Genomic DNA, 72089 nt, shown 5'->3' with positions numbered 1-72089 from the left:
GCAACAATTACACTAAGGAAGCTGAACAATTACAGAGGCGATTTTCAGGTGACAAAAAATCATCTCCAAATATGTCATATGTCGTGTGTGCGTACAAAAAAGGTTTGCATCATAAGTAAGAATTAAATTGAGGCAAAAAAAGTATGTCAAGTTATGTCCATGGTGATGAGCCAAATTTTAAAAAGCAATCTGCTGATTTACGTGTTAACGAATTGTTTTTCTCTTCATATCGCGAATGTAGTAATTATTTACTTTGAATTCTCTTTTAAATTTAAACGATGTATTGAACGGCAATGTTAGTGACGTTTGAATTTGTTGCAATACCACAAAAGTCCAGCCATTATTTCCGTTAAATGAAATGAACTTTACAATAAATACCTTACATTTGTTTAATTGTATGTATTGTAAAATTTACAAGAAATAAATTTGTCATTTTTCTAAGCCACATGAGGATAATGAGACAGCACTTTTTATATTCATATTTCGATTTTTGTCTCTGAAAATTGTGGGTGCTGCTGTCATGGCGATACATGTTACTTTTCTGTACAACTTATAGAAAATGGAATATATTTTAATGAACCGAGAAGAAATATTGCAATTTTTGATTTTTAAGCAGCTGTAATATTTAAGCTTCAGCCAGAGATGGCGTCATTGTCTAACTCCTGAAAATATCAACTCGCATCAGCAATGGCAACACTAAGATTGTAAATCAAGGTGATTGGAAGACCAAGGTTTATAAATGACTTACCGTTTGCAAAAAAACAAACTTGACTACATTAATTCAAAGTAAATCAACATTTGCACAGATTTCGAAAAGAACTCGCTTCTTTATATTTCAAATGACCATAATCTCACGAACCTTTTTACTGTTCGTCCTTGATGTCTGTCATATCTTCTTTGAATACACGGCGCGTGACTACATAACACCCGAGCTTTTAAAATTCCAGGTAAGTGTGCGAACTATTGTGCATTGCAACATTTTACTTCCGTTCTCTGAGAAAAAGGTGGATACCGCGTATTTTACAATGTCATGACATTTGAATCTCTTTTGTCCAAAATGGCTGAATCGTGACCTCAGACGCATACTACATTCCATACAACAAAGAGCCGGAACCTATCGTGGATGTTTCATGTTCTGCGGGATTGATCGGCACCGATTTGAAGTTACATCAGATCACAATGAATTCCTACAATGCCTGAAATATTTTCAACTGTTGAAAAAAAAGTCCTTTTATTCTTATTAACATTACGAAACTAGCAGTGGAGTAAATCTGTGCCGGGGATGAGTGATGACTAAAATCACAAAAGTACCCGGCTGTGGAAATTTGACAAGCGGGGGGGGGGGGGGGGGGGGGGGGGGGGGGGGGGGGGGGGGCTTGCTGGACACCATATGACACTAGTGGGTGCTGTTCATGATACAGATGTGCATGTTATGTATACTTACGCCCCTTAACCTTTTATCGAAACGGCGCATTTTAAGCTTTTAATTTTCCCCGTTTTCAGTACTATTCAAATTCAGTTCGAAAAATACCTCAAAATCCGCCTTTTTTGTTTCTCACCACGAAAAAGTGGGGGGATGATCCAATAGCCCACCCCCTGGTCCAAAAGTGGAGGGAATATATACCCCCATGCCCCCCCCCCCCCCCCCCAAGATGTACGCCCATGGAAACTATAGCATACACGTAGAAATACTTAAAGAGTATTTAGAGATTGTTGCAGTACGAAGCAGAAGCAGAAGAGAAATTTAACACATTGCAGAAAACGACTGACGACATTTTTTTTGTAACACCACATGGTTACTTTTTTTGGCATACGGGTACCTTCGGTTTCTCATTCAGCACAACAAACGGAAACAAGTGATGACGAATGAAAAGAACAGCAATGATCCAAAGATGGCATCGAAAACAAGCTCTAAAATCATTAACGCTCCAAGATATTGTAATTTTTGGAGGTTTAATGAGACGCAAATAAAATGAAATCCACATACGACAGAGAAGTGCTCAGAGAAGACTTCTAATGTTTCATGTCAATTAATAGGCCATCAGCCTCGGTCCAAAATTTTGGCCACCGGTATCAAATGAGGGGAATAATCGTCATAGCGATTTTTGGCAAGGTATACACCTCCGGAGTTGGAAAATTTGTGATAGCATTGCAGCGGTGGCAGCTTTTTGGGTGTTATCACCTTTTTTCAAAATGTCCATCAAAATGCTTGTTACCCTTCTAGGGGCGGTACACCTTGCGCATGCTCGCTATAATCATTTATGCCCTGATTTGATACCGACCAAACCCCCAGGCTGATGGCCTATAAGACTTATAAACCACTTGATACCCGCAAGATTATATTGGAAAACATACTGTAACTTCAGAACTTCTCCTCAATTAAGGTGTTTTTGTTTGTGAATTGTCTCTCGAGATCTTACAATGAAAACAAGTTTGCTTGTATGCTTTCAAACATTCTGCCGCTTTTTTTTTCCTTGTGTGGCCTAATGACAGCTTATCTCTATCGAAATGTTTAAAAAAGAAGAATATCTTACTCATATTAGTATAAGTGCCAAGAAACCACTTATACATTATTGACCCTACCTCCCCCCCCCCCCCCAAAAAAAAAAGATTTGTGTAACATTTTAGTTTGGTTCGCGGTAAATAGGAGTGATGTTTGAGCCGTATTTCTGGAATTGCCACGACGATCGATGTGAATCAAAATGTAATCTACTGACCAATGGAACCTAAAAGTACAATTGTCCCTACAGCTGAAGTTCAAAAGTTAAGCCAAGTTGCCCGGTTACTGGACGTCGCTACGCGCTCGCTGGCAAAGTAGTCAAATTTCACACATTGTACTTTTACTCTCGCATTGACATTAGTTGGTTTCCGGACAACCGTCTTCAGAATGCGCCAAGCAACACTATCATAATTAAACGAAGTGTGGAAATGGAGAAGGGGGGGGGGGCTTACCTGTTGTGAGCACACAGGCAGAGCATAGCCAGAGTAGCAACACTATCATGATACGCCTCATGGTTCCAAACCTCCGTCAGCCACGATACCTTAAACCCGATCTGTTTCCCCCTGCGCCGAGACCCGTACTCTCCTTCGCTTGCCTGTCGCTGTCAGTGAATGAAGTGTATTTTCCCGTCAAGTCTATACAGACTGTTTGATGTAACAAAACCGCATGCGAGTAAGCGAACTAGCTTCACGCGCTTGTACTTCAGTTGGTAACTGGTCGCCACACAATTCTGAATCTGGGTAGTTGTGCGTGGTGTCTCCTATATAAACGTCAGTTGTAGAGCGAGCGAGAATGTGAATGGTGGTTAGTGAATCGTGTGGTAGTGGTTGAGACAGTGACGTTATGACTAGACCACTGATGGCTCGATATAGACAACCTGTCAAGTTGTGGTCTTGTAATTGCATGATCAACTGCGCAACGCGGCGAATTTCAGTTGGCGCTGCCTACACCTCCAGTTTCCAATATTAATCCTTGCGTCTGCGCACAACTTGTCCATTGCCGGGTATCGCAGGAATGCTGTCACGAAAACAATTTGCGAATCTGATCGACTTGGATGAATTAGTGTACGGAGAGCAGTGTTAGGTTGTAGATTGTGAATAAAACAATGGAAGTCTTTTCGTACATGTGGTCTACACAATAGGCCTGAGTTATCATATCCATTGGCATTATACGGTAGCCCACAAGTGACAGTCAATCAGTGAAACAGTCTTCCCCAGTGCGATGGCACAAAGCGGCCTTGACCCTCTGGCACCAGCAATACACTGTTCAGATTCTCTTATTATGAACCATGTTAAAGTTTTAAGTAAAACTACGAAGTCTTCAAACCAAACAGAGAGAGAGTACTGTTATTGTGCCGATTTGACCCTTTTTTTCTCAAAACATTTTGCTTTGTCGTTCTTGAAAGTAAATACCAATGTTTCAATACATGTCCGCCGATTAATACTGTGTTGCTGTTTATGTAATGCCACTTTAAGCAGATTTTGTACATGCTAAAAGTACAGTTTGTTGACAGTGTTTTCAGCTGTGTGTATTTTTCTTATATTCCATGAACTGGAACTGGTCGAAACGAAAGATACTCATTTGAAAATAATTTGATTCAGTTCACGCATGAAAAAATACACGACAATTAAACAACATGAAGAGCAAATAATATGAACAATTCGACTAGAAATAAAATGCCAGTTGTTAAAAAAGCTTACGCCTGTGTCGAAAATCGGCCTACCACGAACAACAGAGACTTTTTTATAAATCAAAGGACACAAATACAATCACGTAATCACAATGACTTTTTTTCTACAATCTATAATTATATCCTCCGTCTTTATTCTCATGATTCCTCCGATCATTTAATGTTCACATCTTCAGTATAGCAATGGCATGCCCGCCGTCTGAGCCGGACCAATGTGCATGGCGCACTGAAATTACTTGAATGTTCTCCACAGCTGCGCATTCGATTTGTCGAGTGAACCGGCAAACAGGAAAAACGGGGAAAGTAAAGCGACCGTGCCATGTTCATAGTCACAAGGCTTGAATGTGAACCACATTTATCATTTAAATTGTGTGCAATAACGTTTTAAATGTAAATGACTGCAATTCATCTGTTTCCCCAAAAAGGAAGAACACGCTTCCCTCTGAGAGCCGTTGTGAGTGAGATTTAAAACAAGAGCATAGAAATTACCGAAAATATTGTGCGATGTGCCTAACCAATTAAGCTCCCTAAGAATTCGTTTTTGCGTTAAAGCATGTACCATGCAAAAAGAACGCTCCTGTGATATAAACTAATAACGTAAGACGTTGAACCGTACAGTGTCTATTTTTAATGCGTAATGCCGGTGTCATATAAAAATTTGACTCCTATGAAAATCGGACCCTTTTCCCTATTATTGGTTAATCCCTCTCACATGACAGGTCACTCTCCCGTATGTGATCCTAAAAATAGCATATTATCGTACTTACGCATGCGCAATACTACCAATGAGTCCACATTTCATGGAGCCGGATATTCACGCTACACCAGCATGTAATAATATTATTCTATCACCGCGTGAAATTTTCAAAGGCCATTGAAAAAAGAGCCGCGTATTCTGATAAGAAAACGATCAACTTTGTTTTTAACGTCGTTTCCAATAGTAACACCTGGCTGGGAAACTTGCTTTCATTAATGTATCCTGATTAATGGATTTATATCATGTACTTGGTGTTTTTATTTCTACGTCTTCACGTATCTTAACGGTCAATGTGAATTATTACGTCCATTACACCTCAAAAAAAAAAAAAAAAAAAAATCCCCCATACCATTTTGCTCATTAAACAAATGTGTAATGTGATACTGCATAATGGCTGGATACAATGTAACAGTTTAACTTTGAAGACAATCGTGTTTTCGGATCTCACGCCGCGATGAATTGATTCTTTGTTTTTACCCCGGACCCGCATACAAAACAAACGCTGATTTAAAGCTCAGCCAGCCACAAGACTATTCCTAATTTGCATGTGCAAGATTCTTGAACATGCAAATGATCCAATACCAGGGTGAGATAGCACGCAGTGGTGGGGGCGTACTGCTGGCCGGGACACCATGGGAACAAGATTGGAAAACGACCAACTACCGAGTGCTTCTGACCAGTCGTAGATACTGTGGTATTAGGGGTGCAGACCAGTAAATCGGTCCGAAATTGCCTACGCCGGCCAAATCACGATTTGCATGCCCTCAAAATCTTCAGTATTTGAGCATGCTGTGGGCCATGAACTTGAGGGTTTGTAAAAAATATGGGTGGAAGCCGTGCACAGGACTGGGAGCTTGCAGTTCTGTGTAATTTGGATGTAATTTGGACCCTAAAAACGCTCTATTTTACAATGGAGTGTAGGCATCGTTTTTCAAAATGGCGATGGGCTTCAGGACTATTTTCAGGGGTGATCATCTTCAGATGGATATTTCTCCTAAAAGCCATCAGTTGACCCCCCGAAAATTGAAAAGAAAATGAAAGATGATGAAATAAGCTTTAATTTGATGTGTGTCTCGAACACCTTGGAGAGTTGTGAGTATTTTCCCCGAATTTCTGAAGTGGGAGCATTTACCATTGGGGTCTATGGAAGTTTATTTACTGGTCTGCTACCTATTAGGCATCCTTGATCAGTGTCTGCGGACGTATACATTCACGTGAATGCAAACATCACTTGGTCTGATTTTAAGCCAGATAATAGCTGAATAAGAAAGACTGGGTATTTTTTGACTTAAAGGTCCGTATTTTGATTGATGGTTTTGCATCAGCGGCAGTGTGGAAGATCTGACAATAGACAAGGATAAACAACCACTACGGATGAAAGTTCACTGTCAGAATTCCCGAGCTCCCGACGCCTGTTTGATTAACTCAAGGGAGTCTAATAGTGAATATTGATGGTGACGTTCGTAACAGGATGGATGCAAGGGCATTCAAGGTTGTATTTGGTGCAAATCGAGTACCCGATCCCTTAGCTTTATGTACGTTTACTGTAGGGAGGATAGGGCCAGGCAACTAACTCAATAACTAGTTTAATTAGGGGCTTCGGCCTGTTGGTACGTGTCACCTCTCCAGACATAAACGAGCCGTCGGGTGCAAGACACCAACATCACGAAACAGGTGTTCTTTGGGGTCCCGTTTTCGCCTGGTGTGCGCAGAGGAGAACACTTCGCGCGCTCTCTGCAAAACAAACACCTCGCCATTATATTCTCATTTCCTACGGGCCCCGTCCGTTATCAATGACTCTCATTACAGACTTAAGATTTGTCAGCACGTTGTTTTCTCCATGAGGATGAAGGTATTGAAATCTAACGCCAGAGCTAAAGATCAAGGCGTTATTTCTCCTGACTCCAACCCTCTTACCCTGACACCTTGACTTAGTCTGCCACAAACATTTAATTATTCATAACGGAGCGATTGTAACTTGCCGACACAACTACCACAAGTAAAGAGTCCACGGTTGGAATTCTTGGACGGGAAGTAATGCTGCTGTTTAGCTTAGCCGTGCGCGACCACATTTGAATACATAAATGTCAGGTGACATCCAAACCTGCGTATTCTTGTCGAAGTTCGTACTAACTGATATTAACCTGAGTGTCGTGTATAACACCAAAACCCAAGACAAACACAAACAGTAACTCTAAGCAAGTTCCCACTTTACATAGGCCATTGACCTTTCCAAACCATGTGATCAACACAGTAATGTGCTATATACCATTATGCATGTGATCATGCCGGCAGGCAACCACCCGGCAACCCATACATGTGAGCATATTGTGCACGTTATTTGGCCCACATTGTAAGCAGTATGTCAACAATTAAACTATTAACATTTCAAAAGATATGCATGCAGTGCAGAAGAGAACTGTTTCCTGAAAGCCGGCATCACGTGACCCCAACCTCCAATTTGTAAAATGTCACATCGTCTGTAGGCCGTCCACTGCATGAGGGCGCTCTATGTCTCCGTTATGGGATATAAACGGACGCGAATACAATTAAGATATATCGATGCATGTTTACAAACTTCTACAACTCTAATATTACGCTTCAATTTTGAGATTTAAGTAATGTTGCTAGGCTGCGTCAATGACAACAGTATTTCTGGTGTTTGTTCCCGGAAAATGACGTACAGCGCCCCCATGGTCATAGATGCCGCTGGCCTATCACCGAACAACCTCCGTGGAGTGTCACTGCCCTAAATTCGGACCATAGTGCTCTCTTTGGCAGTTATTCGATAGGATTGGTTCACACTTCAGCATGACCTTTAATATCTAGGTCCATTTATCCTAATATTATTAGTTGGAAGTGTACTCTCATCTCACTGATGAGTAGAGTGCAATCACCTTTATCATTATTAGAACTTCCATAAAGTATAATTGTTCCTTGTGCAAGAAATGGAGGAGTCGTCAATAAAAGCAAATCTATTCAAGCTCAACCACAGTTGAATGTATAACTTATTCCTGTGAAAGTAGTGTTTAGAATAACAATAATTCACCTCGAAATGTAGATATTGTTGCTTCATACAACAACGAAAGTGAAGGATAAAAATAGTTTCTTTATATGGTTATTTGTTCATCTTGACACAGTCATTGTTTTCCTTCCGTGCGCATGAAAGATTAATATATAAATATCGAGTTAGTCTGTTTGTTGCTTATATGGAGACTGAGTTGAAATAGAAATACATATCCGACACACGCGTATCATTAGTGACAATGACGTAGAATTCATAGCGCCTTGACCAACATGACGTACGGATGAAGGTCACTGAATTATAGATAGGTATGGCGACAGGTATCGACGTCGGCACAGTTGTATTGAAACTGTTTATTTGATTGGAAGGTAAGCTACCCCGAAACACTTGAACACGCTCTGTAATGACATGCATCAAAAATGGAAAACAGTTAGTAAAAATGTTCCGAACGTTTTCACCGAACAAGGGTGACATTCAACTTCAAATGTACGAGGATGAGCTCTGCGCATGGTACACTAAAGTATGCAACCCCAGCATACCGAACCTCGTTCCCACGGTGTCAAGCAGTACGCTCCCACCACTACCTGCTCTCCCACCCTGAAACTGGATCATTTGCATATCATTTTTTTTTATACGTATGCAAATGAGGAATAGTCTGGTGCCTATCTGTGGTGTCTGGGGTAAAAACAAACTCAATTCGTCGCGGCGTGAGTTACGAAAAAACGTTGAAATGTTACAATCTTAGCCAACCAAAATGCAGTATCACCATTTCATATTAATATGAGCAAATTGGAAAGGAAAGGATCATTTTTGAGAAGGTGTGGACGTAATAATTACAACGAACGTGAAAACACGTTATACGTGTTGAAAATAACAACACCAAGTACACGATATATATCCATTACCGGCTAATTGCGCTATACAGGAAGCAAGCTCCCATCACGGGGCTTACTATTGGAAACGAGGTTGAAAGTAAAGTAAGCCCTGGGGAAGAGGTTGCAGCATACCTACCTTTCAAGATTCGTGTTTCACTCTTACCTGCGCTCAGAAATACACAGTCTGTAATAAATATAGCTAGGCCTTAATGCTGTTGTCCAACCTGCACATTGTGCACGCGCCATTGCTGGTCCCTTTGTTTTCTTCATATTAATTCCCTCTGTTATTTCTATCAATTACCACACACAATGCACGAATCAGTTCGATGCGACGTTTGGTTTATCGTTCAATATAATTTCCAGGGTAGAACCATTTGATGGGGGAAGCTACGCCCACGTGCTGGTTTTTGTTGTTATTTATTTCTCATAATTATATGGGAAGTCCTATCGCGGGAGAATCGCGTCGACGCAGCTTGTGAAATATTGTCCAATTACATGACGTACAAATGTTCGCGGAACGCGCAAAATCTGACAAACAAAATTAACGTACACAATTCAATACGGTTGTCTAAGGGGCCAGGCTAATTCGCATACGGCGATAGGTCAATTACGGAGTTTCATTATCGCAGAAGCAATTCTCCTTGGTACCACAATAATTGCAAAAGGGCCAGACAATAATTGTTGTTCTATTTTCACTCACTAATATCCACCATTTCCGGTATAAATTGCCCTTTAGTATGTGGCTTATTGGATATCGGTGTTGGGTGTTCAGAATTTAGCAAAAGTGGTTTTATCTGTGTGACGGTTCCCATCACATGTGCACACACAAAAATCAAATCGCGTTTTTATCAAATACTATTGGGAGGGACCTTGTGTGCGCTAGTTTGGTCCTATTATAATTATTACCTCCGCCAAGGAGGTAATGTTTTGATCGGATTTTGTTGGTCGGTTGGTCGGGTTGTTTGTCTGTTAACAAGATAAATCGAAATGTTATGGACGGATTCGCATGAAAATTTTTGTAAGGATGGTCCTTGGTACGAGTACAAATCCATTAGATGTTAGAAATGATCCGGAACTGGGTCCGGGATCCAGCATTTTTTTTAAAGGATTCTTCACCATTTATGCGAGTATTTGTCTGAGGTGTAATGAAAATATGGCGGGAATTATTGTTAAGCCTTGGCGGAGGTTTGCGCTCTCTGAGTGGCCTTCTAGTTGCGACTTTTACTGACTATGTTTTCACAAATCTGAAAAGACACGTCGGCGTATTAGAGAGTGATATCAAACCGAAATAAAAGGTCCATTGTAGTTACGAATTTTAAAGACATCGTGGAATTTATATCCAAAGGAGATGCGAGGGTCTTTTCTTGTTAAGAAAATAAACTATTCAAAGAAAAAATATAAAACTTATTGCATTATGAATCTTGCTTCATATTCTAGCAATACTAGCCATATCCTCCAATTTTGTTGGCGGAAAGATAGTACAATGTTCACACTATAGTTTGTTTTTCTCGGAAATTGTTCATCCTTCAAGTCGCTTTAACTGTTTACATGTGATGCATAAATCAGTGTGTGATTATATCACCAAAATGCCTCTCATTAGGCCTAAACAGATTGGTTTCTATGTCAACGACAAGTTTTCTTCTTTTTATTTTTTTTCTCCAAATCTTGTTTTCTTCTTCAAATTATGCTGGGGAATAGCCAATATTAGTGTGGAGGTTGGTGATTGGAGCAAGTAACAATGGAGCCGGCATGGCACAACAATGGAGCGATTTTCGCTCGTGTTGTTAATCTTTGGATACAAAAGAAGCCTTTTATTGGCGCTGTGTAGTTTCATGGCGGTAGATTAAAGCTTAGCTATCATCAAAAAGAGGGGTTTTATTTTGGAACTGACCTACTTGAGTGCTGGATTACCGTGGTGCCTAAGCAGAAAGGTTTGTATGCCAAGTGCTGAATAGTAATGCGCTATCATTTCGTAATTGTAATAATTATATAGAATGTGCTTGATGTGATTCGTGACTTTTGTTTGTGGCTGGTGTTTTTTCTTTATCGAAACCAGCATGGCAGGCGATACATGCATTGTTAATATTTATCACAGGCTTACAAGACCTATCGGGGGGGGGGGGGGGTGCTTATGTGTTCTTCATTGTGTTGTGTTATTTTTGTAAGTGTTGTATGTGTTAATTTAGGTTACATATATAAAACAAAAACATGTGAATAGTAATACATAAGTAATACATATACTGGAGTTCCCTACATGACAAGCATATGCTTTTTAGGGACTCCATCCACATTTATCGTATCTATTTATATTTACTATACAACTTAAGTTAGTGAAAATAAAGAATGAAGAATGAATGAATGAAATTGTGAATACACGTGAAATAATTTCTGTATAATTTCGGGGTTTAAAGACGTCGATATACTTATACAGTCAATGACATCATGTGTATTTTTGTTTCTCCTTATCATCATCATTATCATCATCATCGTTATCATCATACCAGTATAAGTGTGCCATTATGACCGATATTATGTCCTTAAAAAATTAAAAGCGTGGACATATTAATGAACATTTGGTGAAATACACAGCAACTCAGCAATATTTAGCGAACCATAATCGATTAGACTTGAGCTGTGTAAGTTATTAAACACAGTGCTGGATCACAACGCGTATTGTTCACGGTCATTAGCGTGAAATTGCGCCCCCATTTTCCAGTAACTGATCGACTTCAAAGCAGCCGCGGCGCTCAATAATTACACTTCGGCTACAGAGGCGGCTAAATAAAGACTTTCACCGTTTTGTTTTATAACAATCTCTCTTTCTAATATCCTAGAAGAAAAAAAGCGTCTTATTACCCAGTTTTGCGGTGTTGCATTTGACAGGTGGTGTTTTCCGTTCAAGTTTCAAAATGAAGTGGACGCTTAAAACGGGGACCATTTTAATGTGTAATACATAAGGCAAATGCTCTTTTAGTAAATTCCGCCTGACCTTTATTTCTCCAAGGTTGTAAGGTATATAGCCTTCGCACTTAAACCGTTGCCTACGAAACTAACACGATTTTGATCACACCAACTACCGTACGCATGATAGCCCTATGCATGCTGCCTACCTGTACGTTTTTGCCTGCCTATTGGCCTTGTGCAGAATTATTCCCTCACACTCGTAGGTGAATGGGGAAAGATTAGAGCGCCATTACTGATGTGCCCTTACTATGAGGTACGTTGTTGCGGAAATGCCACGGGTTGGTGAAAATTCAGATAATGTGCCACCTATTCATGCAATATACAATTCATTAATAGTAAATTTGCAGTTGGTTCACTTCATGTCAAAACACAATAGGGATATGCATGGGCCGTATTCACAAAACTCAAACTTAAGAGATAACTTAAGCCAGACTTAAATCTTAGCACCCTACTAACTAAGTGGGACGCTTAATATGGTATTCACGAAAGATCTAAGCACCCCAATTTTATTAGTGCTCAACTTAACTTAAGTGTTCAAAACAGTCACTCTTGCTCAATGCACAAAATATGTACGTCATAAACGTTCCTACGCAGCAGCAGTTCAATCAATAATGTGCGTGCTTCCTTAAAGCTACAGTCCATCATTTGTAATTTGTGCATTTTGTTCGTTTGAAGCAACAAAAGAGTTCAAAATCTAATGAGGGATACTGAGCAACTAACCTGATGAAGTTTCAGCTAAGCTTCAGCTGTACATTCCGAGAAAAACAGCATTCTAAGATCTCAATTTCAAATCAAAAGTTACTGAATCATGTTTTGAATTGTTTTGAATTGCAACTATAAGCGACGTCGCGCACTGATCCGACGAATTACAACAACCGCGCGCGCGTGTGCGTCGTTCCAATACTTGTGCGCGCTGCGCTGAATAACAAAACGAACTACTAATTTAAATTTTCCTACGGTGCTTCTTAAGAATCACCGTTGGAAATGCCTTCTTTCGTTGATTACTTCAAAATGACAGCTTCCAAAAAGAATAATTGCACAGGGAGTTTAGTTCCCTTACTATCTTTCAACCAAGTTTGTTTTTCAACAATAATTACGCCAGTTACTTTTCGGATGGATGCAAATGATGGACTATAGCTTTAACATAATCATGCGTGCGCGTATTCTGCGACGCAGTTTCCAAGCTCAATTTAATACACAAAAACTTATCTGCGTCACGCGCGCGTCCACCTAATTCGTCATGCACATCGTATGCTCTCAGTGCATGTAGTTATTTACCATAGTTTTTACGGTCGTTTGAACAACTAAACTACAAGTGAATTGTTCATTTATTTACTATCGAGTATGAAACAAATTGTCATGATGATTCATGTCATACGCGCTGGAAGGTAAGACAGTTAATTTTAATTAATAGCCTTTCGGCAGACACGTGGTAGGACTGTGCATGCCATTACATTGGTTTCGTCAATCGTACCCGTGCCGCCCGCATAAAAATCAACAAATCGTTCGAAAATGACTGTCAGAATGTCGACGAACTACAATCTTAGGGTTGTCACACATTAATTTCAACTTGGCTTTCCTTTTACAATCATTCGTTATTGACGATATTTCCCTCTACCCCTAGAAAGTCCAATTTTGTGCCTAAAAATACCAACCAACGGAAAGGAATAAAGCCGCCATGACACCCTAGTGCCCCACTTAACTTGACTTAAGACAGGTCCGACCACACTTAGATTTAAGTCATGAAAATAAGTGGGGCGCTTAGTGAAAATGCTTTGTGAATACTGCTTAAATTGTAAAACTAGTCTAAGTCGCATATTTAAGTGGGGTGCTTGCTTTTTTATGACTTAAGTCGTTTTGTGAATACGGCCCATGGTGTGCATGAGAATAAGTATTCAAGAAGAAGAAACAAGTGCATAAAAAGAAACCCCAAAACAAGTCGGGTTTGGTTTCAAAACTGGATTTTATTGTTTGTCATGAATTTCTCGTTTTGACCAAGCCACGTCCAAAACAAAGTGCCATTTTCCTGAGGATTAACATTCAAGCCATTTCACAGACATTTTCGTAACAATAGGCACACCGTGCCCAGTGTGTGCTTTTTTTTATGAAAGTGAACCAACTGCATGTTTGCATCCAGTTTTCAAGACAATGATGCTCAGTGATGCATGACTCAGAAATCCTAAACACGGTATCATTGAAAAGCATAGAGATTACGCTTTCAGATGATACCAGTTTTATAGCCAGTAAACGTATCGTCTGTCCATACTCATTCTTTGAAGTTGGGTTTCTTTTTTTTTTTGGAAACACCCTGTATAGGTACATTTGTCACTCCTATGCCCAACTTGACAACTTGCTTAGTGTAGCCTTACAACACGAATGCTTGTCTGCTTCACTTCGAATGCTGCTAATCCAGAGATGGCGGGGGCGGGCAATAAATCACCCAATATTCCTGTTTGTTCTTGGGATCAAACTCTGTTCATCCCCAGCAACCCGACCTATATCTCCGTGAAGTTGGCTGCAATAGGGCCGAGTGGTTCGTATACTATTTACCCATGCATGTGAAACATGCTCTATCAGGCCAATACTCGTTTCATATCAAGCTATGTTCGTGACGCTGCGTCCTAATCAACCGTGGTATTGTAGGAATCAGTCTGGCACTGTGCCTTGATACGGTAGCAATGAAGGTCTTACAGTAACGAACAGCTGAGATTTGAAGATTAAAGTACAAGTGATGTATCACGCAATGACAATCACGAGACTCGTCTCTTAGACCTATAGGACTCATCCATCGCACTGAAATAAAGTATAGGTCTAATGATTGCTAGGACACGCGACCATGCGCGTGGTAGCAAAAAAATACAATTATATCAATCAAGAATCATTAACAAAATAAAGCCCATGCGCTGAGGCCCGCGCGCCCAATACCTCAATCCTCAGGGGTGTTACCAGAGGGGATGGGTGTTTGTCGGCAAATAAATATCGTGTTCCTTGACCATGGATATATATTTTTTTGTGCAGTTGTCATATGAAAATCGGACTCGTATGAAAATCGGACTCTTTTTCCCTTTTATTGGTTAAACCCTCTCACGTGACCGTCCCTCTCCTAATTATCTATGCATAAGCATGCGCAATACCACCAATGAGTCCGTATTTTATAAAACCTAAATTCATGCTACACCGTCACAATGATGTCATCACATATCAAATTACAAGCGATTTAACACAATACTTTGAACTATAACTTTTTAACTTCTGTGAGGAGGTAGATATTGCGATGATTGTGCACAAGTGCTGAAATAGTCAAGCTGTGTTTATGTTAGGCATTTAAACGCTGTGACGTTATCAAACTGGAAATTGAACGCCAATCAATGCAACGAAACCCGTTTGTGATATACGAACAAAAATGATTCCTTCTCACTGCCATCGGTGAAATGATGAAATGTTTGAACTGATTATCCCAGTGCCATTTTTTTTGGCCATTTTCTAATAACTTAAACTCACAACAAATTATATCACGCCCATGGGCGTCGTGAGGGGGGGGGGGGCAAGGGGGGTCACTTGCCCCCCCCCCCCCCTGGAAAAGCAAAAAAAAAAAAAAAAAAAAGGGAAGAAAACGAAAAGAAAAAAAAAAAGAGAAAGAGGCGCGAAGACAAAGTGGTGTAAATTTAATGAGTTGGGGGGGGGGGGGGGGCAAAATGTCCCTGCCCCCCTCTAAGACTGATAAATCGAGAATGTGTTGAGAAATACAAGCATTTTTTTGCCAAAAACTTTTTGCCCCCCTCTAGAAAAAAAATCCTGGCGACGCCCATGATCACGCCCCATCGCGCGCCCTGCGTTTGGCAAATAGACAAACGCCAAAACCTCTAGTATTTTTTGGCTACCACGCGGATGTTCTCTGGTCTTAGCAATTAACCCCCTCCACTCCACCAAAAAGTCAGAAAACAGAACCTACATGTGGTGTGCATCGGAGAGGAAAAACAATATATTATGCACAAATAGTTGTATAAATCTCCGCAAAAGTATATTTCCGACAGGAGCCTTAAGACAAACTATATTTTGTTTTTCAAATTGTACAGCGTAAAATTAAAGTAGCAATTCTTCCGGTTGACTTTTGCGTTTAGTAAAAGGACGTCTTTGGCGAGATGTGGGGCGAAATTCTGTTCGTGAAATCTCCAACAGGGTTCAACTACGCAAGGATTTTTAATTATATAGAGCACAGCCCGTGCCAAGGATTTCGGGACGGGGATTGGGTTCTGTCATGTCCAGAAATGGAACGATTTGTTGATAGAAGAATTCAAGGACATGTGGGTATTGGTGGACGATGGATACACGTGAAATGTGCCGCCATTTGGACACTGAAATTTAAGAGAGGCTGAGTAGAGCTGCTTGAAATCGCCCATCAAAGAGAGAGCGTTTGCGCCTCATGTGTGTAGCAAATACATAAATAACTGGATGCTAGCCGTTTGTTTTGTGAGGAGCGCAGGGTATTGGATGGGGTGCGATATTATTTAATGTGACATTGCCAGCTCATTTGTTAATACAAATTAGTGCAAACATAATTTTGGAGAAAGTATAAAATTCAAAATATTTTTTTTTCGGTTTAACTTTTTTATTCGAATCGATCGCGTATTTACACGTTATACAGCCGGTTTGGTGATGTCTAAGTCCAAAATTAATCTTGATTGAGCTTAGGAGTCATTCAGAATTGTCAATGTTTTAAAATTGCGCCTTTTTTTCCAAATTATTTTGACCCACCCACCCACCCCTAATTTCGATTAATAAAAAACTGATTTGTTACGCATAAAAAAACAAAAAAAACATGAACATGTACATGCACTTGCATGTACATCATTACATTCCACTGGCGAGCCTGTGCGGGTTGCTTGTCCTTTCGGATATAAATGTACAGAACATACAGGGGACGAAGTTGCAAAAGAAACACGCATCGCAATATCGGAACGCTTGCGCGTAGTTGTTCAGGCAAGTCAAAAGATCATTTCTTTTTTTTTTTTGGCTCTTTTGTATCATGTGAAGTGAATTTCGATTTTCAATTATTTAGCTTGACCCACCCACCCACAATTTGGAAAAAATAGTCGAAATTTTAAAACATTGAAAATTCTGAATGGCCCCTAAGACAGCTAGGTTACATGCAAAAATGTGCGAACGTAAACGTAGACGTATTGATTACACTTCTGGTTTGATTGCACACAGAGGGGGGCGATTTGTTGTCAACATAGGGGGAGGGGGTGGACAGGGGACCAGCAGGAGGGGGGGAGGGGGGGGGGGGTGGAAGTTCGAAGAGTTGGGGTGGGGGCTGGATACCCTACTATAGAGGGCGCTTTACAGAGATGTTTATGCACCGGTCTTTTTTGATGATTAGCTGTTTCGGCAAGTCAGCCCAAACAGCTCTTGTTTTCGTTAAGATTTGTTTTCGTCTTGCTGTGCCGGCAATTGCGGAAAGAACCTTGGTTTTTGTTGGCTTTTCCAGACAACATAAAAAAGCCTTTGTTTTTGTTCAGATTTGTTTTTTTTTTTTTTTTTGAATCCCAAATCCCATAGACTTTGTACACGTTTTTTTTCTTCTTACGGCCACTTTCGACAGAAAAAAAGTTATATTCCAATAAAACTGTATACAAACAAATACCCAGTTTGTCCACACACGTGTCTCAGATATGGCCAATGTTATTGCAATTCACGGTGCACGAAGTGATATTATTTTGTCTCATAGACTTACGTGTGGACAAAGTGGTTTTTGACCATTTTGTTCTGTAAATGGCAGCCATTTCTTAATTTAGGCTTTATTTTCAACGCCGTTTTCACCATATACCGCCAAGATCCTGAAGTTTAGGGAATATAATATCTTACAAAAATTTCAACATGTCTCCCCAATTTTGAGAAACCTGCGTCTGATGAAAAAGTGTTGACTTTTTTGGACCAACCTGTACAGAACATCTACCATTTGACAGGCTGATAATAGAAATGAATAATAGGGACATTTTGATAAATATTCCTGTCAAAACTCGTGAAAGCAAATCTCTAACTGATGCTGAAGAGCAAAACGTCAGAAAACAATCGACATTATATGGCGGTAGTTTTATTTATTTGCCTGATATCGTTACTTTTGTTTAAAAGGTACAAAATTCGGTATAAAAATGGTGCGGCAAGAGCGAGAAAAAAGTGGGTAATATTTTTTTCAGAAGTAGCAATGCCTGATCGTCACACTTCACAGTTTAATTTTGCGCACGTAGCCCCCCCCCTTTCCGGATCGCCGTCTACGACGTCACAGCATTAGGATGAGTCATCGTCAAAAAAACTGTAGCTGGCATTATTGGCAACACAACATGATCGTGAATGAGTTATGAATGATCAATTTTAATTAAGAACGGCATTGCAGAAACTCATCGTTTCATAAATATAACTTCGACCTGACAACGTTATTTTAACAAAACATTATGCGTCTTTCTGCAGTTTTTTCTTTTTAACTTGGCTCATTGGGGCTTCCGTAATTTTTTTCATGCGCGCTTTGCGAAACAAAAATCGCTGACCGTCCACCTGGAAGTGCGCCCCCTATAAATTTGAAAATCACTACTAAACAGTCTGGTACCTGGTGTTCATTGCGCTTCGTATGAACTATCGTATGATTGAACAAGCCGGAAACCCAGCCAAGTGTAACTTTACCTTTCGTCGGTTCAGATCGGATCGGTACTGTAACTGTGGGACAATTTTTCGCCTCGTTGTAACTTGTAAGTTAATTGATTTTTGAATGTTAGAATGCAGTATCCTGTCACAAATGACTAGCTTATTAGTTGGTCTTCGTAACGCTATGGGATTTGGTTGGCCCCCTTGACAGTCATGACAGTGGAGTAGCCCGGTCATTATGGGGGGGGGGGGGGGGGGGGGGGGGTAAACATTTCTTCGATGGGGCGCTGTTCAAAACCGACAATTATGCACACCAATGCCATTGACAATATACATGATATATGGTGCTTTATCATTAGGGCGATACATGCGTAAAATTCAATAAAATGCACCCGGAACTGCTGATGGCACAAAAAAGGGCACGACCATGACGACTTCTTAATTTTAAAAAGGGCGCCACTTGTTCAGAAAAAAGGGCACTCTTTACACAATATTGGGGGGGGGGGGGGGGGGGGGGGGCGGTAAGCGCTGGTGCAAAAAAAGGGCATTTGAGAAAAGAGCAGTCTTTACAAAATATTGGGTGGGTAAAATAGGCCTACCATGCCTACTTGGTACATACATGATGACATGTACGTACATTAAACATACATTTTTGTACAGTTTGTGCATACATGTAGGGGGATGTAACTACAGTTTATGTAATGCGTGTTTGATCATCTTAATGTAGACCGCGCAATATGTATTTTAATTTATTATTATTATTATTACATGCATGTACATGATGTAACCAAGTCTAATTGGTTAGCTTGCACACATTGCAACTCGACCCGTAAACATGGTGGTGTATCGGCAGTATACACCGCCATGTGTCGCATCATAGTGTACATGTAGATGCTTCACTTCTCAAAGTGTTTAAAGAACTGTGAACCACTTCCGCAATTTGTTTTCTTTCTTTAGCCGGCATCCATCAGCGCATGTACACCTACATGTACTGTATACAAGAACGCAATATAATTCGGTGGCTTGATGGTTATGATGGTGAACGCGTTGGACCCATAAGCGTGATGTCACGAGTTCAAGACGCGGTCGCGTCACAGATTTTCTTTAATTTCTTTTTAAAATTCTCCACATTTAATTGTGGAATATTTTATCTTCTTTTTGCTGATTCGTGGCTCTGCAGGTTTTTTTTAAACGGAAATATGGTCTGAATTTGAAGTCTGATTCCCATCTCCTGAATACAAAGTGACAACGATAATTTCCAGGCATACCCCTCACTTCGTACATGTACATTTGTACTGAAGGTCGGTTCGAACATTTTATAAATAGGGGAGATAATGTTTTTTACATATGGCACTGTACATGTACGTCTACGATTTGACTACAACTTTAAATGGATAGGGGCATCACAAATTAACAGTATATTTTACGATTACATTCAGAAATATGACTGCTACTGTTTGTTTCATACGATATGAAATTTGATAAATCTAAAGTGTCAACATATATTGATGTTTGTTTAATATTTGCAGGTATACGGTAGCTTATCTGTGGCTATAAGCAAGTTGACTATTCCGTTAGCTACAACACAGAATCTGAAGGGTTGGAGTTAGGACAGCATCATGGCAAAGCGGAGAGCAGGGACTGAGCTGACTGACAGGAACTGGGAGAATGAAGAGGAACCAGAGGATGTACATTGCAGATAAATATGTTTTTAACTTAGTTTCTGGTATGCGCGCGCGTCGCCGTAGCCATGCGCTTCGGCAAAATGAAAAAGTTTTTTTTTCAATGAAAGATGATGTCTCAAAACTGCCAAACTCACTGAATTGACTGGAATCCTGCTGCTGCACAATTTTAACGTGTTTTTAGATTGGGTTATGGTCGAGAATAAGCTTTATGTGGCCTCTCTGGACTCCCATATCAGAGATGCCACAGGGTCTGCTTGAAAAAAACGGAACTGGGTCTGCTTGAAAAAAAACGGAACGGCTGCTTGAAAAAACCGGATTTTTTTGTGTGTGAAAAAGCCACTCCGTGTCCGACACAAAGTCCCCGTTGTCATCTTTTATCTTGTAGCCAAGCCAAGTTCTGTTTATTTTTTAATTTTGCTTCTATGGCCTTTAAAGCTGTCGGTTTGTTCAATCACTTTGACTTTTTCCATATTCCTAATATTTATTCTGCCTACCCGAATTTCCAACGTAATTTTCGACACGAAACATGCACGATTCCACAACACTGCTGTCGGTGTACACGATCCTTGCACTACGCGATGCGCTCGACGAAAACATGGTTGGTACCCGCATTTTTTGTATTCACATATCACTGCGAACGGAAACCACCGATAGCTGAAATGATAGACTTTGTTTTCAGGCTGAATGCTACGTGTGCTTAGCACACAACACGCCCGCACGCGGTGAAGCACGCGCGAGGCGCCGTTGTATACTGCGTGCAATTAAGTACGTTGGCCGGTTGTATCGCATGCAGGCTCGACAACAACATTCACAAAGACTGTTTTTAAGACTACATGTGCTTCAACGAACAACGTTGTGCCATGCGTGCGCCTAAATGTACTAAGTGAGGTAAAAAATCAACGCATTTCCACAGTTTTTCTTCTCTTTTTCTGGTTAATTTGACGGCCGGAAAAACCGGAATTTTGAGAGATTTTTTTTTAAAAACCGGAATTCCGGTTAAAACCGGAAAAGTGGCATCTCTGCCATATACATGTATTTGCACTAAGTTTAGTCGGGCACCATTTGCAGTCATCAGCCGACATTTGAAGCAAAAAATCAGGTAAAAAAAAAAAAGCTGCGTCGCCGCACCACTTTTTGGGCAAGCTCCATACCAGAAACCGGAGACTTTTTTTTTGGGGGGGGGGGGGCCTAATGTAGCCGTTTTCTCTGTGATAAACATGATAAAGCTGCTGTGTTGGACGAGTGCGCTATACAAGATGAAGTTTATTCCTCCTAGGGTGTGCATTTTAGGAAGTTCAGGAACCGGGTACCCGATTGAAAAAACACAGGTTTTTTTTTCAGGGTGCCACCCCATAAAAGTGTTGACATACATGTACATGTACCTCAAGTTAATGAACGGAAAAATATAGATTATTGTTGTGAAGTAGTCTAACCATTACCCTCAATGGTTCATTTAAATTACATGTACATTGTACATGTATGCCAAATTTTGTTGAATAAGTCATTTGCGAGTGACCTATACCCTTTGGGATTTACATTTGAAAAGCATCTGGTACACTGACTTGCTCAGAATGCTTGGCACATTTTAGCTTTGAAATCTCCAGACCAAAGACACTGTTGCTAATCACATGATTCTTGCATACGGTAGTTGCGTAAGAGACGCTCAGCACCAATACATTGTTCACAATGGGTGAGAATGGCACAAAGACACCAGACCATGCCGGAGCTGGGGGTTGCTAGCATAAGGCTTGCCCCGAATCACGTGATATAGTAACCATGGTAACAGTCTCTTTGGTCGGGAGAATGCAAACTTAAAACGTGCCAAGCATTGGATTAGGTCAGCGTTCCAGATTTTATTCAAATTTAACTCGCAAATGGCTTTATATTGAGTATGGTTATGGTTAGTACACAATCATAGATATACGGAGCATTGTTCAACATTGTATGATGTGCCTGATGTCAAGTGTACATTATGTAAATATGTTGAGAAAAAAATGTTGACAGCGGAAAAACTATTGACTTTTTTTGCAGCCTGGGCAATTTCAGGCTGCAGGAAATGAGGTCTTATCCCGACGTGTCATCCGAGTAGCCAAGCGCAGAGTAAAAGCAGGAGAAGGCGATGATTCTCCCCAGGTATGTACAGTGTATATTACAACAGCGCAACTTTTTTTGAAGAGGCTGTAGCGTCAGCGCGGAAACACGTACCGCCATTATTTTGATACCAGTTTAAAGCTTGGTATCTTAACTTTATCCTTGTTGAGTACTGCATTGATATTTTAAAAGAGTTTTAAAATTATTTGTGTTCAACTAAAGGCATGTCGAGAACAAACTTGACGGATTTCAAGGAAAACGATGATGCGGTACATCAGATGCAAAATTGAGTACACAAGCTGTTGAAACAACCCCCCCCCCCAAAAAAAAGATTAATTTATATTTAAAACACATTGAACTTGAAACGAAGAACAACATTGTGAATATATTTAAGGTGTAGTCTACATGTATGTGTATTGAAAAGGAAAGGAAACACAGAAAGTAAAAGGCAACGAGATCGTCACATCATGAACGTGATGAAGCATTTTCACATTATGAGAAAAAAACCCGCATGATTGATATTCCTTGAAATCGGTTGAGTTTGTTTTTGACATGCCTTTATTTGAACACAAATAATTTCAAAACCCTTTTGAAAATCAAACCAATACATTGTACTTACGGGGACAAAGTTAAGATTCCAAGCTTTACATTTGTAAAATGATACAAAAGTAATGGCGGTTCGTATTTTTGCAGCGATGCTAGAGCCTTGCAAATAAACGTTGAGCGTATTTTGGGATGAGCTGTATGAACTAATCTGAGCATGCTATAACTGTACACTCATGTACCTAATTCCAACGTTGTGGTCATGTCCGTCCCAAGTACAAGTCCCTCACAAATCACCAGTCTCAAATCCAATCGAGTCACAAGCTATTCCGTTCGTTGTGAAGGTCCTGGCACTGACAACTTCATATTACAGCCTCCACAATTGCGCATGCCTAACATGATGATTATTAGAATGACCGATCACGTGAGAAGGAGTGCGATTATTTTTTTATAGGAGTCCGATTTTCACATGTATGACACCGGCGAAGCACGTAAGGAGTCGCTGGTGGCCGGCAAAAAAAACGCATGAGGCTATTGAATCACTCACAATGGATACCAACTTAAAAGCATACATACATGTACGTTCGCTAGGATAGGGGGATCGTCGCATGGTCGGCCTTTTCAGGCATCGGTACGTCGACGATCTGCATTATTTTTAGCGGGCCTTATGTCATTGACTTACAAATTCGAACAATACAATACCACTAAAAGTAAGCTTTTCATTTTTAATAATCTGTTACAATGATATATTTTTACAAACAATGGTGGACTGATAATGAAACCGTGATTTGCGGCGTGGAGCATTTGTGTGATTTATGCCGCGCCGGCGGCTTATCAACTCGGCACGTGGTGCTTTGTGGTTAGTTGTTTTTCCCCTGATAATGACGTAATACCCCCCTTAACATAATACTGCGGTTTTAGTGAATACCGCTGTTTTTTTGTCACTGGATACCGTGGTATCGTAAATGCAATACCGTCACAAGCCTAGTTGATATGAATTGTGGTACAGTCTACAGACATTGTTTTGTTATTGATCATCCCATGTTACGTGTGAATGGACTCCCAGCTTCCAATATAAATGGTGTAAAAAAAAGTGTGACCTGATTTCTCAAAATAATAACAAAGCACAGGTACCAGTAGATTTACTGCTCAGATAACCATACTTGTAATTGTGAGTTGCTATCTTGCATGATATCTTACATGTAATTCGGAAAAATTTACCTAAAAAATACATGTACAGTATAATAATGGATCCTGAGTTTTAAATACGAAAGTATGAAAATAAACTTAAGATACTACTTATGTTAGGACAAAAAAAAAAAATAAGTCGGTCTCTGGTCAGCGCGCGCGTCGATTTTAATCATGCGCGTCAATCTTTTTTTTTCCAAAATGTTCCGCGGTAGCTCCAACAGCGACCTCTATTGCCGCACCACCTCAATTTTTTTTTACCAAAGAGCACCAAGGAATGGGAAATTGCACCAAGGCAAATGATCGAGGGCACCAAGGCAAATTATGGAGGACACCAATGTACATGAGGACACCAAAAAAAAGCAAAATAGTACCCCACCTTGTCTGTATAATCGAAGCTTGAAAAAAAAAAAAAAAAAGCCGCGTCGCCGCATCAATTCTGGAACTTTGGTCTGACCAGAGACCGAGTATTTTTTTTTTTTGGCCTTACCCCCAACTCTGCCAGACACAACGCAGTGCATCAGGTGGAAAAGTCTGGTGCGCTTTGATGCATTCAGCTATCAACACCAGTGCATAAATGACCAGTTCTGAAACAATGAGAGCTACAGTAGTCCCATTGAACAATGCCACAGTTGTACCCTGCTGCATTCGGGGACCACAGACTCTGAGGCAGTTTGGCCTTGAGACTTTTGACCTGATGGATCTTGCTACACTGGGCAGGCTTGTCACTTAAAGTGTTGCATGTTGCTGCGTTTGGCAGGGTTCTAGCCAGAATGCCATTACAGTATGCGTTTTATTTTGGTTTACATAATAATAATAATGGGCATTTAAGAAAGCCCATTTTAGTAAACTAAATCACAGCGCTTACAGTATTTTTATTACTCCTCATCATTGGGCCAATTAAACATTCCAACTACCATCTCAGCTCCCTGGGAAGTATACAGCTCGATGCTGCCTGTTAGGCGCAAGCAAGCTAAATCAATCACATAACCATCTCTGCCCTCACAGGTACCCCTTTACCCCTGGGTGGAGAGAAGCAATGAGTGGCAAAGTGCCTTGCCCAAGGGCGCACGCACCATGACCCCGCCAGGACTCGAACCCACAACCTGCAGCTTTACCCGCAGACCATGAATCAGTGCCCTTAACCACGAGGCCACAGCACTCCACATGAAGCATGACAACAACTCTTTTGTGTGGGGATTATAGTTGTCAAAGCGTTTCCTACATTCATGTTTACCTATTTCCTTATTTCATCAGGACGATAATACCAAGCCCAGCCCGTTCGCAGGTTTTGCCTTTGCCGCCAACAAAGCACCTACAAGTTTCAGCTTTAAATCTACAAAGACTGACGCACCCACGGTCACCCCGTTCAGCTTCAAACCCTCCATTCCTGATAAACCTCCCACATTAGCCACAGCTGATACACTCACTGTTTCTACAGCAGCTTCAAAACTCCCCGCCTTCGGTAGCGCAAAACCATCTACAATCAGTACGAATGGAACCGGGAGTAGTCTGTCGACCAGCAGGACTCAAACACCGCCCTCAACTTCACCGAGCCCACAGTACTCGCAGAAGTTGCAAAACTTGAACCGCTCCGTCAGTGCCTGGATCCAGAAGCATGTTAACGAGAACCCAGTCTGCGATCTGACTCCTATCTTTGAAGACTACAAGAAGCATCTGCGAGAGATTGAGAAGCTTCGGGCAGACAACACGAAGGATGTCAGCACCCAACAAGCAGAGAGGTCCACGGAATCCGGATCAAAAGCTCCAACGGCGATATCAACCTTCTCGTTTGGGAAATCCTCGGACACAAAACAGGACAGCAAACCGTCCGACACTGAGATGGCTACATCCACTCCTGCCACCTTTTCATTCGGGACGTCAGACACAAAGATGACGGGACTTCCCAAATCAGATTTCTCCTTCAAGGTCACCTCAGCGACCCCAGCCTCTGTCAGCTCAGGGTTTTCGTTTGGCAGAAGTGACACTGCACCGATGGGCACAGGCTTCTCAGCCGGGACGTTTGAAGCGTCCGCAGCAGGGTCAATGTTTGGATCAGGCAAGCCCTTCTCACTTGGTGGAGTTAAACCATCAGATACCGCAACACCAGGTAGAGATTTGTGTATCCTTGTTCGTCTACATGTACATATTTTGTATTAACCCTAACTCCCTAGGCCTTTTTGCTAGGATGTAGCCTCAATCCTGCAAAATCCTCCAATTGGCCTCATGGAAAAATAGCATACATGTATAGCCTCAATCCTGCAAATTCCTCCGCTATTTCTTGAATTTGTTCCATGGAGGGGTGACCACTGCCTGAATCCTGCAAAATCCTCCGGCTATGACTGTCAATAGGCTGAGGCAGAGGCAGTGACATCCTGGAGCAGTGCGGAGGATGTCAAGTATAATCAAGGACTAAATTTATGCACGGCTGAGCATAAACAACACAAGGTCTGGCCCAAGACCTTGACACAGTGCGTACTCCGAAATCAGCAACGCACTTTTGCCATGTAACCTCAATCCTGCAAATTCCTCCAATTTGCAAAAAGGATTTTGGAGGATTCAGGGCGGTTAGGGTTAAGAAGAGTGCCCATCCCATACATACCGGTATGTGCACATAAATTCACAGTATGTATTGTAGGGCATTTTTCTAACAGTTTTTATTGATGAGGGTCAACTGATTTTATGGCTAGAATTCTAAAATGGGTTTTTGCCCTTTGCCGACGTGATTTTACCAGCCAAAATGGGCAAACTCTAGTATGAACCCTAACTCCCTAGGCATTTTCGCTAGGATGTAAATCTCAATCCTGCAAAATCCTCCAACTGCCTCCATGTAAAAAAAATTGCATGCAGCTTCGATCCTGCAAAATCCTCCGTTATTTCTTGAATGTGGTCCTTGGAGGAGTGACCAATGCCCTCGATCCTGCACAATCCTCCAGCAATCACTGTCGATACATGTATGTTGAGGCAGAGCCAGTGACATCCTGGAGCAGTGCGGAGAATATCAAGTTTAATCTATGCCTAAATGAAATGTATGTATGCACGGATGAACATAAATAACACATTACACAAGGTCCGTCCATGACACATTGCATGCTGCAAAATCAGCCACAACTTTTGCCATATACATGTAGCCTCAATCCTGCACAATAGTTCATTTTAATACAAAGAGGATTTTGCAGGATTTGGGAAGATATTGAACATCTCCCTGAGGCCAAAACAATAAATACTTGGTCTCTGGTCAGACCGAAGTTCCGGAATTAATGCGGCGACGCGGCTTTTTTTTTTTCAAGCTTTTTTTCAAGCTTGGATTGTACAGACAAGGTGGGGTACTATTTTGCTTTTTTTGGTGTCCTCATGTACATTGGTGTCCTCCATAATATGCCTTAGTGCCCTCAATCATTTGCCTTGGTGCAATTTCCCATTCCTTGGTGCTCTTTGGCATGTTTGGTAAAAAAAAAATAGGAGGTGTGGCAATAGAGGGCGCTGTTGGAGCTACCGCGGAACATTTTGAAAAACAAAAAAGATTGACGCGCATGGTTAAAATTGACGCGCGCGCTGACCAGAGACCGACTATTTTTTGTTGTTGGCCTAACAGAGTTAATCTTACACAATTAATTTTGGTGCCTGCTACAATTGCTATGTACATGTAGATATCAGAATTGAGACAAACTACTTTAGCTGACAACCCCCCCCCCCCCCCCCAATGCAGTTGAAATTCAAGTTTGAGTTCCGCCCAACCAAGCTTTGGAATATTGCCAGTTCTCCGACAATTAGTTTACAATGCTTACATGTACATGTACATGTTCATGTACATTGTATGAAGTGATACAAGTATCTGTCAAGGACAAAAACCTCAATTGAAATTTGTTGTTGTTGTAATATCGTCGCGTCAGTGCAACAAGGTCGTAACTCGATTCTGCAACAAAGTAATATCTCGCGCAAATACGCTCCGTGCAACAAGCTCGTATCTCGCGTATCGCGCGGTCCATTGACTTTGTGTGTTCATTGTACATCCAGGTTATTTTAAATGAGATACGACCTTTTGATATTGAAAACTCTCGTTCTACTTACATGAATTTACACGCCATTTAAGGAGATATGACCTTGTTGCACGGACACCACGATATATAGATATACATTTTGTATCTGCCTTTATATATTTTTTACTTTTCACGTAAAATCAACAAACCAATGTCAATGTACAAGTGCGCCTGTATTTTGATGTTTATGAAGTACATGTACCTCAAACTGTTATTGGTTTCAGCTTCTGCAGTCTCAAAGACTGGGAATGAAGACGACTACGAACCACCAAAGGAAGAGGTCAAAGTTGTTCAGGAGAAGGACTCTCTGTACTCCAAGAGGTAAATTCATTGGCTTGCTTCTCAAAACATTTCTGTTGAAACTTTGAGGTTTTCACTTTGACCGCCATCTTGGGGACGGGACGGAAACGGGAAACATGTCCATCCGTACCCCTCTCCCCCCCCCCCCCCCCCCCCCCTCTGCCCAAGGTTTGTGTCACGAATGGGGGGGGGGGGGTTAGCAGACATTTGCTGTGTTTTCCTGCAAGATTTTTTGTGGCCATATAATTGATACCAGTTTATGTACATAAATTTGTACCAAAGTTACCCCCTCCCCCAAACCTTCTCTCTTCTCTGCCAACAAACATTTGTGGAAACCCCCCCACCCCCCACCAAGGTTGACAATGAATTTCCAATGCTACATTAGGTTGTACACATATACATGTACATACATGTAAGAAGCATGCAGTTACTTTGTGTGTACATGTATGTGTGGAGATGTACATGTACATGTATTATATATACATGTAGCACAAACCAATGCATTTTAAAAAGTAGGGTTTGTTGAAAGCTACAAGTGTTTTGGCACATTTCAACAAAACAAATTGCTTAGGCCTACTCCTCGGACCAGCCGGCCAGCCCGCCCCGGCAGGCTGGATGGTCAGATGATGGGACATCAAGGCTAGTGAGAAGGGGTCGTGGGTTTGGGTTCCACTCGTGTGACCTTGTGCATTTTTTCTCATACATGTAGGCCCTCACAACACTGAATATACAGTGTTTATAAAATACATCAGCGAAAGGCAAAACCCAATATCAAGTTTACATTTCCCTGACGCAAATTTCATGATATAAGATAAAATGAGTCATTTGTCAGGAATTTTTATTTAGAGATACAGGCCAAAATAGGGCCACTTCATCACATCTCTTGGTGTTCAGACTTCCATAATTTTTGAACTAAAGACGGAACCAGCATGCGGTTTTCACAGCAGTAATGCTGAGATTGTGCTCTTTTCAAATCTGTAATAAAAAAAATTGACCTGGGTCGACAAACGACTGTAGCTTGATGGCAACACAAATGCTTAGTCCCAATGTTTTGGGGTGTTTTTTTGGTTAAAATTGCAGGTGTAAGATTTTTTACAAGAAAGGTGATGCCTACCAGGACCGTGGAGTGGGTATGCTACACCTGAAGAAAACCGGCGACACATTGCAGCTTCTCGTCCGAGCTGATACTAATCTAGGTAAGAGGATAATCAAAGTTGTACATGAGTCAATAAAAACAAATCAAATCTCGTGTCAAGTCACAAGTAACGGGATGAACAGACCGGAGGCATAAGGACGCCTGGCATTGTTTACATGTGTGCCTTCTTCATGTTCTTATGGGAACTGATGGCTCTCCCATCCCCACCAGCTCCCTTAACCCTTACTCTCTGAGGGTAGTTTACTGCATGTCAGTTGGTTATGCCAATGCCCTCCAGCTGCAGTTATTTGGCAGATAACAAGTCTTAACAGTGAAGGCTCCAATTGGCAGGAGTTGGAGGCCCTGGAGGGTGCCTGATACTGACCAGCTGGGGGCACTCACTTTGTTATCAGAGGACTCTCATTGTTCTCTGTGGCATGTATTGGAGTGCCTGTCCAGTTACCCTTGAAATGACATGGCAGATATTGGAGGGCCATGCAAAAAACATAGGAGATTTTCTTAAGACACATATTGGCATGCGTTGGAGGGTCTAGTAGGGTAAGGGTTAAAGGGAATATACAACATTTGCAAACATCGAAAAATAAAACTATCAAGTTTTTACGAAATACCTTACTAGGATGTTGGTAAATGACAGTCTAAAACATCCTGTAAAATTAGGGCACCTGGTATTTTTGTATACATTTCCAACGGTGGTCGGCCGAACAACCGTTGGAAAAACCATTGGAAAAACCAAACTATTTTTCAACTACTGCTCCAAATTTGCAATTTTTTTTTCAGTCCAAATTTTGTTTGCTATTGGTTACATGTTCATGAACATGTGCAGGCTAGCTAGACTGGTTCCCTTACCTTACAATTTTCCGACATCTATAAATTGATCCATTTTATCTTCAGTGGAGTCAGGGCACCAGGCTACTTAAACATTTTTGTTTTTCTTGATTTTCGAACACAGAACTTCAAACATGTCAGTTAAACAATATTTGATCTATTATACTAACCCCTCATTTCTGAAAATTACAGCAAAAGCCAATGATGTTCATTCGCTTTTAACCTTAATAACCCTAACACTCCAGGGTGTTTTGGCTAGAAAGTCCTGCTAAATGCAGCAACATGCAGCGCTTGTCTAAGTGACAAGCCTTTCAGTGCAGCAAGATCCATCAAGTCGAAAGTCTCAAGGCCAAACTGCCTAAGAGTCTGTGGTTCCCGAAGGCAGCAGGATACTACTGTGGCATTGTTCAATGGGACTAGCTCTCATTGTCTCAGAAGTGGTTGTTTATGCACTTGTGTTGATCGCTGCATGCATCAAAGTGCACCAGACTTTTCCACCTGATACACTGTGTTTGGGTCTGACAGGGTTAGGGATAAGAAAGCATAAAACATAAACAAAGGAAAGTAAAATGTGACTTCATTATGTCTTACTGCTGTTGTCTTGAAAGTGAATGAATTTTGATGACTTCTGACTGACTTGATTCAGACACTGGGGATATTAAAGGGAATGTACATCATTGGCTTTTGCTGTAATTTTCAGAAATGAACTATTTGAGGGGTTAGTATAATAGATCAAATATTGTTTCACTGACACGTTTGAAGTTTTGTGTCCGAAAATGCTGGAAAAACCAAGAAAAACCAAAAATGTTCAAGTTGTCTGGTTCCTAGACTCTACTAAAGATAAAATGGATCAATTTATAGATGCCTGAAGATTGTAAGGTAATTAGGAACCAGTCTAGCTGGCCTGCACCCGTTCATGAACATGTAACCAATAGCAAACAAACATGACAAAATTTGGACTGAAAAAAGGGTCAAGTTGGTGCAGTAGTTGAAAAATAGTTAGGTTTTTCCAACGGTGGTCAGCCGACCACCGTTGGAAATGTATACAAAAATACCATTTTCTTGAAAATGACTACACACCAGGTGCCATAATTTTACTGGGTGCTTTAGACTGTCATTTACCAAAATCCTAGTAAGGTATTTCGTAAAAACTTGGCAGTTTTATTTTGTATATTTGTGTATTCCCTTTTAAGGGGGTTGAGTATTCTTGACTTCTTAAGACAAATTCTGGTTATAGCAAGCATAAAGCCTTGGTCCTGACTGCATTTATATGCACAGTTAAAGGGACTGCACTCCACTTAATACAAAATTCTGATATAAACAAATATTTTGTTTAGGTCTGACTGAGTTTGTATAAGAGTCAAGTGTACATATTTGTCCCCCCTCCCCCCCAACAACACCATCGAGTCAGATGCCCTTTCCTCTTCCCTACTTTTCACATTTCAAAAGCTTCTGGTCCTCCCCCATAGTGTTAAGAAATCTCGATGTGTACGGTGCACTATTGTTCTTGATCAATGTTGCTAATACACGTACATGTAAGTAAAGTACCGTAAGTAAAGTCTGTCCCGAGCCAATGTGGCTCATCAGGCCGGCGTTTATCTCTGGTTTCAGTAGCATTGAAACGACTGAGAATATTTCTACTCCCCCTGGATGGGATGCTAGTCCATCGCAGGTTACTCCCCAGCTAATGCCAGTACCCATTTATACTCCTGGGTGGAGAGGGGCAAGTGGGGGTGAAGTGCCTTGCCCAAGGACACAATATATGACCAGCGGCTGGATTCGAACCCCGGACCTCTGATCATGAGTCGCGAACCCTAACCACTAGGCCACACACTCCCCTCACACGTACATGTACATGCAGTTTTATAACACCTCACCCACAGATTCTGTGTCTTGATTGGCCGAGAGCGAGTCACATGTTACTTTCTAATTTTGCTATCTTTCTGTGCACGGCCAAAAGTACTATACCCGTAGCAACCAAAGTACTATACCATTAGCAACCAAAGTACTATTTCCACGGCGCAGCATTTGTGTGCAAATGGATGCTTGTGTGCGCGTAGCGCGTATTGTTCCAAAGAGAGCGCGCCGCAGACTTGGGTTCAAACATTTCGTGAAGGGGTAGTTTGGAAGAGAGAAATACATTTTCCACCAATTTTTTATTGAAATTGAAGTTTATTTCAACTGTGTTCAGATTTAAATAATTTAAAATATTAAAATCAAGCAGAATCTGTGGGTGAAGTGTTATAAAACAAATACTGAATGCTTTATCTCGTGGTGAAGTAAAACTAGCCTCCCTCGGTGATCCATGGACCATTCTATTTTCCCTCGGCTTCGCCTCGGGAAAATAGAATGGTCCATGGATCACCTCGGGAGGCTAGTTTTACTACACCACTCGAAGCATTCAATATTTGTATAATATACTCAATCAGCCAGTGAATCTAATGTACTTTCTCATTACTTCATCCCGTCAGGCAACGTCCTCCTCAACATCACACTCCCAGGCTCCCTACCAGTCAGTCGACAAGGCAAGAACAACCTCCTCCTCATGACACCCCTCAACCCCCCGGTGGACCGGACCTGCCCTACATGCAACAAGAAATACCCCAGGCCACAGGAGAGCAACGCCTGCGACAGCGGATGCACCCCTGAAGCAACTGCACTGCTGCTTCGTGTCAAGACCAGTGGTGATGCTGATGAGGCGTTTGAGAAAATCAATGAACTGAGAAATGTATAATTGCTATTAAACTGTTCAGCTTTTTAAAGATGTCATTTTCCCCTCTTTTTAGTTTAATTACAAGAAACACGGATCCATACTGCAGTATTATGGATGTAATCACAAGAAACATGGATCCATACTGCAGTATTGTGGATGTAATCACAAGAAACATGGATCCATACTGCAGTATTGTGGATATAATTACAAGAAACATGGATCCATACTGCAGTATTGTGGATATAATTACAAGAAACATGGATCCATACTGCAGTATTGTGGATATAATTACAAGAAACATGGATCCATACTGCAGTATTGTGGATATAATTACAAGAAACATGGATCCATACTGCAGTATTGTGGATATAATTACAAGAAACATGGATCCATACTGCAGTATTGTGGATATAATTACAAGAAACATTGATCCATACTGCAGTATTGTGGATATAATTACAAGAAACATGGATCCATGCTGCAGTATTGTGGATATAATTACAAGAAACATGGATCCACACTGCAGTATTATGGATGTAATCACAAGAAACATGGATCCATACTGCAGTATTATAGATGTAATTACAAGAAACATGGATCCATACTGCAGTATTGTGGATATAATTACAAGAAACATGGATCCATACTGCAGTATTGTGGATATAATTACAAGAAACATGGATCCATACTGCAGTATTGTGGATATAATTACAAGAAACATGGATCCATACTGCAGTATTGTTGTTGAGTCCATCACAAGTTCTCCAGTTTCAAGTCAAGTCGCAAGCTATTCAAATGAAGAGTGACAAATACATTCCTTTGTTATCGTTCATCATTTGTTAATTGTGACTGGACTTGTGAAAGGACTTTAGATTTACTTGTGATGGACTTGACTACAAACTAATGGACCAGCACCCGATTTCACGAAACTCTTCGTAACTTACGATGCGTCGCAGCTGCGACGCGTCCTGCGATCCATTTCACTAAACACTTCGTAAGTGCGACGCGTCGTAGGTGTAGTTATAGCACAACTCGGTGACTGTTTTATGTCTTTAGTCAGTGTACAGTAAATAGTCGTCTGATATTCAACAAAGAGTCGTCGGATCTCAGCTCGAAATTTGTTAAAACGTAAAACAAAATGGCAGCCGTGCGATGCAATTTTGAAGGAAAACAAGCTCTCATTGGTCTGTATAGCTACTTTGAAATTTCAACTCTAATATTCCGGTCTAATTCATAATTATTCAATGAATTTTCTATTTACAACTTTACACACATTGCCTCGGTATTATAATCTCGTTAATGTAATGTTTGTGGCATAAAACTGGCTTAGAAATGACTCTTCTTATTTTGCGATGACCACTAGACACGTCGAAACTTGCGACGTGTTTTAAGCCGGTGTCAAGGAACTTACATGTACGACGCATTCAACACATCGCAACTTTAGTGAAATGGAAGATACGACGCGTCGCGAGTTGGGACGTGTTACACGTCGTAACTTGAGTTGCGACGCGTCGCAGCGCTTCGTGAAATCGGGTGCAGGATGCCTACATGTCGCTTGTTAAAGGTAGAATGGACCATTTGCAACTATACAAAAAAAACTGACCAAAATACTGTTACACAACATACTAGGTTTAAAGATAGTCATGACACTCAACTCCCTGTGAAATTTTTCCTTCTGGCAGCCTGCCTTTTTGAAGTAAACAATAAAAGGTGATTTCTAAAGATGTGTCCCGTGACACATGTTTGGCAATTCTGTTAGCAGTTGGTTTGTAATTAAGCAAATCCATGAACTGGTGCGCACAAACGTTGACACGATGCACACAAGCGCACGGTTGCTTTTATTCATCTGTTTGGTACGTGACATGCATTGCTGCAATCAGATGAATGAGAATGTGTCCTGGATGCAGAATTGGGTGCAATTCAAAATACATCTATGACTCGGCAACTTTTGAATTGAAATCCAGATCCTAGATTGCAGCGTTCACAGAGCTAAAACTTCATCAGGTTCAGCACCCTTCTTAGGATTTTGAGCACTTTTGTTGTTGCACACGAAAACAAAAATTGCATGAATTACAAATGGTCCACTCTACATGTACATGTACCTTTGAAGTAGGTACATGTACATTTAGATATTAAAACAAAGTTTGCATGGTGGTGAATTAGTGGCAAGAAGTTGTACACTGCCAAAGAGATGCTTAGCCTCAATTCCAGGCATTATAGTCTGTTCCAGGTTGACACGAAAATGAGACTGTTTTTGCTGTGATACATCTTGTACATGTACCATTTAGGGCTGTCCAGACTCTGGAATATTCAAATATTTGATCATCAACCGAATATTCAAATAGCGTTTTGCTGGTTTGAATATTCGGAAGATAAAAGCTAAGCATGTACACACACGACTGTGATGTTATTTTAATCATTAAGTTGCTGCACTTTATTGTTAGATGCAACTTTCTGTTGATAGTAAACGGCTTTTGTTGATGACTGATCATTGTTCCCATCCTTTAAGTCAGTAGGTAAAAGCCATTGACAGTAATAAAATACTTACTGCAAAACACTCCTGCGGCCCATTACATCGATCGCCGCGAACAAACTTGAACTGGCGCGCTTTTGCGTACAACTACGGCTTTTGTTGATGGCTGTTCATTGTTCCCATCCTTTAAGTCAGTAGGTAAAAGCCATTGACAGTAATAAAATACTTACTGCAAAACACTCCTGCGGCCCATTACATCGATCGCCGCGAACAAACTTGAACTGGCGCGCTTTTGCGTACAACTACGGCTTTTGTTGATGGCTGTTCATTGTTCCCATCCTTTAAGTCAGTAGGTAAAAGCCATTGACAGTAATAAAATACTTACTGCAAAACACTCCTGCGGCCCATTACATCGATCGCCGCGAACAAACTTGAACTGGCGCGCTTTTGCGTACAACTACGGCTTTTGTTGATGGCTGTTCATTGTTCCCATCCTTTAAGTCAGTAGGTAAAAGCCATTGACAGTAATAAAATACTTACTGCAAAACACTCCTGCGGCCCATTACATCGATCGCCGCGAACAAACTTGAACTGGCGCGCTTTTGCGTACAACTACGGCTTTTGTTGATGGCTGTTCATTGTTCCCATCCTTTAAGTCAGTAGGTAAAAGCCATTGACAGTAATAAAATACTTACTGCAAAACACTCCTGCGGCCCATTACATCGATCGCCGCAAACAAACTTGAACTGGCGCGCTTTTGCGTACAACTACGGCTTTTGTTGATGGCTGTTCATTGTTCCCATCCTTTAAGTCAGTAGGTAAAAGCCATTGACAGTAATAAAATACTTACTGCAAAACACTCCTGCGGCCCATTACATCGATCGCCGCAAACAAACTTGAACTGGCGCGCTTTTGCGTACAACTACGGCTTTTGTTGATGGCTGTTCATTGTTCCCATCCTTTAAGTCAGAAGGTTAAAGCCATTGACAGTAATAAAATACTTACTGCAAAACACTCCTGCGGCCCATTACATTGATTGCAGCGAACAAACTTTAACTGGCGTGCTTTTGCGTACAACTACGGCTTTTGTTGTTGGCTGTTCATTGTTCCCATCCTTTAAGTCAGTAGGTAAAAGCCATTGACAGTAATAAAATACTTACTGCAAAACACTCCTGCGGCCCATTACATCGATCGCCGCAAACAAACTTGAACTGGCGCGCTTTTGCGTACAACTACGGCTTTTGTTGATGGCTGTTCATTGTTCCCATCCTTTAAGTCAGAAGGTTAAAGCCATTGACAGTAATAAAATACTTACTGCAAAACACTCCTGCGGCCCATTACATTGATTGCAGCGAACAAACTTTAACTGGCGTGCTTTTGCGTACAACTACGGCTTTTGTTGTTGGCTGTTCATTGTTCCCATCCTTTAAGTCAGTAGGTAAAAGCCATTGACAGTAATAAAATACTTACTGCAAAACACTCCTGCGGCCCATTACATCGATCGCCGCAAACAAACTTGAACTGGCGCGCTTTTGCGTACAACTACGGCTTTTGTTGATGGCTGTTCATTGTTCCCATCCTTTAAGTCAGAAGGTTAAAGCCATTGACAGTAATAAAATACTTACTGCAAAACACTCCTGCGGCCCATTACATCGATTGCAGCGAACAAACTTTAACTGGCGTGCTTTTGCGTACAACTACGGCTTTTGTTGTTGGCTGTTCATTGTTCCCATCCTTTAAGTCAGTAGGTAAAAGCCATTGACAGTAATAAAATACTTACTGCAAAACACGCCTGCAGCCCATTACATCGATCGCCGCGAACAAACCTTTAACTGGCGCGCTTTTGCGTACAATTTTCGACAGTTGCAGCTGACATGTGTTAACTCGATTTCTGACTTTCGAATATTCGAAATACAAAAGTATTTGGAATTGGACAAAGACAAATATACTTTTATTCTTTACATTAACAATACTGCCATTTCACAAGGAGCATTCGAGTGAGCCTTTACATGTACATGTGATTTACTAGGGTAGCATTTTCATTTACACATTTAAAAAACATAAAAAAGTGAGGATTTTTCATCGCAGCAGTTTCTTTGGAATGGCTAACTACAAAGTAGGCCTATGCCTTTACCTCAGATTTACAATGTACATGTCTTAGTCAATTTACTAACAATTTCCAATGAGAATGAGATGTAAACGGCATAATCAACTAAACTAAAATTGTTTTTATTGAATTACTTTTTTTACCTACATGTAGTTATTTATGTAGTTGTTAGTCAAATTACAGTGTAGATGTACATGTGTCATTGAGTATGTGGCTGTCCACCACGAAGGGTAGTCTACATGTATGGAATAGCCGCTTGCAGACACGCGTCTATGATATTCGCGCAGATTTGGCGAGTAACCAGTTCACGCAAGGATTATTTTGACAAGAACGATATGAGACGCGGGATTATTTTTCACTCGACCTCAAGCCAGGCGGGTTGAAGCCATCACCTTCGGGCAGCACACTCACATTTCCAGCCTTGCTCGCTGCGAGCTGGTCACTGACAGATATTCCGGCCTCGCTCCCGGCGTCATGTGCGTGTTTATCTGTCATCCGTTCTAAATACCACAAAGCCTATGCATGTATACACGTCATCCGGCACAAACTGGTTGATTATGCAAAGCAAGACTGCGTCTTGACCTCAAAATTCAGTGGGTGCCTTGTATCGGGTCTTGTGTAACCCGTACGTTCTATTACAAAACATGGCAGCCAAATTGACTAATCAACAGCTTAGTCCACATTTCTGATCGGACTGACGTCACATTTTCTAAAGTCAACTCCGATTTGCTGGCGCGGGGTCACGTAAAATTTGCCTGCTAGGATATATCAGACATTTGAAGTGTGGCTCTGCACACGTGTATATATTTGATGCTCATGCCTTCAAGTCAGATAGTACATATATTATGGTGAATGTTAGCACATCAGCTTACACTAGTGAAATGAAGTAGAGCAGTTTCCCCATACAGCATTTTATAAGCCTTTTCGGAGTTCCAACTGCGCGCATTCGTAACCTGTGACAACGCACATTGTTTGTCTCAAATGCCCTTTGACAGTACCCACATTGCACAAACAGCCTTTTTGTAAAGTCAGTGGCGCGATGTTGTCAAAGGCCATTTGAGACAAACAATGCGCGTTGTCACAGGTTATGAATGCGCAGTTGGAACTCCGAAAAGGCTTATTATGCCAAAACAAACCAAGTCAATGCGATGAAATGTGCTGAAGCCAATACTATAGAGGAATCTGTCCTACATGTATTACAATGATAAAAAAAACCCAGGGAATTGCATCCTCTTGCTTTTTAAACAATAATTTCTGCATTTAATGTCTGGTTTTGTTCTTCCGAGCAGGGGCAAGAATGCATACAAGTTTATTTCAAAGAAACGTATCATTAAATAGCTGTCCTCCTGCTCAACTAGGAATGCCAGTCATGTATGTATGTAGTATCAGATCAAAAGTATTTTTCTTTTTGTGTAACATGCATGTAGTGGGGCAGATAGGGGAAATATTTGGGGGATTGTGCCTTTGATGATACAAGCATGGCATTTGGCACAGTCAGAGTATGCATTAAGAAAGAGATTTGGCTAAAGGGCCATCACAGATTTGTCCTGTGCAAAAAAATATATATGTAGAATAACAATACGGCGATTCACAATAGTGCACCTCCAAGAGTTTGCAACGCGTTGGCCAATCACAATGCGCGAAATCAGTCGACCTTTTCCAAACGCGCATTGGGTCGACCGATTTTGCGCATTGTAATTGGCCAACGCGTTGCAAACACGTAGAGGCGCACTATTGTGAAACGACCATATTGCATGTTTAGTCCACCTTTATTTTTTTTCAAAGGACAAATCTGCGATGGCCCTATAGCCAAACACAATGTACATGTATCTTTCTCATGACATACTCTGTGTGCCAAGTGCCATGCTTGATCATCAAAGGCACAATCCCATCACCTATGTGCCGTACTAATGTATATGGGTTATACCAGCTGCATCGGAAGTCCTGTTTATTATGTCACGATTTACTATGTTTTGCCCCCCCCCCCCCAACAAATACCTCCTTTTTGAGTGGTCGGGCACAACCCGACCACTGATTGGAGTTGTTACGATTAATCTTTTTTCTTTCTGTCTTTCTTTCTTTCTTTTTTTCCGGACAATAAGTTTCCGCGGCTTTTCTCCTAAACGGTATACGGTATGAACTTGTAACTTTCAACATATATCGACCCTCGTCCCAAGTGGTGCATATTACTCTGACGTCATGATGACGTCATTGGGTGTCAAATTACAAGGGATTTGAGAGGAAAAAGTGGCCAAATACTTTTACCTATAACTCTTAAACAAAGTGATCAATTACGTTTCAACTTTGCAATCAGATAGACTATTAGTTGATAAACTTTTTTTGTCGTGTACGTGAACTCGCTTGACCTTTACTTCCGGGTCTGCCGGAAGGTCAAAGTTACGTGAATTCAAAATTAAGACTTAAGCCTGAAATTAAAACAAAGCAAAATTTCTTCCGAACGGTTTACGGGATGATCATAAAACCTAGTGTGAATTTGTACCATGTTGCGAAGATGTTATAAATTTGGTTACGTCATCATGACGTAATGTAAGGGCAAAGTGATGGAAGGGCAAATATTGACAAAATAGTTTAAGCTATATCTTTTGAACTCAATAGAGTATCGTGTTCGTTTTTTTCTTGAGGTTGTAGACTATGCCTTGAGTAACATTTCATGTTCCCGGACACGAAACCGCTTGACCTTTACTTCCGGTGTTACCGGAAGCGCAATAAAAACTGAAGATAACCAGGAAGCGGAAGCATTTTTACTACATTTTACTACGTTTTACTATATTTGTTGGAACAAATAAGAAAGCGACTGCTTACAATAATAGTACTGCTACCACATAATGTCATCATATTTGTTCACCAGGGACTGCAAAATCACAGCTCTTATAAGAATAAACCCAGGGAGGATCCAGGAATTTGTACAAAATCACACAAAGCATTCAATACTAATATTCTAGTCTTTTTTTCTGAGTTCTTTCGGTGTAACTCGCATATCAACACTGATTCTTTAATTCGTACCTTTATGCAGAATTTAATATTTCGACAGTGTAGCCACAAACTTTATTTTTTTCGTTATCTCAGTGCAGCATTTTAGGAAGCCCATGCATGCAAAAGACATAAGCCATTTTATTTTTGATATTGAGATAATCAAATGTTGCATATATTAAGCTCCAAACACGTCATAGAGGCTCCCTCAAGTCTACCGATTCCGACCATGAATTCAATTCTAATATTCTCATCCATTTTCTGATATTTTTCGCCATAACCGATTGAAATCGCGCCTCGCCAGTTTTCCTCTCATATCTGAATGCTGAAAATTATTATTTCTACAGCGTGTAGCCACAAACTTTTCTGTCGTAAACTCAGTGCAGAATTTTATTATGCCCATGCAAAAGAAAAAAATAATATAAAAGCCATTTTATGATAAAATCAGCATATGTTGCATAAACTCCAACGACGTTAGAGGCTCCTTTTAGTCTACCGTTGTCATAAATTCAGTGCAGAATTTTATTATACCCATGCAAAAGACCAACAACCAAAAAACAATACAAAAGCCATTTTATCTTAAAATTAGCATAATTATGTTTCATAAACTTTAACGACGTTAGACGCTCTGTCAATTCTACCAATGTCGTAGCCTTAGTGCAGAATTTTATTATGCCCATGCAAAAGACAAAAACAAAACAAAACAAAACAAAAAAGCCATTTTTTTTAAAGATTAGCATAATTCTGTTGCATAAACTCCATCGACGTTAGAGGCCTCGTTAACTCTACCAATAGTCCCAACTGGTTGTATGCTTGAGTAGCCATCCATGCAGCACCAGATGTGCGCTTCCTGATAGGCCTACAAGTCTTGTCGAGGTAAAGCAACAAGTTCAACTGCAGGTTGTGTGATTTTCTTTGTGAAAAACACAGGGTAGTGGGTGCGGTTCAATTATGATTAAGTCACTGTAAACACATGAAAATATGCCAGCCCGACCACTCTGTAACTCAACAAACGCCAACCTCTAGTTTTTGTGTTTTTATCATCAATTCTTTTCATGCCATTTCCCAGTTTTGTGGAATATTGAATAAAAACACAAATTTGAAAATTAAAGATCACCCCTAGTGTCAAATGAGGTCAAACCACCCCCGCCCCCCAAATGTACTTGATCCACGCCCTTGGGTACAAGTTGTACATGTACATGTACATGTAGGTACACATGGACGTGTATGTGACCATGTATTTTTAAAAAGTGTGATATGCAAAAATCCCTTTTCTTTTATCTTTGTTTTAAATGTTGTTTTTTACTAAATTTGAAGGAACGAATAAACAATTGAAATAGAAACTGTGGCATGTGATGTTTGTAGTTCTTTGTCCATTGCTTTTAAAGGGAATGTACATCATTGGCTTTTGCTGTAATTTTCAGAAATGAACTATTTGTGGGGTTAGTATAATAGATCAAACATTGTTACACTGAGTGTTTGACGTTTTGTGTTCGAAAATGCTGGAAAAACCAAGAATTTAACAAAAATATTCAAGTAGTCTGGCTCCCTGACTCCACTAAAGATGAAATGATCAAAAATACCGGAAAATTGTAAGGTAAGGGAACCAGTCTAGCTGGCCTGCACCCATTCATGAACATGGAATCAATAGCAAGCAAAACAAAATTTAGACTTAAAAAAATGGTAAATTTGGAGCAGTAATTGAAAAATAGTTAGGTTTTTCCAACGGTGGTCGGCCGACCACCGTTGGAAATGTAAACAAAAATACCATTTTTTTGAAAATGGCTTCTCAACAGGTGCCATAATTTTACAGGATGCTTAAGACTGTCAATTACCAACATCCTAGTAAGGTATTTCGTAACAACTTGGTAGTTTTATTTTTCGATGTTTGCAAATATTGTATTTTCCCTTTAATTTTGATTATTCCCACGTTAAAACAAGGTGTTATTTTTTTGTCGGGGGGGGGGGGGGGGGGGGTTGGGCGTTCACTGGGGTTGACTTAAATGGATAGAATTTGAAAATAAATATTTTTATAAGCAATTTTTTCCATTAAAAAAAAGAGACTTGAATAAAGACTAGCCCTCCCATACCTTGAGTTTTGAAGACCAAAGTTGTTTTACCCCAACATTCAGTTTGCTGGATTAATTAAAATAAGAAAATTCAAGATACAATTTTTTTTCCACAACATGCAGATTTTACATGATGTTATTTCGCACAATTTAACATTATTTTATGAATACAAAAAACACTACACTATTCCAGGGCTGCCAACTTTGGGCAAGACCAAGAGCTGAGAGTGAGAATTTGGTGATGGGGTTTGATGATCAGAAGTAATCATGCTAATGCAAGCACAAAGCGCGACGCCCTACATGTACAGTCGAGTCTCGTTCATACAAACTCGTTCGGACCTAGCCAAATTGTTAGCTACATGTATATCAGAATTTTGTATTAAGAGGAACATCAGTCCCATTCATTGTGTACATACAATGTACATGTAAATGCACAGTCGGGACCAAGGCTTTATGTTTGTTATAACCAGAATTTTGTATTACAGTGAGTACTAACGAGATTCGACTGTAATTGCGTGGGTTCGGAGACCCGCTGAAAGGCCCGAAAATAATTTGGATTCTAGATGCGATCTGTGGTGCGATCTGAGGCAATTTCTCATGACCACTTTAACCCAATGTCTTTTAACAAAATATCATCATTTAAACATCATTTTCGGGTTTTATTTATTTATGTTATTTAACGTGAGAAATCCCGAGTGCGCATGCGAGAGCGTGAGAACAACCTGAAATGCGCGCCTCATGCACAATGCACAATATTCTGGAAATGCAACTTTAAGTTCAAATTGAGCAATCCAGGCACAATTTTGCTTTAATTCACTGCAGTTTTTGCTCAACTCAGTTTAGGGCAAGCAGGCCTACTGTCCAATTTTTGTTATCTCCAAATTACGTTGTCTACACACAAACAGAATGCCACACATGTACTATTCCATTTCACAATTATAACATTTTATTTCTACATCTACATGTACTTCATGATATGCGGCATGGTTTCATTAAGAAAAATAATTTCAAATTTAAAGGACTGTCAATTAAATTATCTGCATGATAATAAACATTAATAAGGACAATAAATAAATTATTATATTAAATTTAATAGCCACATTCAGTTTACATGCATCTACATGTACATGTAAGAATTACATGTACAGTCGAATCTCGTTAGTACAAACTCTGTTAATACAAAATTCTGGTTATAACAAACGTAAAGCCTTAGTCCCGACTGTGCACTTATGTGCACAATGAATGGGACTGATGTTCCTCTTAATACAAAATTCTGATATAACAAACAATTTGTATTAACGAGACACACTGTATACATTGTGTGTTCCAAAAGAATGAAAAGCATGGTACATGAACTGCATGTTTTTACAAATGTAACGCGTGTTTGAAAGGTACATGAATATATTAAGTTGTAGTCACAATTAGTATTTTGGTTACATCATGTGCAGTGTATTTTTAAGCTTTGCACTTAGTGCAATTATGGTACATTCGTAGCCAAAAAGTCAAATACTTTTTTGGAGAAATACCGGTAGGAACACCATGTAATAGAACACATCAGTCATGAATTTCTATACGCACAAGGACAATGCTTTGTGTTTCCCTTTGTCCCCGTAACACTCTCCCATAGACTAAGCACACAGTAGATCGAGGACCGTTTTCAACAAAAGACCCAACGCTCGAGGACTGAAAGGACCTTTTTGTTCTCCCTTTGTGTGTCTGTCCTCTATCGTAAAGCCATACAAGAACATTAATACATGTAATACAGGTACATGGATGATGTACACGTGTACATCTTAACACTTAAACAGATTAATACATGTACATGTACATCTAGACAGTTACATTTAAACCTCACTAACAAAAAGTTTCTAGTGCATGCACTACATCGGGGTTCGCTCATAAGTCCGACGCCTCATAGGTCCGACGCCTCATAAGTCCGACGCCTCATAAGTCCTACGCCTCATAGCTCCGACGCCTCATAGGTCCGACAAATTAAACGCCTCGTTTTTCCGACGTCGGACTTATGAGGCGTCGGACCTATGAGGCGGAATAAATCAAACTTATGCCTCATAAGTCCGACGCCTCATAAATCCGAAATTTCGGACTTATGAGGCATCGGACCTTTGAGGCGTCGGACTTATGATACGGCCCCACTACATCATACAACCACTTTACTACGCCTTCACATTTACACATACATGTACACGTACATAATGTTTGTGCGTTACCGTTACAGGCTACATGTATGTACAATGTGCATTGTAACATGTGACCAGTTCAACACTTAAATTAAACACATTTCGTTTTCCTCAGATGAACTATTAGACAATACAAATAGTTTGGATGTGGTTTTTAATATTGTTTAATATTGTTAAATAATTGTTAAATAATGTGACCCCCCCCCCCCCCCGGACACCCAAAACAGTACACTGGTTATAATATCAAACAAAATGTGAAAAAAATTCGGACAGAGCCAGTTTGGTTAGGGGGTATTTATACAATATACCGTAATATAGTGTTAATAGGCCTAATCGTTGGATTTGAAAGTATGGTATGAGCCCCCCCCCCTCCCCCCCCCCCCCCCCCCCCCCTTATTGATTTTCGGAGGCCAAGTGTCTGGAGAAAAAACCTGTCTACATATCAGACTTTTTTGCAGATGACAACCCCCCCCCTTCCCCCCCCCCTCCCCTCCCCGAAAAAATTCCTGGATCCGCCCCAGTTGGGATATGACGTTTTTAACACCAGAGGGGTGCAAAGCACCCGATGCGAAGCCGAGGAGGCTATGCGCCCCGAAGGGGTAAAAACGGCATATATCCCACATCACAGCAGTCAACAATTGTTTTGTTATATCATGCCAATAATTACTCAAAAAGATAAATAGTTGTAACTTATACTGTCTGCGAAACAATTATAACACTTCTGTATAACCTTATGGGGCATAAGATTTATTTATTGCGCCTCATAGGTCTGACGCTGCATAAGTCTGACACCTCATAGCTCCGACGCCTTATAAGTCCGAAACAGCATTTGTCCAATGTCGGACGTATGAGGTGTCTGACTTATGAGGCGTCGGACCAATGAGGTGGAATTTATGCCTCATAAGTCCGACGCCTCATAAGTCTCAGATTTCGGACTTACGAGGCGACGGACTTATGATACATGTACATCCCCGTATCGACATTGGAGAATGCCAAGTCGATTCTGAAACTTGTGATTATGTTTATTCATATGGTGTTTAAATCCCACCCTCTTGCACAAAGCTGATGAAATTTGCTCCATAAAATTTGTAATGCCTTGTTAACATGATCTGAAATTTTGGTTAAATTCCATTGGTACACAACAGAGTTACAAATATAGGATCAAACATAGGATACGTTTTCTTGACATGTTGTAGTATCCAATACTGAATGACTGACTAATGGTCACAGCCAGGCAGTTTTGTCATAACTGTACATGTACATGTAGCTGTAGTATTACTCCATAATGAATGGGGTTTATTTGCAGACCAGCCTATTGAAGACTGGCTACATGATACGGGTACAATGTACAATGCACAGCTCGTCCCAAAATACCCGCAACATTTTGTTTGCGTGACTCTAGCGTCGCCGCGGAAACTTGTACCGCCGTTATTGAAAGCTTGGTGTCCTAACTTGATTCCTGGGGCCAATTGCATCGAGCTGCTTAAGCACAAAATTTGCTTCAGCACAACAACAAAAATTGCTTAATATAATCAGGTTAGGCCCCCCCCAAAAAAGTTTCCGGTTTCTGGTATGGAGCTTACCTAAAAAGTGGTGCGGCGACGCGGCTTTTTTTTTTTTTTAACCTGATTTTTTTGCTTCAAATGTCAGCTGATGACTGCAAATGGTGCTCGACTAAACTTAGTGCAAATATATGGGAGTCCAGTGAGGCCACATAAAGCTTATTCTCGACCATAACCCAATCTAAAAACACGTTAAAATTGTGCAGCAGCAGGATTCCAGTCAAACCAGTGAGTTTGGTGGTTTTGAGACATCATCTTTCATTGAAAAAAACTTTTTCATTTTGCTGACGTGCATGGCTACGGTGACGCGCGCGCATACCAGAAACCGGAGACTTTTTTTTGTTGGCCTTACCAAAACGCTATGCGATGTACACATGTTCATTGCTTGTGACTGGTATTTAGCTGTTGTTTACTTAGCATAACAATCGCAGAGTTTTGGTGGACAACCTGATATTAAGCAAACTTTTGTGCCTAACCCTCACCTAAAGCTACAAAATACTACCGAGTAGTAACCTGTAGTATGCATTTCTTTCCATACAAGTGAGTACAACACATGTAGTATTCTGTAGTGCTTGGTCCTTGACCCCCAAAGAGCCCTTAGGACGTACATTTTGTGCTTAAGTAGCTCTATGAAAATGGCCCCTGGTACAAATGTACATGTAAGTATTGGTGTGATTTTCAAAAGGATTTTGAAATGATTGGTCTTCAAATAAAGGCATGTCAAAAACAAACTCAACCCATTTCAAGGAAAGTCAATCGCGCACATTTTTTTCTAATGTAGAAATGATTCATGTTCATCATGTTCATGGGCCTTATTCACAAGTCGGCCATATTGAATTGAAAGTGAGGTAAAATCTTAATTTTTGGAACTTGCGAAGAGAAATAAAAGCAAGTTAATTCCTAATTTATTCCAGTATGCTTCAATGAATAATCTCAAATTTGTTATAAAAATTCCCTAATGTTTAAAGCCAGATTAAAAAACAAAAGACAGTAAAATAAGGCTGCATTATGCCTGCATAAATAGTCTGGCGACATCCCATTGAACAGTTAACACTTCATGAAATACATTCAGGGAACTCAACAATGATGTGACGCATGATGTGACGATCTCGTTGCCCAGTTGAGTTTGTTTTCAACATGCCTATCTTTGAAAAAGAATAATTTTAAAACTCTTTTAGATATCAAACTAATACTCGCCAGGGGTAAAGTTCAGATTATAAGCTTTAAAATGGTGTAAAAACAACGAAGGTACAATGTACGTTTTTCCGTGCTGACGCTAGAGCCTCGCAAACAAAAAAAAGTTGCGGGTATTTTGGGTCGCGCTGTACAATGTACATGTACATGTATATGTAGGACTTCTAGTAAATAGCAATTTGGCAAATCTTTATGCAAAGGTAAATACTCTGGCTGGGAGCATCTTACTAGGGTTGCTTTGTCTTTTGTGGGGGGGGGGGTAACCAAGACACATAATAAAGGCATACTTTTGGGACTTTCAACACTTGAAAGCATTTTGAGAAGGCAGTCATGGATGATGCTTCTTCATGTGTTTAGTTACATCCCCTTTCTGTCGGAAGCCTTTGCCACAAATACTACAAGAATGTGGTTTCTGCCCAGAATGAACCATCAGATGAATCTGTAAACAGCTTTTTACAGCAAATGCCCGGCCGCATAGCTCACAGACAAACGGCTTCTCGTTGGTGTGTACATGTTGGTGATTACTAAGATTACTCTTCTGCGAGAAGGCTTTACCACACGTATCACAAACAAATGGTTTTTTCCCCGTTGTGAGTCTGTAGATGGATTCTCAGGCCGGGACGGGAGGCGTAACTTTTCCCGCAGAGCTCACAGTTGTACGGCTTCTCCCTATCACTGAGTGGAATGTGTGATTGCTGATGACGTGTAAGATGGCACTTGAGTTTGAAGCCTTTACCGCACACATCACAGCTGTGGGATCTCTCTGCCGAATGGAACCAACGATGAGTCCAGATGTACGCCTTGCTGAAGCTTTTGCCACAAATGTTACACAGCACTCTCTCATCTGTATGAACTTTATCTCTGTGATTCTTCATTGCATGTTTTGAAGCGAAAGACTTCCCGCAGACACTGCAGGGGAAGGGTCTTTCTACGGTGTGCACCGACTGGTGTGACACGACCTGTACTTTTGTCAAGAAGGTTCTGTCACAGATTCCGCAGGCAAAGGGCTTTACTCCTGTGTGGATCTTCTCGTGTCTGTGTTTAGCAGTACGAGATGAAAATGCTTTGTCACATGTTGCACAGTGGAATGGCTTCTCGCCAGTATGGATGCGTAGATGAACATCTAGGGAGCTCTTATGAGCCAGAACTTTTCCGCAAACGCCACATGCCACTGGACTACTTTTTTTGCGGTACACACTATAACTTTGATGCGTCTGTGCATCATTGAAAGGCAGCATCCCCTGATGATCATGTAGACCAAACTCGTGGTGGGTCTGTTCCTCATTGAACGGAATCATCTCCTGATCTTGTGGACCAAAATCTTGGTGGGTCTGTCTCTCATTGAAAGGCAGTATCTCTTGATCTTGTAGATCATAATCTTGGTGGGTCTGTTCATCAGTGAAACTGAAAAGAATAATCTCTTGATCTTGTACCGGAAGATCAAATTCTTCAGTAGGCTCTTCCTTTATTATCACCTCCATTCTGATGCCTGGAACCCTGCTTATCCTGCTGTATGCACACAGATTAATAACACAAATTTTGACTTGAATGATAAAGTACATTAACTGGTGTTATGAGTATAATTATCTGCGGTCTCTGAGTCAGCAGATGCCTTTGTAGAGTCAGCTCCAATTGAACCCTGTGCACTAACAGTCTGAGCTTCTCCAACATGGGTTTTCTGGTGATTTCTCAGACTGCTGAAATGAAGAAAACGTTTACCACAGACACAAACGTACGGTTTCACTGATTTGTCGACCGTGTGTGTCCGTTGGTGAGCAGCCAGGTGTATCTTCTGAGCAAACGATTTGCCACAATCGTCACACTTGTATGGTTTCTCACTAGAGTGGGTCAGAGTATGTCTGCTTAGACTGCAAAATTGAGCAAATGCTCTTGTACAGATGCTGCAAACATATGGCTTCTCTCCAGTGTGCGTGCGTTTGTGTGGCTCGAGACTACTCCGGCTGGTAAATTGTTTCCCGCAAGTGTTGCATTTGAAGGGTTTTTCGTCAGAGTGTATACGCTGATGTACTCTCAGATACTTAGGAGTGCTGAATTTCCTGCCACAAAGGCCGCAAACAAACTTCTTCTCCTCTTCGTGGAGGAGTTGGTGTGTGGCAAGGCTGCTGGCGTAGCCAAAAGTTTTGCCACAAGTATCACAGTGGTATGGCTTCTCTTTTGTGTGAGTGCGAAGGTGCCGCTTCAGATCCCCAGCTTGTGCGATGGCTTTGCCGCAAAACCACAACTGAAAGGCTTTTCTCCAGTATGGATTCGCCTGTGGGCCTGAAGATTGCTGTTGGTGCTGGATCTTTCCCCACAAATGTCACAAATATACGGCCTCTCATCTGCGTGACTGCGATGATGTCTTTTGAGATGCTGTTGTTGCGCGAAGGCCCTGCCGCACAGGTTGCAAGTGAAAGGCTTCTCCCCTGTATGAGTCCTCCTGTGTGCTGCAAGATTGTTTTTGAGGGTAAAACCCTTTCCGCAGATATCGCAAGCAAACCGTTTCTCACAGATGGGAAACTTTTTAGGGAATGATAGATCTAAGCAATTCGTCTGGACACTGTTGCTAGTGATGACATCAAGATCAGATGATTTTTCTTGGGCTGCAGAATGGCAAGTTTGGTCAGTGTTGGAAGTGGCAGAAACCACACTCTGTTTAGGAACCGAGAGATCAAGGCAGTGCAGCTGGGTATCACTACTCCTATGCAAGTCAGTTTGACACACAAAGAGATTCTCAGAGCTGGTGTGACCACGATTGGGACTATGATCTTTTGTAGAAGTGAGTGACACAGGTATTGGTTTTGGAAGAGAGAGGTCTAGGCAGCCTTGCGGGAATGAGCTGTTAGGAGTGTCACTGTTCAGAGGCTTTTCCTCTTCGGGATCACAAGTCCGACTAGAGTGGTTCATTAAGACCACATTTGTGCGAGAAAGCATGGCAAAAAATGCTGAAAACGAACAGCTGTACCGGTACTCTTGGTGTCAATCATTTACATGTTCAGCACAAACTTGTACATGGAACATCACTGACAAAAGTGGTTTGCTTTATCCTCATTCCTAAATCCCGACATTCTCTCCTGGCGAGTTTTGGGCGATATCATTCTGCACAAGAAGTGGCCACAAGGTTTAAATACTTTCCCTCACATTCGTGAAGAAGTGTTTCAGTACTTATTTTGCTAGAGGGCACTGTCCGTATGCTTTACGTGTGTGTAAAGGTAATGTCCAGGATTGCTTTGTTCAGTAGTCATAATTTTGCGTGGAACTCCATATGCTGGTTATAAAGCTTTAGTGGCCAACAAGTTTCACGGGTGTCGCTCATGTTAATCCATCGGCCGAGGATGTAATACATGTACTCATGCTTCCTGCATTGCTACCTAAAAAACAAAAAAAGGAAGTGTTATTCCAAACGTGCTGAACCTACATGTAGATACATGTATATATACACAACTACCGGTATTTGACACATTTGTCTTCTATTTGAAAGGGGTTGTTCTTTTGTACATAGTTACATGTACATTCCATTAATATATTACATTAATACATGTACAAAACAGTGTTGTAGTCGAGTACTTTTTTCCGAGTACCGAGTACTGCCGAGTACTTAGGTTGCCGAGTATGAGTACTTGTACCTCCGAGTACAAGAACGGGTCTCCGATTACGAGTACTTGTACTTCCGAGTGCGAGTACTTGTACTTCCGAGTACGAGTACAAGTACTCGCATTTCCGAATACGGCCATACGGCAATTGGTTTATTGTGCGTAATTGGCCCAGGCCCAGTCAGACCGATATACAGACCCACTCACGGCTAGCTGTTAAATGTGTTTGTCCGGACTTGCTAGCGGAAACTCAGGAAATCTCAATTTCTCCACAAGTCAATCAACCATTTCAAACTGAAAGTATCGATAAAATAAGGCCATGGTAAGTGAAGCTATAACCTCCCCCCCCCCCCCCCCCCCCCCCCCCCGAGTACTGCTATTCGAGTATGAGTACTTTAATGATCGAGTACAATTTCAACATGTGGAGTATGAGTACTTTGCTGCCCGAGTACGAGTACCGTCATTTCGAGTACGAGTACTTTGACATTCGAGTACGAGTACCGAGCACGAGTACTACAACACTGGTACAAAATGTATCATTTCAGTGCATGTTTAATATTCATGAAAGGTGCTTCCAAATTGAAAATAAGTTAATTGAATTGCTTTTGAAAGCTTTTCCTTTATTTCTTCTCAGCCTCCAACCAGCATGCAAGCATACGTTCTGTGCCAAATTGTCCTTGCAGTCAAGAGCAATAAAGTGACTGTTTTCAACAGTTAAGTATTTCCACTTCCCAGCCTACACAAGGTCCTTTTTCACATTGTTAACTAATTTTGGGGAAAAATTCCCATATTTGGCCATCACTTATTTTTCCCTTCAGTGACCTACATGTAGCACTATCGGCCATCCAAAAAGTGACATGTCCTAAAAAGTTAAAATTTAGATCGGAGCACGTATCATTACACAAAACAGTCGTGGATAAAGCGCGACTTGTTTTTCTTCAATCGAGCAACGACGGTGACGTCACGTCAGACGCCCTCATTCGACAAGCCAATTCAAGAACTGAGCCTCCCTGCAAACACATTGAGCTGTAAGTTTTCAGACTATTTTGCTGTTTTTTTTTCAAATTTTTCGCTGTTTGGGAACAATATAAGGGGTCTCATGGAATGTCAAGAATGTATAAATCAATCCTTCGCTGACGTATGTATGGAGGGGTACCCGTAATTCAACGCTCCACTCAGTAGAGCTATGAATGAATATGAGCATGTCAGCTGGAGTTACTCAAGCTACATGTTTACCATGTTTACTTAGCCCCACTAGTGTGGCCGTCGGTATGCTGCGCTGAACCTCTGGCCACACACCGTGGTACCGCGCGCTACTGAGGACGAAGTTTTCAAAAAAATTACGCTCAGTTTCTTACATTCTCAGTTTCTTACTTTCTTATGGTTGTATTCAATGATGTCTCATCTATCACTTCTGGGATGCTTAGGTGTAATGATGTTCAATTTTCCGAGATATTCTTGAATTTTTCTGGAGCCCATATGCACTCGTAAAACGTCTGGTGATGGCAGCCATTTTGAATGTGTCAAGAGATGACCTCAAGCTGTGACGTCGCGTTTATGCAAATTGCTTGTCGAGCGAGTTGCAAATACGACGGCTGTTTCCTGTACCATGGCAAAGGAAACAGCCGTCGTATTTGCAACTCGCTCGACAAGCAATTTGCATAAACGCGACGTCACAGCTTGAGGTCATCTCTTGACACATTCAAAATGGCTGCCATCACCAGACGTTTTACGAGTGCATATGGGCTCCAGAAAAATTCAAGAATATCTCGGAAAATTGAACATCATTACACCTAAGCATCCCAGAAGTGATAGATGAGACATCATTGAATACAACCATAAGAAAGTAAGAAACTGAGAATGTAAGAAACTGAGCGTAATTTTTTTGAAAACTTTGTCCTCAGTAGCGCGCGTAGCCCCATAAATGTGGCCTATTTACTGGACTGCCTCCGTAAACATAGGCCACACATCCACATGTACAAAAATCGTGTCGACTTTGCCAAATTTTGATTTTCACATTTAGGCTTAGTTTGTAAGGTTTTTTTGCTTTAGAAGCATACTCACCCTCTTTATAGGCTAATCAGAAAGTGCTGCCTTTTTCAGATGTATATTTTTCGTGAAATTTCCAGATTCATTTTTACACGTTTGCGTATCAAAATTTCAACATGAAATTTCACAAAAATTAGACATCTGAAAAAGGCAGCACTTTCTGACTAGCCTATAAAGAGGGTGAGTATGCTTCTAAAGCAAAAAAATCCTAAAAACTAAGCCTAAATGTGAAAATCAAAATTTGGCAAAGTCGACACGATTTTTGTACATGTGGATGTGTGGCCTATGTTTACGGAGGCAGTCCAGTAAATAGGCCACATTTATGGGGCTATAGCGCACGGTACCACGGTGTGTGGCCAGAGGTTCAGCGCAGCATACCGACGGCCACACTACTAGTGGGGCTAATGTTTACTGAGACGCGTTTACTTACCAGCGATCATGGTGGTTTTATTAACTCTCTTGCGGGTTGACACTGCTGCAGTATTCTGTATGTACGTTTGACGTTACGAGTTCTATAGGAGCGCTTAACATCAAGGAATTACACGAATTTCAGCATCATGTTTGTTGCCAGCTTTTTGTTAAGTCGGTATTCTTTTTGTTTTCGTGTGTGTGTACGTGTGTGACGGATACCTGTACGTACCGTGCAGCAAAAAAATAGAAGAAGCGAAATCACTGTGGCACCAGTCTAAAAATTATGGCGCGATTGCTGGTTCTCCGCGATTTGGAGATTGCGCAGTGTAATACTCAAGGCCTCGGAGTATAGGCAAAAAAAGTCTCCGGTTTCTGGTATGGAGCTTGCTCAAAAACTGGTGCGGCGATGCGGCTTTTTTTTTAACCGTTTTTTCCTTCTTCAAATGTCCGCTGATGACTACAAATGGTGCCCGACTAAACTAAGTGCAAATATATGGGAGTCCGAGAGGCCACATAAAGCTTATTCTCGATCATAACCCCATGTAAAAACACGTTAAAATAAATTGTGCTGCAGCAGGATTCCAGTCAAACCATCATCTTTCATTGAAAAAAAAAAAACTTTTTCATTTTTACCGACGCGCATGGCTTCGGTGACGCGCGTGCATGCTAGAAACCGGAGACTTTTTTAGGCCCAATAGTCTATTTTTAAGTAACTTTGATTTTTTTTGTTAAACAAAATTCATGAAATATTGTAACAAAAAAGCTTTGCCCCGTGCGGGTTAACTTTATTTTAAACTCTCGTGGCCAGCATTCGTTAAGCTTTAGTCAAGTTGAACTGTACTGGCTAATTCTGGAATTCAAGTCTTGACAGCTAGTAGGCGTGCCTATCCAATGGCCAGCACTCGATGCACACTTTCCTTTGGGTTGTACAAAGTTCCTTTTCATATTCACTCAAGTAGATCACGCCGCCGGGCAGGGATGCATGTATACTGGGTGTGAGGTCATGGGCGTCAATCGTGTGGGGAACGAGGTGGGGGATAATGGAACAAGTCCCCCCCCCCCCCCACTTTTGAAAGTAAGGAATATCATATCGTTTGTCCCCCCCCCCCCCCCATTGTTTTCGTCCCCGAATCAGTAAAATTAGTAGCCAACATAATGATTCTATATAGCTCAGAAAAGCTGATTCAATAATACTCCAAACTCGAAATGTTTAAACGATGATATTTTGCTCACAAAACGTGGACATTGCCTCAGATCGCACCACAGAGCGTCTAGAATCGAACAATTCCAGGGCCTTATAAGCGGGCCCCAGCACTATTGCTCTCGCAATAGTGCTGAGGTATAGTGATGAGGTCACGTATGTCGTCGTCGTTCCCCCCCCCCCCCCCCCCCCCCTTTAGCGAAGCGACTGACGTGTGGTCATTTCTGATCAGCGGGTCGATCAAAGAACATCAGGCCCGAGTTTGTTGCGTTATACAGATAGGTCTCTGTGATTTAGTTCTTTGATTTTTCCCGTACATATATTTTGTTTCAATTTCTTTGATTTGCCATTTTTGCCAGTTACTCCAGCCCTATAAGCAGGTAATTTTCGTTGTTATTTCTCAAGTTAATTTCTTGAAGCCACGCCCTGTATTGTTTGCCTGTCTATTTTCTTATTTTCATTAATTTAACTCCCTAGGGGGTGTGCAAAATCGTATTAAAATTGGAGGATTCAGGACTGTTTGGGTAAAAAATAATGTTTATGTCTTGGCCCGCGCCGCCAAATATAATCGCTGTGGGCCTTATCTTTTTGATGCCATTTTGGGGGAATTGTTATAACGCTACCCTGTTTGGGTAGCGGCTCGACCCCCCCCCCCCCCCCCCCCCCCGGCCACATATTCCGACTGCGACTGGGGAAAGATGTCGAGCGCCCCTTGGCGTCAAATGAGCCCGGTCTCCTGACTCTACCTATGGGACGGCACCATGATAGCATAACTTGAAGCCAATGAGCAAACTTTTCAAACAAACGTTTTTAATAAGCATTTTTTTTTTACAATTTGAACGGAATCCTATAACAGAAGCGTCTTCCTATTATCAAACTCGCAGCAACAGCGCCATCGGAACTTTGTCAGGAAACCATGCAACATTTTTTAATGCAATTTTTAATAAAAATACCCAAAAAGGGATGTCAAATACTTTCATAATTTAGCTGACATTTGAACATCATATGTTTCTAAGTAAAATTCACGTCCCTTTACATTTCTTTTCTTTACAAAAACATGTACATTTACGTGGAATTATGCATCTCGTAAGAACAATGTATTTTTGCATATCAAGATCCACTTAAAACAAAAATGTTCACGTGACCAACTACACTGCAAGCAGGGAATCCAACTTAATGTGGCCGTCATTGGCGCGAAAAAAAGTACATTTCAACAACATGATCAACGTTATTAAACGTTCGGGTAAATAACTGATAGTTAAATAACTCAAGTGTATTATAGTTGACGCGGTCTTGATCCAACCTGCTTTCCAAATACGTACGGAACTTTTAAATTTAATTCGCAGACGGATTATTAAGTTGACAGCTTTCAGCTTAATTGTATACATTTATTTCAAGATCTTCCATTCATGTTATTAATTTGTTTAAACTTTCAGATCCACTATATTATATCTACCAAAAACAGTTATATAAATAGATTCTTATTCGGTACGATAAAGGCTTTCTAAATGGAGTCAGGGAACCAGACTACAGGAAAATGATTGTTTTTCTTGGTTTTTATAGCATTTTTGAACCCAAAACCTCAAAAAAGTCAGTGTAACTATATTTGCTATATATTTCCAACCCCCCAATTCCATCCATTTCTGAAAATTACAGCCAAAGCAAATGATGTATATTCCCTTTAAATAATGCCCTTGTATAAATATATGATGTGCAACGACGTACGACGACCGATTAGTGGTCAAGGGCAAACATACAATGCGCTTTAGAAGCTTCACCTCCGACCTTATACATTGGCCTTATTATATACACGTCGACCGTTGAAAAGGTCAACTTACAAAAGTAGTGATCTTGTTTGTCGATCTTTACTGCACAGAGGACTTTGGTTAACCTCGCGGTACCATGTTTTGCCAATGCCTGTAGATACATGTACATGTACAAGGCTACAATGGTAAGGTGTATAATCCGTTGAACAACTCTAATGAGACGAGTATTGTTGTCTGTGTAAGGTGCATTTTTCATCAGTCTTGAATTCGAAAGAGTAAGTATTTTTTTTGACGGGACTGTGCTTTTCAATTCATTTACTTGCGAGCTATATGTACCTTTATTTTGGCTTTCCAATCGTGATGGATTTACTACTAGGTTGCAAGTTGAAACTCTTTAGCCGACTCTGGTTTTCAATGTTGGGCAACCCTACCCAAGACTGGATTTAATTGAATTGATTCCCCTTGCTACAGCTGATCCGTGACAAATGAGGTATCTATCAACAAGATGAGTCAAATCCAGTCTTGGCAATATTGGCAGCGCTACCTAGGATATTCCAAGTACATGTATACCTTATATCGATCTGTATTCAAGATAATGTATGAGCGTGATTGGAATTTCCCGGGTAGCGCTGCCAATATTGCCAACTACACTGGATTTGATTCATCTTCTTGATAAAAACCTCTACCTCAGGTCAATTTAAGTGTGTTTGTCACTCACGGGACTGGCTGCAAAATACAAAAATAATAATAAACTATAAACCCGTGATGAATTTTTTATCTGCGGGTTGACGGGCAACACATGAAACTTGTGAAAAGAGAATTAAGTTGTGTGTGTTGGGGCGGGTATGGACGACAACCAAAAAAAAAGAAGAATTACAAATACAAGTCTTCGTTTTGCTGTTTGACTGTTGAGTGCACAAATAACCCTTACAGAAATGTCCCATGTGATTCCCATGGGAATTTTTCCAATGGGACCCCATGGGAATTGCATGGTGAATTGGACACCATGTAGCATGGGATTTTTCCCATGGGAGTTTTCCCATTGGCTTTTTCCCATGGGAAATTTTGTATGGGCTTTTTCCCATGTATGGTTTCCTTTCATTTCTCAAAAAAATTGTTGCTCCATGGTATTTTTCAATAACAACTTCCTACACATTTTAACCCTGTGTGTTAAGTGCTATTCACCAAATTGGTAAAGCACATCACGGAACTCCGATGGGGGTTGTTCCACGTAATAGGAGTGGCTTGTGCACTCTTCGACTAAAGTCCACATCATTGCTCCCATACCGCTTGTCAAGTTGTACCATATTATCACAGTGTTCCCAATTTATTTTCTCATAAATGTTTCCAACCATAATAATAAATGAATCAATATTATCCAAAGTTTGAATGACACATTGTCCACATAAAAAAATAGTGTATGCATCATTTAACTTCACTTATAAACAGAAAAATTCAAAAATGTGCAATTACAACACTCGTTATTGTAAGAGATTCTCACAAAAATGTCCCATGGTGGTCCCATGGTGTCCCATGGTGTTCCCATGGTGTCCCATGGTGTTTATCCCATTGTGTTCAATTGGTGAACATCCACAGGAGTTTCCCATGGTCAGCTTAACAAATAGAATTCTTGATAACCTCTATGGCCACAAGGGAAATATTTTTAATTGAATTCAAATTTACAGCTAGGCGAATAAGTAATTAAATCAAAGAAAGGTTTGCCTATAACTTGGGAGTGCAATTGGGTCTATGATGGTTTTTCATGGCACATGCATGTTCTCCAGTATAACCCGGCAGTGTCCCCGTGCTGCCTTTTAAATCTCCATGGTGTTCCCATTGTATCCATAATTTATATCACCCACATTATGGTGTACCCATGTGTCTAAAACCCCCATATCCTCATGGTGTACCCATGTGTCTAAAATCCCCATGATGTTCCCATGGTGTCCAGTAAATCCCCATGGTGTTCCCATGGTGACATACAATCCCAATGGTGTTCCCATGGTGTCCATAAAATCCCCATGGTGTTCCCATGGTGTCCATAAAATCCCCATGGGGTTCCCATGGTGTTCCCATGGTGTCCATAAATTCCCATGATGTTCCCATGGTGTTCATTAATTCCACATGGTGTTCCCATGATGTCCATAAAATCCCAATGGTATTCCCATGGTGTCCGTAAAATCCCCATGGTGTTCCCATGGAGCTCATAAAATCCCCATGGTGTTCCCATGGAGCTCGTAAAATCCCCATGGTGTTCCCATGTTGTCCATGCAATCTCCATGGTGTTCCCATGGGTTTCCCATGATGATCATTTTAACTTACATGGTGTTCTTGATGACCCCATGGGTTTCCCATGGGGTCCCATGGGAATCCCATGGGACCCCATGGGAATCCCATGGGATGCTCATGGGACATTTCTGTAAGGGAACTAGCAAAGTTGAAGCATATAAAAGTTATGGTCCAAACAACAGACGCAAACAAATTACGATAAGTACTTAGCGTTAGTGTATAGGCCAGCATCGTAAGTATGAGACAATTGCTACTGTTCGTAAAAAAAAAAACCTCATGCATAAGTACTGGCTTTATGTTTATAGGTTATGGAGATTACAAGCAAAACAGTTGCCATAATTGGGTGCGGAGTGTCTGGCCTTGCGGCAGTTAAATGTTGCCTGGACGAAGGCCTTCAACCAACTTGCATTGAGAGGGCAGATGACATAGGCGGTCTCTGGTACTACCGCGACAACAGTGAACACCAGGCGATGACCACGGTCTACAAATCGACTACCAGCACAGGCACCAAAGAGGGCATGTGCTACAGCGACTTCCCCTTTCCCAAGGAGTGGCCGAATAGTCTGCGTCACAGTTACGTAAAGAAGTACTGCGACATGTATGCCGACAAGTTTGGTCTCAATGAGCACATCCGCTTCTCTACTAGAGTGACTCGCTTGTCTCAGGCCCCAGATTACGAGGCTACTGGGCGATGGGTTGTCACTACTCAACCAGAGGGATCGGCTGAATCCCAGGAGACAAGCCAGGAGTTTGATGCTGTAATGATCTGCACTGGGATGTTCAACAACCCCCACATCCCAGACTTCCCAGGTCTTGATGTGTTCCAGGGGAAGGTAATACATAGCCAGGCTTACCGGACGCCAGATGAGTATAAAGACAAACGAGTGGTGGTGGTTGGGATTGGTAATTCGGGAGGAGATGCAGCTACGGATGTCAGCCGTCTAGCATCTCAGGTAGGAGAAATTCAAATAACCTCGCTTGTATCATGAAGCTAGAACAAGACTATCGGCCTCACATGCATGTATTACCCATAGAAAAGTCATGCAAATGTACGTCTAAATGTTTAAGCTTCATAGCTTTGAAACACAAACCAAAATATTATTTCTCTATTTGAAAGTTACAGCTTATGAGCTAAACTAAAAGCTGGGCATAAAACTCATATAACCTCGCAATCATGAAGCCGAAGACTCACATTCATGTTTTACAATTACAGAAGTCATGAACGTCTAATGGCGAAGCTTCATAGCTTTGGAACGCCAACCAAAATGTTATTCTTCTATTAATTTACAGCTTTTAAAAGCTTAACAAAAAGCTGGGCATAAAACTTCTAACGTCGCTGCCTCGCAAACCATAGGCTCACTCAACCTTCGAATACGTTTTTGGTCTTGACAGGTGTACTTGAGTTGCAGGCGTGGAGTTTGGCTTACCGGTCGAGGAGGGGATAACGGCTACCCTTTCGACCTGGAAGTAATTCGTCGATACTACTGGGTCCCTTTAAAGTTAAAAATGATGCTCTTGAAGAAATCAATAGAGCGTCGAAATAAACTTGCCATGGCATCACTGCAACCTTCCCACAGTCTCTTGGCTTGTGAGCCGCAGATGAGTGAGCAGCTACCAGATTGTATCATGAACGGGTCTGTCGTTATCAGAGCAGGCCCAGCAAGGTTCACCAAGACGGGTCTTGAGTTTGAAGATGGCACCTTCGAGGATGACATTGATGCTGTCATCATGGCGTCTGGGTACCGCTTCAAGATTCCATTTGAGGTAGACTGCCCTGCATTGGAGATGAAGGATGGTTCAGTTCCCCTCTACAAGCTTGTCTTCCCTCTTGGGCTGAAACACAACACTCTCTCATTTAGCGGGGCAATGGAAGTTCTCGGTGCTGTCATCCCATGCGTGGAGCTGCAGGCTCGCTGGGCTGCGAGGGTCTTCAAAGGGTTGGCCAAGCTTCCATCCCAGCTCGAGATGCAGGCTGAGGTGACGATGACTGATGAGATGATGAAGAAGAGCTTTCTACCCCCTCATCGACACGTTGGCGCTGTAGCTTACGGAGACAGTATCGCTACTGAAATTGGTGCCAGACCGAATTTCCTGAAGCTGTTCTTCACTCATCCTGTGCTGACTCTCCGGTGCCTGTTTGGCCCTCATGTGCCGTATGTGTATCGCTTGACAGGTCCCGGAAAGACAGAGGAAGCCAAGAAGGCAATCAACACAGTTTGGGAGCGTGTTCTGGCGCCGACAGTGACAAGACGCGTGGAAGTAAAACGTGAATCTTCTCCGCTGGCCTTCCAATTTCTTTGTCTGTCCATAGTTGCGTCAGTAACTGCCATATTATTTGTTCAGTTCTGGTGAATAAAATTACTGCCCTTGTAACGTAAGTGCCAGAAAAGGGTGTTTATTGCCAACATGCTCAAGTGTAAGAATCATTTGTCATCGAGCATATTATTACATGTACATTGCAAAAGGAATATATAAAAACAAGTTTGATTAAATGGCTTTAATTTGGGCAAATCGTAATTTTTTCCTCTCTATTATTTGATACAATATATCACTTTTTGGGCTATTAGACCTGTAACTTATATTGGTTATTCTTATTACTAAGACACTTTACCCATTCCTTTTGGTCGTGTGCCGGTCTTAAACGGATGATAGACATGACTGGCTGGTCTTAAACGCTTTTTCAGTGTCGCATGAAATTCGGACTATCAAATCCTGTGTCTTTTACCATTTTTTAATATTGTTTGAACATTCACAATCCTCTCGTAGGCATGCGCAATAGTTTTTTTTTTTCAATACTACCAGTTTTGACTTTTTGACTCATCCAGAGTCCAACCCGGTGTTAAACATAGTGATTAAAACCAGCCAATCACACACATATTCCCTAATTCGACGTAGAAGTCATTCGCAGTAGTTTTCAAACGGACTCTATGAATGTTTTGTACATGTATGTGTTTACATTATTCATAACAGTAATTGAGTACCGTGTAAAGCATGTATTTTGCCTTTTTTGTTGTTGGACTGATTGATTCAAATCCACTCTTTAATATGTTATGCCTATATTACGCTAGCTTTTGTATACTGTTGCTGCTTATAAAAAATATTGTACAATGTGATATGAGATTAAGCTTTACAAGTACATGTATATTGATTTTCCTCACCCTACAATAGACATTCAATTTTGTTCAGATATTCCATTCTCTTGTACTAGAAGTTGATCATAACACCATGCTTACACTCCATAGGATCTGAATCGGCAGCAGATCACGCTTCCGAAATAACATTTCTGCGGAATACCAAAAAATGTGGAAAATAAATATTTCTAAAACTAGGAGAAGGGTATCTTTCCATGAATCTGCAGCTTATTCCGTGAATGGCACATGTACTGTAGCTGATAATATTTATTTTATCAAAATCCGATATACATGTACCTGTAAGAACAGAGGGCCGTTTTGGACAATTTGAAACTCGTCCTAAAACTCCAGGGTTTGATTTGTGCTGAAGAAATTGAGAGGATAACTGAATTTGGAAAGAAAACAACACCCATCATTCCGACTAATTATTGCGCCGACAATGAATGTATTTTATGGAAACTAATGCCATGATATCTCAAAGTAACAATTTGGGAATATTTAACATGTTTAAAGCAGTTACACATGTACAAGTACAATAAAACAGAAAAGTTTAACCCTAACTCCCTACATGATTTACTAGGAAGCATACCCATGCTGGCAAATTCCAACACCATACATGTATGGGAAACTGCACACACACACATATTTCTGACTTTGATTCTGGAGGTGTGCCAGCCCAATGTAAAAGACTGTCAGTTTAGGGGTACTGTACCCATCCTGACAGATTCCAACAAAACATGTCATTTGGCTTGATGGGTTGAGTTCTGTTAAAGGAAATGTACAACATTTGCTTTTGCTGCAATTTTCAGAAATCAATGGATTTGGAGGATTAGTATGTTATAGCAAACATTGTTTAACTGACTTGTTTCACATTTTGGGCCTGTAGATCCTGGAAAAACCAAGAAAACCAATCGTATTCTTCTAGTCTTGTTCCCTGACCCCACTTAAGATAAAACAGAGCAATTTATAGAATTTGGGGAATTGTTAGGTCAGGAAATCGGTCTAGCAGGCTTGTTCCCCTTCACGGGTGTGTAATCAACTGAAAAGAAAATGCGAAATAACTAAATATGAAAACTTAGGAGCAGTTTTTGAAAAAAAAGCCAGGTTTCTCCAACGCTTGTCGGCCGACCATTGTTGGAAAAATGCAAGTCTTTCTCTAACAATCCAGCAAGTTATTTCGTGATAATTTGATCATTTCCTTTTTTGATGTTTGCAAATGTTGTATCTTCCCTTTAATGTGGTAAAACTTAACAGAAAGAGTCATTGTAGGTCAGTAATAAAGGATGATCTGGCCACTAATCTTTACACTATGTATTATAATCTGCAGAACTTTGTGTACACATTGTACACTGGTAAGTGGCATATAATGGTCAAAATAAATTTCTATAAAAACTGAATGCGAAAGCTCAAACTAAAGGTTCACGCTTGTTACGTTACCAACGCAGACTTGTCATGCAGACAATTATCTTATTAGGCACTGCCCAGTTCAACATACAAGTAGTTAAGTTGTGAATCCATGTATGTACTTGTGTCACAACAGAAAAAAAAATCACAAAACCTAATAGCGTCCGCAGTACAACAATTTGCTTTGTTTTGGCCAAAATTATCTGTTAGTGTTCGCAGGCAATGTAACTCACTAAACCCCTTACCACAAACGGCACATACAGTTGGTCCTTGCTATTGTGAATGGTTTTATGGCGTTTATCATTTGAGATCTGCAGTTGTTTCAATGTTTTGATTAGTGCCATTTGTACTGTGCCAGTTACTTCAGTCCCCAGCAAATACGCAGGTCGTGTTCGTTGTTATTTCTTCAAGTTAATTTCTTGTAGCCACGCCCTGTGTTGTTTGCCTATGTATTTTCTTATTTTCATTAATTAAAAACAAACATGTTTTTTTTTGTCTGGGCCCTTCGAATATCATCGCTGTGGGCCCTATCTTTGTTGGTGCCATTTTGGGGAAATTGTTTTAACGCTACCCCGTTTGGGTGCCCCCCGCCACATATTCCGACTGGGGAAAGATGTCGAGCGCCCCCGTAAAATGAGCCCCCGTCTCCTGACTCTGCCTATGGGACGGCACCATGATAGTAAGCCATGAGCACACTTTTCAAACAAACGTTTTCAATAAGCATTTTTTATTAACAATTTGAACAGAAACCTATCACGGAAGCGTCTTCCTATCACACTCGCAGCAACAGCGCCATCAGAATTGTGTCAGGAAAAACCATGCAACATTAATTTGTTTAGTGTACTTTTCAATAAAATAAACCAAAAAGGGATGTCAAATACTTTTCATAAATTTAAGAGCAGACATTTGAACACAATATGTTTCTAAGTAAAATTCACGTCCCTTTACATTTTTTTCTGTACAAAAATGTACGTGGAATTATGCATTTCGTAAGAACAATGTATTTTTGCATATCAGGATCCACTTAAAACAAACATGTTCAAGTGACCAACTACACTGCAAGCAGGGAATCCAATGTGGCCGTCATTGGCGCGAAAAAAAAATTATTTTGATACTTTCCGCCTTTGTTTTTTGGGGGGATTTCTTGACAGTAATTCATAAAAGAAAAGAAAATACTATATTTAAAATTTTATTTTTTTTCATTTTTTAAATTGCTGTTTTTTTTTCTCTTACTATTTTTAAATGTTTTTATTTCTTATCACAGGACCATAATGTAAAACAGCCTTTGAGCTGATATTTTGTATCCTGTATAAAGATTTTGAAATAAATAAATAAATAAAATAAATAAATAAATAAAATGGTATATTGTACATTCACGTGAAATTTGTGAAATCGGCCGTTTGTTGCGCGTATATGAAAATTAGGACCCCCCTCCCGAGAAGGGTTAGCGGTTGGTGAAATGGAGGTCGCCGCGGTATCTCAACATGCCTTAACCGTTATGCTATCTCAATGACAACAAGTTTTTGTGATAATCACTAGTATTGTGTACATGTAGGCCTACTCAAAGCAGTTCAGGTTCTCCAGCATTATTCACAGCGCGACTGTATTAATACATTTCAACAACACGATCAACGTTATCAAACGCTCGGGTAAATAATTGATAGCGTATATAACTCAAGCGTAAACAGCTATCCTGATCCAAACTGCTTTCCAAATACGTACGGAACTTTTAAATTTAATTCGCAGATTATTAAGTTGACATCTTTCAACTAAATTTATGTCAAGATCTTTCGTGCATGTTATTATCTTGTTGCCGCTTGAAACTTTCATATCCACTATATATCTCTACCAAAAAAAACACATTAATATAAAATAGATTCTAATTCGGTGCGATAAAGGCTTTCTTTGTTAAATAATGTCCTTGTATAAATGCATATGATGTGCCACGACGACCATGGTGACCGTTTTAGCCGATTTTCAGCTAACTTTGACATATTTTTTGTTAAAAAACGAGTTGAACAGAAAATTTGACAGAATGGATTTTTTTTCGGCAGATTTCTGGCTTAATTCTACAAAAAATATTATTTGACAGAAAAACATTTTGTTTAAAAAATCGAAATCTTTTCAAAAATCCCTTGCATAATGGGACAGGTTGGCTGGTCTAGGTGCTGAGGTTCACTGGGAACCGGACTGCGTCGTGAGCCAACCGCGTTTTGCCTGAAATTTATGCAATTTCATAACATCTTTATATGTGACTATATATATATATATATTGTTTATAATGTAAATTGAACCTTAATTAAGGCAACACTACAACATCTGCATGTGATTTTAAGTGTTTAGTGTATTTCGAGAAATTCTGGGGAATTTGGCAGATTTTTGATAAATCTGACAGATTTTCGAACTGCGTTGAGCAGAATTTGGCCATGAACTTACGGTCACCCTGACGACGACCGATTAGCGATCAAGGGCAAAAGTGTATGCGCTTTATAGCAACTTCACCTTCGGCCTTACACGTCGATGGTTGAAAAGGCCATTGTACAAGTAGTGACCGTGTGTGTCGATCTTTTATGTACAGAGGACATACCTATATATACTTTGGTTTACCTCTGTACCAAGTTCTGCCAATGCCTGTAGATACGCGTACAAGGCTACAGTATAGTAATAAGGTGTATAATCCGTTGAACAACTCTAACGAGACGAGTATTGTTGCCTGTCTACGGTGCATTTTTCATCAGTCTCGAATTCGAAAAAGTAAGTGTTTTTGCGGTGCAGTGCTTTTCAATTAATTTACTTGCGAGTTAGTACTTTTTTGGCTTTCCAATCTTGATGGCATTACTACTAGGTTGCAAGATGAAACTCTTTAGCCGACCCCAGACTGGATTTAAATTGATTTGATTCCCCTTGCTACAGCTGATCCGTGACAAATGAGGTATCTATCAACAAGATGAAACAAATCCAGTCTGGCAATATTGGCAGCGCTTCCCAGGATATTCCAAGTACATGTATACCTTATATCGATCTGTATTTAAGATAATGTATGAGCGTGATTGGAATTTCCGGGTAGCGCTGCCAATATTGCAAACACTGGATTTGATTCATCCTCTTGATAAAAACCTCTACCTCATGCAGGTTGTCAACTTAACTGTGTTTGTCACTCACGGGACTGGCTGCAAAATACAAGAATAAAATACTAACCCCGTGATGACATTTTTATCTGTGGGCTGACGGGCAACACATTAAACATGTGAAAAGAGAATTAAGTTGTGTGTGCGTTGGGGGATATGCATGGACGACAACCAAAACAAACTTACAAATACAATACAACATGTACTGTAGACCTATAACCTAAGGGAAAGTCCTCGTTTTGCTGTTTGACTGCTGAGTGCACAACTCATAGGAAAGTTGATGCATATAAAAGTTATGGTCCAAACAATAGACGCAAGCAAATTAGACGACAAGTACTTAGCGTTAGTGTAAGCCCAGCATCGTAAGAATTGGACAATCACTACCGTTCATAAAAGAAAACAAAACAGTCATTATTATCTTGTTTGCATTACCACCAGGTTGCGAGCTGAAAACTCTTCAGCCGACTCTACCGGTAGTTTTCAATGTTGGGCAAACCGACCCAAGATTTCCTTTTAATTGATGTTATTCCCCTTGCTACAGTAGTCCGAGTATCACCCGTTATATCCACGGAGGCGGAGCCAAATCCTGTATAACGTATGACATCTCCTGACATGCAAATTTATGGAAGCAGCGCGCCAGCCAATGGTTTGATTGGTCAATTCGAATGCAGTGTTTCGTAATACAACAGCAGCCGGGCGTGATATCGCATAACATGATACAGAGCGCGTGACACATTTTTTTTGTAGCCATTGTCTATGACGCACACAAGGGAATGACCGAAGACCCGGTATAGAAAGCGCTCACTAATAGGTCAAAATCTCGGAGGTCAAGAGGCGGGGTCTTGCCTAATTAATCAGCGAATCTGTTCGTGCGCAATAGACCACGGCATTCCTATTACATAGACTATTGCTACAGCTGATCCGTGACAAATGAGGTGACTATCAACTAGATGAATCAAATTCAGTCTTGGCAAATTGGCAGCGCTACCCATATTCCAAGTATACCTCATACCGATCTGCACTCGAGCTTATGCATGAGCGTGAGGTACGCTCAGAATTTCCCGGGTAGGGCTGCCAATATTGCCAACACTGGATGTGATTCAACTTTTTGATAAAAACCTCAACCTCAGGTCGTCAACTTAACTGTGTTTGTCACTCACGGGACTGGCTGTAAAATACTAACCCGTGATGACATTGTTAATGTTTGGGCTGACGGGCAACATATGAAACGTAAAAAGAGAATTAAGTTGTCAGTTTTGAGGAGATATAGACGACAACCAAATCAAAATTACAAACACAAAACAACTATGTAGGCCTATAAGGGAAAGTCTTCGTTTCGCTACCGTTCATAAAAGAATAACCTCATGAAAACGTACTGGCTTTATGTTTATAGGTTATGGAGATAACAAGCAAAACAGTTGCCATAATTGGGTGCGGAGTGTCTGGCCTTGCGGCAGTTAAATGTTGCCTGGACGAAGGCCTTCAACCAACTTGCATTGAGAGGGCAGATGACATAGGCGGTCTCTGGTACTACCGCGACAACAGTGAACACCAGGCGATGACCACGGTCTACAAATCGACTATCACCACAGGCAACAAAGAGGGCATGTGCTACAGCGACTTCCCCTTTCCCAAGGAGTGGCCGAATAGTCTGCGTCACAGCTATGTAAAGAAGTACTGCGACATGTATGCCGACAAGTTTGGTCTCAATGAGCACATCCGCTTCTCTACCAGAGTGACTCGCTTGGCTCAGGCCCCAGATTACGAGACTACTGGGCGATGGGTTGTCACTACTCAACCAGAGGGATCGGCTGGGTCCGAGGAGACAAGCCAGGAGTTTGATGCTGTAATGATCTGCACTGGGATGTTCAACAACCCCCACATCCCAGACTTCCCAGGTCTTGATGTGTTCCAGGGGAAGGTAATACATAGCCAGGCTTACCGGACGCCAGATGAGTATAAAGACAAACGAGTGGTGGTGGTTGGGATTGGTAATTCGGGAGGAGATGCAGCTACGGATGTCAGCCGTCTAGCATCTCAGGTAGGAGAAATTCAAATAACCTCGCTTGTATCATGAAGCTAGAACAAGACTATCGGCCTCACATGCATGTATTACCCATAGAAAAGTCATGCAAATGTACGTCTAAATGCTTAAGCTTCATAGCTTTGAAACACAAACCAAAATATTGTTTCTCTGTTTGTTAGTTACAGCTTATAAGCTAAACTAAAAGCTTGGCATAAAACTCATATAACCTCGCTATCATGAGGCCGAAGACTCACATTCATGTTTTACATTTACAGAAGTCATGAACGTCTAATGGCGAAGCTTCATAGCTTTGGAACGCCAACCAAAATGTTATTTTTCTATTAATTTACAGCTTTTAAAAGCTTAACAAAAAGCTGGGCATAAAACTTCTAACGTCGCTGCCTCGCAAACCATAGGCTCACTCAACCTTCGAATACGTTTTTGGTCTTGACAGGTGTACTTGAGTTGCAGGCGTGGAGTTTGGCTTACCGGTCGAAGAGGGGATAACGGCTACCCTTTCGACCTGGAAGTAATTCGTCGATACTACTGGGTCCCTTTAAAGTTAAAAATGATGCTCTTGAAGAAATCAATAGAGCGTCGAAACAAATTTGCCATGGCATCACTGCAACCTTCCCACGATCTCTTGGCTTGTGAGCCGCAGATGAGTGAGCAGCTACCCGATTGTATCATGAACGGGTCTGTCGTTATCAGAGCAGGCCCAGCAAGGTTCACCAAGACGGGTCTTGAGTTTGAAGATGGCACCTTCGAGGATGACATTGATGCTGTCATCATGGCGTCTGGGTACCGCTTCAAGATTCCATTTGAGGTGGACTGCCCTGCATTGGAGATGAAGGATGGTTCAGTTCCCCTCTACAAGCTTGTCTTCCCTCTTGGGCTGAAACACAACACTCTCTCATTTAGCGGGGCAATGGAAGTTCTCGGTGCTGTCATCCCATGCGTGGAGCTGCAGGCTCGCTGGGCTGCGAGGGTCTTCAAAGGGTTGGCCAAGCTTCCATCCCAGCTCGAGATGCAGGCTGAGGTGACGATGACTGATGAGTTGATGAAGAAGAGCTTTCTACCCCCTCATCGACACGTTGGCGCTGTAGCTTACGGAGACAGTATCGCTACTGAAATTGGTGCCAGACCGAATTTCCTGAAGCTGTTCTTCACTCATCCTGTGCTGACTCTCCGGTGCCTGTTTGGCCCTCATGTGCCGTATGTGTATCGCTTGACAGGTCCCGGAAAGACAGAGGAAGCCAAGAAGGCAATCAACACAGTTTGGGAGCGTGTCCTGGCGCCGACAGTGACAAGACGCGTGGAAGTAAAACGTGAATCTTCTCCGCTGGCCTTCCAATTTCTTTGTCTGTCCATAGTTGCGTCAGTAACTGCCATATTATTTGTTCAGTTCTGGTGAATAAAATTACTGCCCTTGTAACGTAAGTGCCAGAAAAGGGTGTTTATTGCCAACATGCTCAAGTGTAAGAATCATTTGTCATCGAGCATATTATTACATGTAAATTGCAAAAGGAATATGTAAACAAGTTTGATTAAATGGCTTTAATTTGGGCAAATCGTAATTTTTTCCTCTCTATTATTTGATACAATATATCACTTTTTGGGCTATTAGACCTGTAACTTATATTGGTTATTCTTATTACTAAGACACTTTACCCATTCCTTTTGGTCGTGTGCCGGTCTTAAACGGATGATAGACATGACTGGCTGGTCTTAAACGCTTTTTCAGTGTCGCATGAAATTCGGACTATCAAATCCTGTGTCTTTTACCATTTTTTAATATTGTTTGAACATTCACAATCCTCTCGTAGGCATGCGCAATAGTTTTTTTTCTTCAATACTACCAGTTTTGACTTTTTGACTCATCCAGAGTCCAACCCGGTGTTAAACATAGTGATTGAAAACCAGCCAATCACACACATATTCCCTAATTCGACGTAGAAATCATTCGCAGTAGTTTTCAAACGGACTCTATGAATGTTTTGTACATGTATGTGTTTACATTATTCATAACAGTAATTGAGTACCGTGTAAAGCATGTATTTTGCCTTTTTTGTTGTTGGACTGATTGATTCAAATCCACTCTTTAATATGTTATGCCTATATTACGCTAGCTTTTGTATACTGTTGCTGCTTATAAAAAATATTGTACAATGTGATATGAGATTAAGCTTTACAAGTACATGTATATTGATTTTCCTCACCCTACAATAGACATTCCATTTTGTTCAGATATTCCGTTCTCTTGTACTAGAAGTTGATCATAACACCATGCTTACACTCCATAGGATCTGAATCGGCAGCAGATCACGCTTCCGAAATAACATTTCTGCGGAATACCAAAAAATGGGGAAAATAAATATTTCTAAAACTAGGAGAAGTGTATCTTTCCACGAATCTGCAGCTTATTCTGTGAATGGCACATGTACTGTAGCTGATAATATGTAGTTTATCAAAATCCGATATACATGTACATGTAAGAACAGAGGGCTGTTTTGGACAATTTGAAACTCGTCCTAAAACTCCAGGGCTTGATTTGTGCTGAAGAAATTGAGAGGATAACTGAATTTGGAAAGAAAACAACACCCATCATTCCGACTAATTATTGCGCCGACAATGAATGTATTTTATGGAAACTAATGCCATGATATCTCAAAGTAACAATTTGGGAATATTTAACATGTTTAAAGCAGTTACACATGTACAAGTACAATAAAACAGAAAAGTTTAACCCTAACTCCCTACATGATTTACTAGGAAGCATACCCATGCTGGCAAATTCCAACACCATACATGTATGGGAAACTGCACACACACACATATTTCTGACTTTGATTCTGGAGGTGTGCCAGCCCAATGTAAAAGACTGTCAGTTTAGGGGTACTGTACCCATCCTGACAGATTCCAACAAAACATGTCATTTGGCTTGATGGGTTGAGTTCTGTTAAAGGAAATGTACAACATTTGCTTTTGCTGCAATTTTCAGAAATCAATGGATTTGGAGGATTAGTATGTTATAGCAAACATTGTTTAACTGACTTGTTTCACGTTTTGGGCCTGTAGATCCTGGAAAAACCAAGAAAACCAATCGTATTCTTCTAGTCTTGTTCCCTGACCCCACTTAAGATAAAACAGAGCAATTTATAGAATTTGGGGAATTGTTAGGTCAGGAAATCGGTCTAGCAGGCTTGTTCCCCTTCACGGGTGTGTAATCAACTGAAAAGAAAATGCGAAATAACTAAATATGAAAACTTAGGAGCAGTTTTTGAAAAACCGACCATTGTTGGAAAAATGCAAGTCTTTCTCTAACAATCCAGCAAGTTATTTCGTGATAATTTGATCATTTCCTTTTTTGATGTTTGCAAATGTTGTATCTTCCCTTTAATGTGGTAAAACTTAACAGAAAGAGTCATTGTAGGTCAGTAATAAAGGATGATCTGGCCACTAATCTTTACACTATGTATTATAATCTGCAGAACTTTGTGTACACA

At 40.8% G+C, this 72089-nt stretch overlaps 5 protein-coding genes and 1 long non-coding RNA gene across 7 annotated transcripts; 3 read left to right on the top strand and 3 right to left on the bottom strand.

Annotated features, from left to right (window-relative positions):
- The first annotated feature begins 18507 nt into the window (after positions 1 to 18507).
- LOC119723794 (nuclear pore complex protein Nup50-like) lies at positions 18508 to 33657 on the top strand. Of its 2 annotated transcripts, none has more exons than XM_038194661.1 (7): positions 18508 to 18554; positions 19980 to 20138; positions 22167 to 22268; positions 25215 to 26067; positions 28222 to 28318; positions 29378 to 29493; positions 32750 to 33657. In XM_038194661.1, exons 2-7 carry the CDS (start codon positions 20070 to 20072, stop codon positions 33010 to 33012), a joined length of 1500 nt encoding a protein of 499 aa, XP_038050589.1. In that variant the 5' UTR covers positions 18508 to 18554; positions 19980 to 20069; the 3' UTR covers positions 33013 to 33657. The 2 variants fall into 2 exon arrangements, with proteins under 2 accessions (XP_038050589.1, XP_038050598.1); XM_038194670.1 differs by having other exon boundaries at positions 18514 to 18557; positions 19988 to 20138.
- Positions 33658 to 36876: 3219 nt separating this feature from the next.
- On the bottom strand, positions 36877 to 39052 carry LOC119723808. The gene is made up of 2 exons (XR_005270578.1): positions 37291 to 39052; positions 36877 to 37134 (listed from the first exon to the last, which is right to left on the bottom strand). It is a non-coding gene; the product is annotated as an uncharacterized LOC119723808 (long non-coding RNA).
- An 8781-nt stretch (positions 39053 to 47833) lies between these two features.
- Positions 47834 to 49145, bottom strand: LOC119723786 (gastrula zinc finger protein XlCGF7.1-like). Its single transcript, XM_038194648.1, has one exon. The coding sequence runs from the start codon at positions 49064 to 49066 to the stop codon at positions 48149 to 48151; it is 918 nt and encodes a 305-aa protein (XP_038050576.1). The 5' UTR covers positions 49067 to 49145; the 3' UTR covers positions 47834 to 48148.
- Positions 49146 to 49658: 513 nt separating this feature from the next.
- LOC119723777 (zinc finger protein 235-like) lies at positions 49659 to 53865 on the bottom strand. The gene is made up of 2 exons (XM_038194637.1): positions 53658 to 53865; positions 49659 to 50956 (listed from the first exon to the last, which is right to left on the bottom strand). Exon 2 carries the CDS (start codon positions 50517 to 50519, stop codon positions 49785 to 49787), a length of 735 nt encoding a protein of 244 aa, XP_038050565.1. The 5' UTR covers positions 50520 to 50956; positions 53658 to 53865; the 3' UTR covers positions 49659 to 49784.
- A 2809-nt stretch (positions 53866 to 56674) lies between these two features.
- On the top strand, positions 56675 to 61641 carry LOC119723771 (flavin-containing monooxygenase 5-like). Its single transcript, XM_038194624.1, has 3 exons — positions 56675 to 56880; positions 59200 to 59847; positions 60287 to 61641. Exons 2-3 carry the CDS (start codon positions 59203 to 59205, stop codon positions 61244 to 61246), a joined length of 1605 nt encoding a protein of 534 aa, XP_038050552.1. The 5' UTR covers positions 56675 to 56880; positions 59200 to 59202; the 3' UTR covers positions 61247 to 61641.
- A 4336-nt stretch (positions 61642 to 65977) lies between these two features.
- LOC119723758 (flavin-containing monooxygenase 5-like) lies at positions 65978 to 71336 on the top strand. Its single transcript, XM_038194613.1, has 3 exons — positions 65978 to 66183; positions 67951 to 68598; positions 69038 to 71336. The coding sequence occupies exons 2-3, from the start codon at positions 67954 to 67956 to the stop codon at positions 69995 to 69997; spliced, it is 1605 nt and encodes a 534-aa protein (XP_038050541.1). The 5' UTR covers positions 65978 to 66183; positions 67951 to 67953; the 3' UTR covers positions 69998 to 71336.
- Positions 71337 to 72089: the final 753 nt, after the last annotated feature.

Source organism: Patiria miniata, unplaced genomic scaffold (assembly GCF_015706575.1).
Source record: "Patiria miniata isolate m_02_andy unplaced genomic scaffold, ASM1570657v1 HiC_scaffold_1, whole genome shotgun sequence".
Taxonomy (NCBI): domain Eukaryota; kingdom Metazoa; phylum Echinodermata; class Asteroidea; order Valvatida; family Asterinidae; genus Patiria; species Patiria miniata.
The sequence above is the reverse complement of the archived record's forward strand: the minus strand, read 5'-3'. Positions and strand labels throughout refer to the sequence as shown.

Excerpts from the sequence above, each read along its gene's own strand:
- LOC119723794 (XM_038194661.1), top strand. The coding sequence starts at position 20,070 with ATGGCAAAGCGGAGAGCAGGGACTGAGCTGACTGACAGGAACTGGGAG. Across the intron at positions 22,269-25,214 it reads AAGGCGATGATTCTCCCCAG|GACGATAATACCAAGCCCAG; the intron begins GTATGTACAGTG and ends TTATTTCATCAG. Across the intron at positions 29,494-32,749 it reads CCGAGCTGATACTAATCTAG|GCAACGTCCTCCTCAACATC; the intron begins GTAAGAGGATAA and ends TCATCCCGTCAG.
- LOC119723786 (XM_038194648.1), bottom strand. The coding sequence starts at position 49,066 with ATGGAGGTGATAATAAAGGAAGAGCCTACTGAAGAATTTGATCTTCCG.
- LOC119723777 (XM_038194637.1), bottom strand. The coding sequence starts at position 50,519 with ATGCTTTCTCGCACAAATGTGGTCTTAATGAACCACTCTAGTCGGACT.
- LOC119723771 (XM_038194624.1), top strand. The coding sequence starts at position 59,203 with ATGGAGATTACAAGCAAAACAGTTGCCATAATTGGGTGCGGAGTGTCT. Across the intron at positions 59,848-60,286 it reads TCAGCCGTCTAGCATCTCAG|GTGTACTTGAGTTGCAGGCG; the intron begins GTAGGAGAAATT and ends TGGTCTTGACAG.
- LOC119723758 (XM_038194613.1), top strand. The coding sequence starts at position 67,954 with ATGGAGATAACAAGCAAAACAGTTGCCATAATTGGGTGCGGAGTGTCT. Across the intron at positions 68,599-69,037 it reads TCAGCCGTCTAGCATCTCAG|GTGTACTTGAGTTGCAGGCG; the intron begins GTAGGAGAAATT and ends TGGTCTTGACAG.